Genomic DNA, 72,089 nt, shown 5'->3' with positions numbered 1-72,089 from the left:
ATTAAACCATTCAGTCTGCTTTACTGCCTACATTTTACATTCAACATTTTATATCAAACAGTGTTCCTGACATTTTGCACAAAATTTTTAATGATTTCCTAGTATTCATGATATGAGTGTACCACAAATACACTACTGTTTACATTTTTTCCATCACTAAACATATTGCAATAAAAATATCTGAGGCCAACACTTCACTGATATCTATAGTTATTTCCACAGGATAAATCTTAAAGTAGAACTTAAAATACCAAGAAGAACTATCCGGACAGATTGAACAAGCAGGCTTCACCTTCACTAAGGCATTTCTCACAGCAACATCAGACATTATCATCAAAATGCTTTTATTAGTAAAAGTTTATATATTCTATTTCATAAGTAAATTATTTAATTTTTATTTGCATTTTATTATTAGTCAAGTTTAAAAACTATGCTTCTCAGACATCATTTGTATTTCTTCTCTTTTAATCAACCTTTTAAACCTGCATTTTTTCTTTCCATACTTTAATTTTAATTTAATATTTATTAGTGTGTTGTTAGTTTTTAACTACAGAGAAGCACAAAGGACAGTTTAGTTGTTCATCATCACACCCCCAACAAATACATGAACACTTCTCTTAAAAAGCACATGTATAACATTAGAAAATTCAGTATCCCTCCTTTCTAAGACTAAAACCAACCTGATCCTTTTCTCAAATCATCACTGAGAATATAATTCTTTGATTCCAATTATAGAAACCACACACACACACACACTGGAAGTACACACACACAGCTCCTTACTTTGCTTTCACAGGTAATAACCAAAGACTAGAGATTTTCCCAGGTAACAACAAATCATGGTTCCTACCTGCACTGCCCTCAAATGCATAGTGTCCCATCCTATTGGTGCCATGGCACTTTATTGAACCACCCATGGAGGATGCATTGTGTGTCTTTCTTTTGACTTTGTTATTTTAATACCATCAGAATGAAGTGTGTGTGTGTGTGTGTGTGTGTGTGTGTGTGTACGGCTGTGCAAGCATGTATGCATAGAGAGACTGAGTTTGATGAGTGCAGGGATAGACTCCTAACAATGGAACTTCCACTTTAGATTTTTCTTCCTGATTTGAATTCCTTAGACATTACAGGGAACACATGACCTATAAGTTGCAAACATTGTTTCATAAACTATCATTTGCATTGTAATTTTTTAATTTGGATATTAATTGAATTTTTAGATGAATTAGGTGAAAGTTGACATCTGCACCACTAAATATTCTCCAGCAGGAACATTATTCTTCATATTATTTAAGTCTTTTTTTTCCCTCTGTCCCTTGGCAAAATTTAATATTTTTTCATACTTTTCAGGACATTTAGTAAGTTTATTCAGATGTATTTTTTATTTCTATTGCTATCATAAATAGGATTTTTTGTCGCTATGTTTTTAGTTGTTTTGTGTTAAAGAATGTTATTTTCTGCACAACAGTTTAATTTTTGCTAAAAATGATTAAATCCTAGCTAAATTGTTAAAGTTAGATGATTTCTTTACTCAACTAAAGATCTTTGTGTGATAATGTTTCCAGTTGGCTCTCTGGACAGTCACTTCAACTGCAAACAATGAGACCTTTATCTCCTTCCTTCCCCAATGAACATTTCATTTCTTTTACATTGAAAAACCTCAATAAAACTTACAAAATCTTCCTTTAAAATATTTTTCATGTAATTTCTATGTTGTCTCCATCACAACTGCAGAGGGCAGAATTGGACGGAGGCCTGGAAGATGGAGAGCTGGTGTCCTTTACAAAGCTTTATCCATGTTAAAGAAATGTCCCATTTCTTCTGGTTGGCATCATTGTGAACAAAGGTTAAATTTTGCCAGATAACTCTCTGGTTTCACCTAGGAGCTTCATGTGTGTTTCTCATGAGTCCTACACAAGTGATAGATGCCAGTCAATGCCCCCTGCCTTGAAGGATGTGACATTTTAGTACAACTTTCTCAAGTTTGGAATCTAAATTCAGAAAACTGAGGGCTCAAATTTCAGTTGTCCTGCAGCTACCATGACTTCTCCAGGTCGTGGGATCCTCAAGAACCAGATAAGGTCCATATGTGCAAAGTCCCTGCACACACAAGGCTCAATGGTGTTGGTGTCAATCATTTTAAAATACCTCATTCCTCTAGGTGCCATTCATAATGTATTTTGGATTCTCACATCCAAAATATTTCTCACATCTATTTTCATAGGTAAAATTGACTCACAGGTTTCTTTGTAAATCTTCATCAAGCCCTGATGTCAAGAATCTTCTCATTTTAGAGGAAAATGAGAGGAAGGAGGGGGCGGGGTATAAAAAATGGTGGAACAAGACATTCATCATTACCCTATGTACATGTATGATTACATGAATGGTGTGAATCTACATTGTGCACAACCATAGAAACAAAAACTTGAACCCCATTTGTGTACAATAAATCAAAATGTAGTCTATAAAAATAAAAATTAGAAAGAGAATCTTCTCATTTTATCAAATGAATTGAAAAGACATCCTCCTTTTCTATGCTCAGGAATAGTTTATGCAGAGTAAGTAACTGTAGGTTTATACATAAACATAAAAGTTCTTGTGGAAGAATGAAAACAATATCTTCGATGAATTCTATTTAACTCTGTAAGTGGTTCAGACATGCAGCATATGGACAATTGAGAACATCTTGTCCTCATCTCTAAATAAATGTGAGATTCAACTCCCTGAAAATGACCCTATGAGAGACCCAGTGAGAAGTTGCTGATATGCACAAACATAAACAGTCATGTTATTAGAATGAAGAGTAATATATAAAGCTTCACATATGTCATTAAATAGACAGGTTTTGGGAAATATCTGGGTCTAAAATATTTGAATGGAAAATGTGTTTTAGGTTTCTAAAGTGATAAGTATGCTTTGATTTAAAAAATACACCACAATATGTACAATCTGAAAAATGAAAAATTACACTCCATTTATGTATGATCTATCAAAATGTATGAATGCATTCTACTGTCATGTACAACTGACTAAAACAAATTTAAAAAAGAAAAAAAATTTAAAAAAGAAAAAAATACATGACCAACACAAAGACAAGGAGGGACTCAGCTTTGAGCAGACAATGCAATATTGTGTAGAAAAAGAGAACAAAGCCCTGGCAAGAAACAAAAAACAGATGTTCTGCTCAGGGCTGACCCCTAAACTGAGTAGCCATAGAAAGAAAAAGTCATTGTTCAGGTCTATCAGCAATAGTCACAGCTGGGCCTTGGGGGAAATTTACCAAGCAACCTGTATTCCACCAACCAGAAGGAAAAGTGTTCATTATCTTACTACTAACCCACCAACAAACCAACAGGAACCAGTCACATCCCTGTCACCCCAGTGTGGTTTAGCAGAATTCTTTTCTGTCTCAATAATGGGACAGAAGTTCTGGAGGAATCGTGGTTACATCAGCAAGATGATTCACTCCTTCCTGTCTATTATGCAAAAACCACTTCACTCCAGTGTTTTCAAAGCACAAGAGTCAATCAGATTTCACAGCCATTTGCTTGTAGGAGTTTGATCTGAGACAGTTGCGTATCTTTCTGGGGTCCAGAAAGAAATCCCCACTGCAGAGAGTAAGTCCTGAACTGAGCCAGGCAAGGGGGCCTCCATTGTAGGAGATGTACTTACAGTTCAGTCATGGGGAAGGCATGAGAAAATCAAGGAAAATGAACATCATGCCTTGGTTCTCCCACTTCCTAGTACTTGGCTTGAGATCACATGATGCCAAGGAACTCCCTAAATAAGTCAGAGTCCATAAGTTCAACAGTCAATGCATCTGCTCCTGGTGCAGGTTCTCAGGTTCAAAGGAAGCAGACAGAGATACCAAGACTCACCTCATGCAGGAAGGGTCCTGGTTCCTTTACCTCAGAGGTGATGTGGGGTGCCATCGAACTTCCCATGTCCTTGTTCACTCAAGGGGAAGAGAGGAAAGTTCCTACATGCCCATGCTTTGATTGCCAGAGACAGTGCAGAAACCAGTGGCCCCCATGCAAGCCAGAGCTGCTCCTGGCACTACCCACCACTCACAAAAGAGGTGGATGCCTGGCTGGACTTGCAAACACTCAGGGTCAACAGGAGCAGGAAGCTCCTTCTCATTTTTCCACCACACTTGAAGAGTCGCAGCAGATAAGTGTCTTTAAATGACCCCAACTCTATGAACAGCACACACTGTCTTCCTGGGCTTTAAATGACTACTCTGTACAGGGTTTCTTTTTAAAATGTTGCTAATTAGAAGGACATTCAAGAGTGGCACTTAATATGTGGGAAAATGTAGATTCCAAGAGATTGAAAATCTGTGGGCAACTGTCATCTGCTGAGAGGTGCCAGCATCAGCATGTATGTTGTGACTCCAGCCCAGTGACTGTGACATGATCATCCAGGCTTCCTGACATCTCCTGCTTAGTACACAGCACCCTGTTATAGCCATAGCCCCATCTGAGCTCCATCCTCATAGTCCATCCCCATATTCTGGGGCAGGCTCTTCCATGCTTCTCCTGGCCTCTCCTTGACCACATGGTGTCTCTCCTTCTATATCAGCATTTTCTCTCCACAGCACCGGGTATGGAACAAGGGAGAGCAGGCACAGGGCATGGCCTTTCCTACCCAGTAAGTCTGTTCAAAGTCGGAGTATTCATTTCCAGAACAGCCTGACACAAATAAGGTAGCCCCCAAACTACAGAAATGTACAGTTTTGGGGGAAAGAATCCTGTGGTGAGGTGGGCAGGGCTGGCTCCTCCTGGATGCCTCATGGGAGTCTGCTCTGCCCCCTCCCCAGCATTTGTGGCTGTGGTCCTCCCTGCTCCTTGGTTGGCAGACCTATTGCTGCAGGGGTGTCTTGGTGCCTGGAGGGCATTTTCCCTGCGTGCCTCTCCTGGTCTCTTCTGTTCTTACAGGTTAACAGCCATATTGGATTAGAGGCCCATAATGCTCCATAATGGCCTCAGTTTAAGTAATTACATCTTCAAAACCCTGTTTCCAAATTCAGTCACATTCTAAGGTTCCAGGAAGCACAGGAATTTGGGAGGACACTGCTCAACCCCATAGAGCATGGATCCAACCTTGATTTTTAACATGTGACCCTCAAACCCCTGTCAGAACCCTAAGTTGACCAACATTACAGAATTACTTACCCCAGTTAACCCTGATCAGGCCTGGGGAAACCAACTGACACACACAGAAGCCAGTCCAACTGATGTGCTTCAGCAGATACTCACTGACTGTTTAAGTTGCCTGAAATCATGTGGAAAGGGCAGCAAAGAACACAGGATTTTAAAGAGAGCCCTGCATCAACGTGTGCCTCAGAAAGAGTTAAACTCAAAACACAAAGGCTCTGGAGTTAGCAAAGCCACAAATGCTCAGGGTGCTCAACCTTTCTCCATCCCTTCTGAGCACAATGCAACAAATGCTGGTGAAGAAAGGACCCCCAGATGAGCCAGGACAGCTTCCACTACTACATCATGAGGAATTGTTCTCTGGAGTGGGGATCAGCTCGGACATGTTTGAAGCACTTACCATATGTGCATGAGAAGGGTCAAATTTGTCCATCTTGAAATAATGCCTTTCTTTTGAAAGGGTAGTTAATTTAAAGTCATTTGTTTCACAGGTGAAGTCTTTTTCCAAGTGTTTGATACATCACCCTTGGTTGCTTGAATAATTAGAAATTTTCACTAAAGAAAAATGTTACAGTTCATGTAAATAACTGTTTACTAGAGGAAAGGGAGCCCTCCAGAGTCAGAACACTCCAGTGAAGCATGATTGGGGAGAAAGCCAGGCCCAGCTGCATCTGCTAACGCTGACACTGCTTATGGTAAAAATTAGCCAAAACAATTATTATTTGTTTTTTTCTTGTCATAAATAATGTAGCTTGAAAATTTTCAACAGGCAATGTGAGTCTGAACCATTTGTTACTTCTAATGGCCTAATTTTTCTCCTGGCAGATATAAAAAAATTGGGGCACTTGTGTCATTTACCTGAATTTCTAATTAATGCAATAGCAAAAGAGAAATTGGATCAGGGGGAAAAGTTGAAAAATGTCTCTCTTGGCCCTTATGTCATCTGTCTTTGTTAAGGTCCTCACTGTTTCCCCAGCAGCAAGTATGTGGGATCCCCAGCTAGGTGGGACTGTGGGAGAAAGGAGAGACAGCAGTGACTCAGACCCTCAGGATCAGGCCACTTCTTCCATTGCAACCACAAAAAAGTCCCTGAACTAGCAGAGCCAGATCAAGTGGGCATTTCCTGAAGAATGTGCTCCCCACCTGTGGGGAAGACCATGTGCATCTCCACACTGTGCTCAGGCTTTGATCCCACCTTCAAATTCACAGTCAGGCTGCTAAGTGTGAAACTGGCATAGAATGGAACATGTGATGTTTAAAAATTCCTGGAATTATGCATAGTTGTATACCAATGAAGTCTTTGCACTCTTGTCTTTTGGACTCCTGGTAGTGTTTTTTTCTTGCAGTACAAACTGATTCCCTAAAAACAGAAGTAAAGACACATTCCAGAAACACAATTATTGTTGGCATTAAAGAAGCTAAAATAAAGCAAAACATTTCTTGCTTTGCATTCCTGAGAATCACTATTCCACAAGATACTTGGTGGGGAAAAAAATTCAATGGTCTTGAAAGCATGCTCTCTCCTCCCTAGAGATAAAGCCCATTTGTACATGGAAGATTCTGAGGAGTTCTGCAGCAAAGACGTGTCTTTCAAGGCATTTAAGTCACCATTTTCCAAATGTATTTGACCTTCCAATCCTAATTTTACACATTAAAAAAATCATATGCTGCACACACACAAAAAAATCTGCAGAGTCTGATTATGATAATGAGGTACTTACTAGTTTGTGAAGCAATCTGTTCTAGAGATAACACTAGTAACTGGATTAAGAGAGATGACCTGCACAAAACACCTAGTGAGAGTTGGAAGAGGCCAAGTGTCTAACAACTGCTAGCCTTTCAGAGCAGGAGGGAAGGGAGAGAGTCCTTTCCACATTGGAGGGAAAATGCCTTCTGTGGCTCTCCTTCAAATTTTGTAGAATCAGAAACCAGAAGTAACTGAGTGTTGAGCACAGCCAGGAGGGCCCCTGCCATTCCCCTCCTCTGACCACCCACTCCTGACTCCCATAATCATTAAGCAGCAGTTGGGTCTTCTCTGCATCTTGCTTATAGGAGTCCTTTCTAAAATGTGGCATCCCTTGCTGAACCCCAACATGGTGAACACAGTCATTTACAGTGTTTATTTTATCTGTACATCCAGGTATTAGATTGCCTTATTTTGAGTCCTGATCCATCAGATTCTCAGAACAGCTTCACTGGGATGCACAGAGACCTCACTTAGTCTACACCCCTTCTCCTCTTCTTCCTATCTGCCCAGGGTGTACATTCCTATGATTTTAAATACCACCTGTGTTGATGACCCCTAATGGTATGCCCAGCCCATACTCAGCTTCTCTTTGCAGTCTCACTTGGACATCAGAACTTAGACTTTACATGTGCATGGTGGACCTTCTGAGTCATCAACATTCCCCAGCCTCTATCATCCCAAACCAGTTTTCCCTGCACTGGTAACAACAGCATTCATTCAGCTTCTCAAGGGGAAAACCATGGCATCCTCCCTGATGGTTTCCATGCCCTTGGATCCCATCCATTGGCAACCACTGGCAGTTATGTCTTGAGCTGAACCAGTTCTCCTGTCTCTACCTCACTCCATGCTCAGCCACCATGGACTCTGTGGAACCACCATGGTGGCTGAACTGAGTCTAGGTTCCCATGACCCACTCTCTGGAGAGAAGACAGACATGTGCTGAAGGCAAGTGCAAAGGAGATGTTATGCCGTCCTTGCAAAGAAATCACAGTCAGCTTAGAATAAATTCCCAAATCCTGAAGATGTGGCATGACCTGGGAGACGTTGCCACCACCCTTGATCATCTCTAGCCCCTTCTCCATCCACTGCCCTCCACCTCCTGCACCCAGCGTCCTGAGCCTTCTGGCCTCAGGCCTCGTCCAGTTGTAGGGCATCTCTTGGACTCTGTCTTCTACTTGGGAAGCTCCTCTTGTCTGGTCCTCTGCCTTCCCTTCCCCCAGCTAGTGCCTGCTCACCCTCACCCTAGGGCTCTGCTCTTCTGTTCTATTTCATGTATCTCATGGCCATCCTTATGCAGAAATCACTACTGCTCAGGGTATTTCCTTCCCACTGTACTCCTGAGATCCCTGACACATGCTAACACCTTGCTCTCCAGAAGGGGAAAGCCTGTTCATGTTCTGGAGGGCAATATAGGAATGTCCCCAAGCATCACACCTCCATCCCTTCCCCAGGGCCACCATACTCAAGCATCACAAACCAAGTGGCTCAGAACACACAGACATATTGTCTCAGAGCTCTGAAGGCCAGAAATCCAGAATCAAGGGGCGGGCAGGGCCTTGGTCCCTTCCAGGACTCAGAGGGGAATCTTCCTTGCCTCACCTTGGCTTCTGCCAGCATTTTGGGTGCTGCTTGTCTGGTAAAAACTTCCCTCCAGTCACCTGGTGGTCCTCTTCCTGAGTGTGCCCACACCATCTTCCCTCTGTGTGTATGACTGCAGGTCCCAGTTACTCCTTTTATGAGGGTAACAGTCATGTTGGATATGGGGCCAATGTAATGAACTTGTTTTAGTTAGTCACCTCTGTGAAAGACCCTGTTTCCAGGCAAGGCCATACTCAGAGGTATGGGGGTCAGGGCACCAGCACCTCTTCGCTGGAGGACCTGTGAGTCAGCCCCTGGCAATGCCCTGGGCAACCCCATGCTGTCATGATTATAAAATCTCACCCTCAAGACTGTTCTCTTGCTTTAGGTCTCCTCCACGATGTCACCGGTGAGATCACATGCTTGCTCCAGCTTCTTCATCTTCAAGTTTCTTTGAACTTCCGGTTTTGTCCCGCCATGTTATGTCCTGGCAGGAATTCTTCCAAGCACTTCCCTCACCTCTCCTGCCCCTGCTGCCCCATGGGGCTGATAGCCAGTTGACAAGAGGGGTAAGAAGGAGCAGCATCACTGCTCTGGCCACTGAGAACACACCTTGGAGGCCTGAGTGAAGGACTTGTCAGTTGTAGGACTGCACCTGTTGGCACATCACCGTGGCAGTAACTACAATCCCTGAAAAAATTCTACCAAGGGATGCTTCTCATTTGCTAAGTGAAAAATAACCCCAAGTCCTTCCTCTGTGTGCTCATTTCTACCTACAATAGCCTCAATTATCCCAATGAGTCTAGTGGTGACTGTTTTTAAAAGCCCTTTTCATTCATTTCACTAAACATGCCAAGGGTTGCTTTTATTATGTGAAGTATGAATTTTTTTAGACTCATTGAACTGTATTACATTAAAGCAATAAAAGTGATTATCCAGCCCAAACCTCTCCAATTCACCAATGAGGAAAATGAGATTTAAAAAGCTAAGCTGAAGCATACGTGAATGGTGGGAGGTATAAAGAAGGCACCAGAACATCAGTTGACAGGCCCCACGAGGCTCTTCCCCAACCATGTCTTTGACTGACTTTGCAACAGTGGGCCTTCAGGAAGCCTTAGGTGAGTGTGATCATCTTTCACATGACCAAGGCGTTGTTACCAAGAACAGGCATGCGGCTCATTTAATGCTCATGACCCTCATAATGACCTCCATTGTGGGCACCATTGCATAAGGTCAAATAAGACCTAGAGGTGGGGGATGACAGGCCTGCTACCAAGATAACCCAGGTCACTGAGCCCTGAGATCCAGCCAGGATTGGGTAAGGTTTCCTAGAGGAATTAGCTCTTCCAACTAATTGTGAAAGTTCTAACTTTCTCCAAGGCAGTTCTGACACACCTGGTCTTTTCTGGCATCAAAAGTTCCTTAGAAAAGAAGAGATACTGAAATAGATATGGAAAAGCCACACAGTTCTGAACTTGCAGTCTCAGGGCAGGCCCTCCATCTCCTCACTGCTGAATGCAATCATTTTTTTCCCCATGAACTATGGGCCTTGCCTTTGTGGGCCTGAACCACTAGCACCATTTCACAAGAAGACTGCACCTTGCACGAGCAGGCATTGGTTCCTACAAACACAAAGCACCATGGTGGATGGGGCTGACACCCCACAGCTTCCTTGCTGGATATGTGGTTTTACCAACTGCTCATGGTTCACAGCTGATAATTAGCTCAGACCTTGTTTCTGAATCTTACTTTATCCTCCCTGCTCAGCCTGATCCTTCTCTACATTAAAGGACCAGAGATCTTTTAATGCAACTGGACAAACACCACTCCATCTTGGAAGAGCCACTTTTCTGAAAGGGGATGAGGATAATTTTTCCTTATAAGCACACAGCAAAGAGGGCAGTGCCCTCAAAGCACTTTCAAGAGGGAGGGAGGCCCCCTGACATTTCCTCCCCACTAGCAGTGAGCAGCCCTTACCGGGGTAGCACTGCATCAGACCTCTGTTTTCTCCTACCACAGGTGAGTACCTCTATCATTGTTCAGTACTGAGTTCCATGCACTAGAGAATTAAACACCCAATCATGTGGTTCTTATTCTTCAGCCTTCCCAAAAATCTAAAGAGAAATGGGACAGAGAAAACCACCAGGATTTCTATTGGCCACTCAATGACAAACCACTGATGCAGGTTTTCCCATTAGGGGTAGGGTTACTCAGTTCACTCCACAGTTGAGCTGTTTTAGGAAGAAAGAGCCACTTCCCATTGGGGCACAAAGTGCTTCTCTGTTGGACAGAAATTGCTTTAACACTTGAAGAGTAACATCACTCATCTGGGTAAATCTTTGATTTGAAAACCTAATACATCCTTAGTGACAGAGTCCAGGCCTGCCAGATCTGACAGAACAGACTTGCATGGCCATGTTTCAGGGAGATTATCAGTCAGAATAATCAGTTGGACTTCTGCACCCTCTTCTTATGTAGGGACGTGGAAACCAAACACCCATTGGTTATCCACAGCCCTCACACCTGTCCGAGCCTCCACTTGACATTTGCAGGTGTCCTGGACTCTGCTGTGAGGAGAGCAGGTGAGCTGCCTGTGCCTGTGGAATGGAGCGGCTGAACAAGTGCCATGCCCCCGAAGGAAAGCCCCTGGCCTTGGGGCAAAGCAGACCCAGAGATGGCCTGCTTGCTCTGCAGCTCCCAGTCTAGGCAGCTTCTAGAAACTTATCTGTTCTTGAGGAGTTTTAGCATCCTTGTCAACATGGGGATAAAAATACCTATTCCTCAAGGGCTATAGTATTAAATGAAATAACACATAAATACAGACATAACTGTCTATTATAGTGACAGGCACTCATTAAACAGTGACTGTGATTACTGTCAGAGCCAGACTCCATCCCTGACAGTAAGACTAGCTGAAAGACTTTTGCAGCAGTGGCCTGACATTCACTGTTATTGTAATTAATCGATTTAAGTACTGAGACTTCCACACAGAAAACATAAAATGGAGGTGAAATAGCCTGTGGTCTACTTTCAAAGTCCGGTTGGACTTTCATTAAATAGTTCAATGATTTTTCATATTCCTTTTCTATGAATGGAGACTATTAGTTATAACATGGCTACAAAACATCACTCAGAAACCACCAGGACACACTGTAGATGGTGAGAAAATCCATCATACCCACTGAATGTATGATAAAATATTTAAGAATTAAAGCTAAATAAAAATTCAGAAATACCTGTATTCAGTATGCTACCAAAATATTTCTAAATCTCTTTGTCAATAAAAGTGAGAGAAAAATAACTCCAGTAATAAAAATTTAAATTGCTTTTTATTATGTCAATAAACAAACAAGTATCAAGTACCCAATACATGCCTGTACATTGGGAACCTGAGAACTGAGAAAACCTGGAACTTGGGACCCAATGGGGGAAAAGAGACAGGATTGTATTTATTTATTTATTCCATAACAGAGGAATATATAAGGTGTTTGGGGACAAAGGGAAAACTAAATCATTCAGTGGCTTTTGAAAGAGACCCACAGAAGAGGCAGAGCTTGAGTGATGACCTGAAGGATAAAGGCCCCACAATCCCAGGCAGACAAGCTCTCCAGGGAGAGGGCTCCAGCTCTTGCAGCTCAGGACGTGTCCATACCAAGCCTGCAGCCCAGGACCATGCAGGAGCTGGGAGAGAAGGGTGCGACTGAATTGCAATAGGCTGCAGACTGCAAAAGGGGTCTAACCTGGCCTCTGGGGGGCACCGGCTGAGGAGAAGGCCAACGCCGGCCATAGGAGAACATGGTGAGAATGGGTGGAAGAGAAGCCAATGCACCAGTCAGGATGCGGGTTATCAATTTGAACAAAAGAAACCATGTGGCATGAGGAAGGCAAGGACACCTCGGATGACTTCCAGACATCTGGCTCAGGTAACCAGGTCAAGAGTTACGTCATTTACCAGGAAGTCTTGGAGGAGGAAAACCAGGTTTTGTAAGTCTAGTTTGGGTCACAGACTTCTGGGTGCCTCGGGGACAAACTGTTAGAGACATCTACAAAGCCATGGAATACAAGTCTAGAATTTGAACCACTTTAAACAGCTGTAATGGAAGCAGAATTCACAGGAGCTATCCAGAGGGAATTTGGAGAATCAAAAGGTAAGAGAGCCCAGGACAGATCATGAGATATAATCAACATTTAGGGTCAGTTATATGAAGAAAAACTCACAGAGATGCCTCAGGAGTGGGCAGAGAGTAAGCAGAACTTCATAAAAAGTGGTTGGTTTGAAAGGTAACTGCACTTTCAGATGCCTGAGTACTTAGAATGAAGAGAGAAAAGTGTTTCAAGAAGAAGGAAATTGGTCAAAGAAAATAAGAGCATGTTTAGGGTGAAGGTCTTTCTAGCCATACTAATAAAGGCAGAAATGTTAAGAATATAAGAGCAAACATTTACATGGTGGACTGTGTCACAATACATAAACAATCACAAAATGTAAGCAGGGAAATCCCCTCCAAAAAGGAAGAGAGACTCTCAGACCCAAGGAAAATACAAAGAACCCAGCCTGTGCTAACCCTTCATCTCCATCCCTTCTGGGGAGCCCAGTGGTGGGCCAAGGAGGCACAGCTGGACCTCAGTGCAGTGCTAGCTCCATTGTGCAGATGAGGACGTTGAGGGGTTGTCACTTTCAGGACTTGAACAGAGTCCTTTGGCCTTCCTTTTCTTAATCCTATGTGCAGGACAGGCTGTGTAATTTGCGGGACTCAGTGGAAAATGGAATGTGGCTGTGTTAGACAGCTTTCCATTACTATGACAAATACCCAAGATCCATCAACTTATAAAGAGGAAAGTTTGATCTGGGCCCACGGTTTCAGTCTGAGTCATTCCCCTTATTGCTTTGGGCCTGTGGTGAGGAGCCTGTGGTGGAGCAAAGCTGCTCTCCTCATGGTCAGATAACTGAAAAAGAGGAAGAGGAAGAGACTGGAGCCCCCTCCAAGTACACAGCCCCTAATGACCTAAAACATCTGCTAGGCCCCACCTGTTAAAGTTTCCACCACCTCCCAATAGTGCCAGGCTGGGGGCTCTTGGGAGACATTCCAGATAGCAGGAAATTAACCCAAGCACAGCCCCTCAGTGGCTGGACAGTCCTCACACTCTGCTCTGCAAAGCAGACCCTGCTGACCACAGACCACTGCCCTTATTCACTTTACAATGTTACACCCACACCTTGCTGGAGTCCTCAGAGGACAGCAAGACCACAGGATTTTGCTTTGGATGGATGCCAGCAATCCCTGCATGACAGAGCTGTACCTGACCCCTACCAGATCAGGCACCAGCAAATTAGAAAAAATAAAAAGCAAGGTGGCAGACCCGAGTACACAGGAGAGTCGTGGGGCAGACCCATTTCACAGAGGAGGAAACTGAGCCCTAGCAATTGGCAATGAGTTCCCTGGAGCCCAGGCCTTATGTCCCCCTCACCCTAAGGACACTCCTCTGGGTCTTTCCACCCACTGGCCAGTCTCACTTCCCCTCTGTGGCCTGCCCCCAGAGCGGGACTCTCAGACCAGGTCCTCCCGTGGACCAACTGCTCCTGATCATTCTGCCGCCCAGCTTCGCTCCCCAGGAGAATGATGCCTGCAGCCACTCTATCTACCCAGGGCCTCTTTGGAAAGAAGAGAGAGAGGAGACAGAGGCCAGCATGGCCAATCTGAGAGGGCCTTGGCAGTCAGAGAGCAGTGAGCAGTTTTTGTTAATATTTTTTTCTGCATGGTGTGCTGCAAATAAGAACATTCAGAGAGCAAATTGGTGGCCTATTTACTGCTGCTGGTTCCTCGGCAGCACTAAGCCAGTAATAACAGAGAAGCCGCTGGAAGCAGAAGCTCAATTCCACCTGGTTAAAGTGATCAGGGCTCTGCTTGGGGCTGTATTTTGTCAAGAAGGTGCAGAGCGCAGCCACAGAACACATGAGCTAATGTCGTAACAGGACTGAGACTTCTGTGTGCCCTGCAGGATCCTCACCAGGGCAGGAGCCCTGTCTCCAAGCTCCAGGTGCCCATCAGGTTCCCAAGAATGCCAACCCAAGCCCTGCCCAGAAAGCGCCCTTAGAAAGCTGTGTCCTGGGCCATGTACGGTGGCCCACGACTGTCATCCCAGCAGCTCTGGAGACTGAGAGAGGATGATTGGGAGTTCAAAGCCAGCCTCAATAAAAGAGAGGCTCTGAGAAACTCAGTGAGACCTGTCTCTAAATAAAATAAAAAATAGGGCTGAGGATGTGACTCAGTGGCCACATGCCCCTGAGTTCAATCCCCAGTACCCACCCCCCAAAAAGAAATCTGTGTCCTGTCAGTACATGGGTTGTCCCTCTCTGTAATATTAGAAATCTTGAACTTTGCTCGATATGAGCACCACTACCACCAACCCCTGGCACTCTTGCTGCTGCAGGGGGCAGAAGGGAACAACCCCATGCCCGCCTGGGGACCTTGGGGACCTCTGAGTCAATCCAAGAAGTGACAAAATCTAATCCTTCATGAAAAAACAATAAACCAGGAGTAGAATGGGCTTCAACCAGAAAAACGGGAAGCTACAAAAACACAGCTGCCATCATGTTCCATGGTGAAGGACCCACCACCCCTCTGAGATGAGGAGAGGAGCAAGACCAGAGTTTCTACTCCTATAATGTCTAACATACACTACTGGGAATGCTAGCAAGAGCAGTTAGGCAAGAGGAAGAAAGAACCTCCACGCTGGAAAGGAAGAAGCAAAAATTTTCCATTGCAGACAACACAATTGTGTACAAAATATGTTCAGAAAGCCCTAAAGAGTCCACCCATACAACAATCAGAACTAACATACAAGCCATGCATGGTGGAGCACACCTGTAATCCCAGTGGCTGGGAAGGCTGAAGCAGGGGATGGAGAGTTCAAAGTCAGTCTCAGCAAGAGAGAAGTACTAGGCAACTCAGTGAGGCCCCATCTCTAAATAAAATGTAAAATAGGACTGGGCATGTGGCTCAGTGGTCTAGTGAACCTGAGTTCAATCCCCAGTACTCCCCCTCATAAAAAATACAGAGCTAACAGACAAGTTCAACAAGGTAGCAAAATACAAATCAACATGCAAAAACCAGCTGTATATTTATACATTAGCAACAAAGAATTAAAAAAACAAAACTCAGAACAAACACATTAATTACAGCATGAAAAAGAATAAAATAGTACTAAAATTTAATGTATCTTTTTTTTGGGGGGGTACTGTGGATAGCACCAGCGTGCTTAACCACTCAGCCCATCCCAAGTTCTTTTTATTTTTTGAGACAGTGTCTCCCTGAGTGGCTTAGGGTCTTACTAAGTTGCTGAGGCTGACCTTCAACTTGCAGTCCTCCTGCTTCAGCCTCCTGAGTGGCTGAGATTATGATGTATGCCTACAGATCCAGTTTAAAGGAAGGTTTGTTCTTATCCACCCCTCTCTTCCTCCTCTTCACTAACCTCAGGCAGCAGCCAGCACTGTTGTGTGCATCACCCAATGGAGGGTGGGCACTAGCAGGAACCAGGGACGGTACAGGTCCATGTCAATCAAACCTGCATACACTCAGTTCCTCCACTCAGAGCTGGAAGAAATGTAAGAAACTGTTTTACAGATGGGGAAAACTGAGGCTTCCCTGGATCAACTAACAGAGTTTAGGGCTCCCAGCCCTGACTAACAGTCTGCGTTCTGCCTGCCGCACCAGGACACAGGCACAAAGCCCAGCTGGCCCCGAGTTTTCATGGCCAGATTTTTACCAGGTAGGACAGTGCAGTGAGCATGTTGGTGTCTAGCAGAACTTGTCTATGAAGGTTCTTTGCTGTTGGGGAGACCATCTGGTCAGTCAAGCATGTCTTTCCCACCCACTGTGTCCTGTTCATCACCAGGGCTCTGGTGGAAATCTACTGCTGTATTGTTTTGGTGAGCCTCATGATCTTCACAGACATCATGAAATTCTTTAATGGTACTTATGTGACAGGGTCATGTCCAAGGGGTGGGGGCCTTCATTCCTCCTGAGAGATGATACTTGCTCAGCTGGTGCAAAAGATGGGGGGCAGAGAAATTTCTGCCCATTTATCACAGGCATTTTCCAAAAGGATGAGTTGACATTTTATAATGCTGAGGGCACATTTTTCTCAAGTACCTGTCAGAAGAATCATAAGTGTTGAAATCAGACTCAGGGGCAAAACTTGACTCTGCAAGTAACCAGCTATACCCTGGGGAAGGCACTCCTCCCTCTCTATAAACTTCAACTTACTCAACTGTGAAATGGGGAGCAGTGTCTGCTTGGGAGAGCTGATGTGTATAAGAAAAGCAGATCAAAGGGGCAGTAGAAGAGGCATAAAGAAGGTGCAGCCTTTGAAACCAGAAACATGTGGAATCTGATCCCAGCTCTGCCTCTTGGGAGTTTTGTGTCTCGTCCAAATGACTTCATGTCTCTGGTACTCAAATTCTTTAGGGATAAAATGGTGCTAACATCTGTAACACAGGGAGGTCTGGAGAATTAAAGGAGACAATGGATAAGTCTCATCACATGGAACCTGGCTTAAAGGAGGGGCCTGACAAATGAAAGCCATTGCTACTGTTTTTACTATTTAAAAATGAAAGAAGTAGAGGCTGGAAGTGTAGCTCAGTGATAGAGCACATGTTTAGCATGCATGAGGCCCTGAGTTCAATACCCATAATCACAATAAATGAAAAAAAAAAAGAAAAACTCTTGAAACTATGGAGGTCTTCTGAAAAAATCAAAGGAAGGAAAAAAAAACTACCACCCATGATCTCACCTTGTAAACAAAATTAGGATTTTTCAATATAAACTTTTAATTTTGGAATAGTTTTGGATTTTATTCATCAACTAAAATTTGACATTAAGAACCCTTTCAGATTTACAAAAATGTTGCAGAGCCAGTATGTAGAGTATATTATATATTTTACCAAGTTTTGGTGCTGTGAGCATTTTACATGATTTTGATGCATCGGTCAAAACTAAGAAATTCACAGTGCTACATTATTGCTATAAAATCACAGACTTAGTTGAATTTCATCGGATTTGTCACTAATGTATTTCTGATCCAAATCACATTACATTTAGTGACCTTGTTTAGAAAAAGAGAAATTCAGTCTTGTCTACAATTGTGTACTCATATGTTGTTACCATCACAGAATCTAGTTACATGTAGTTTTTAAATTAATATTTCAATAATGTTTCCCATATAGCCCTTTACTAATACCACAGAGTATACCTCAAGTGACTGTCCTGTAACTTACTGGATCATTACTTGTTCTTGGGCATCTTGTTTTCAGTTTGAAGATGTGATAGAAAAACAAAATCAATTTATATCTTAGTATAGAAGGTCTCAGGTCTTCTCAGCTCAGGGCCACCCCACCTTTTCTATACATTTTCACAGTATCTCAGGCCAAAAATTCCATTTAGTAAGTAGTTCTGACCAAATAAGTTTTCATGTCCTAACAACTTAGTAGCCATTTGGGGAAAAATGCACATAAATTGAAAGAAAACATCATTTATATTTCATTCCTAAATGAGTCCAATTACAGGGGTATGTGCACCTGTTGGACTGTTCCTGACTTCTCCAAACTCACACTCACACTGCACATCACTCCATTCTTTTCCTGTTCCGCAGTGATTCTCACACAGTACTTGCTTTTAATCACAGCAGCTGCTAACACCCTACCAGGTGAGCAATTGATGTGGTGCTCAATGGACATGGAGTATTCTATGGTTCCCTCCAAATTACTAACTAGCCCACAATGCTATTCATTGTGGAACCACAGGCATACTTTGGCACCCATTTTGGGAACTTTGGTCTTGCTTTTCTCTTTGCTCTGTATTAAATGGTTATTTTATAACAAATGTCCACTCTATTAAAAGGTTTGAAAATGGCAACTTGTTATGGTTTGAATATGAGGTGTTCCCCAAAAGTTCACATGTGAGACAATGCAGGAAGGTTCAGAGGAGAAGTGATTGGGTTCTAAGAGTCTTATCCTAATCAGTGAATTAATCCCTGATGGAATTAATTGAAGTAGTAGGTTGTGGCTGAAGGAGGAGGGAATTTGGGCATAGCTATGGGGTATATATTTGTGTCTGGAGAGTGGAGTCTCTCTCTCTCTGCTTCCTGTTGATGCAAACTGCTTCCCTCTGCCACAGTCTTTTGCCATTATGTTCTGACTCACCTTGAGTCATGAGGAATGGAGCCAGCCTTCTATGGACTAAGACCTCTGAAACCATGAGCCCTCAAATAAACCTTTCCTACTTTAAATTTGTTCTCGTCAGATCATTTAGTCACAGCAGCAAAATACATGACTAAAACAGACCTCTTTAAAAATTTAATATTCTTGCTTTCTGTTTCCCTCCTTTCCCCTTCTCCCATCCCTCTATTGCTTCCTTCATTTCCATATTACTGTTAAGCATCTATCATGTGCTTTATTTCTTTTCTCTTTTTTCTTAGTTTTTATTTTTACAGACTGCATTTTGATTCATTGTACACAAATGGAGTACAACTTTTCATTTCTATGGTTGTATACAATGTAGATTCACACCATTCTTGTAATCATACATATACAGAGAGTAATACTGTCTGTCTCAGTCTACCATCCTTCCTTCCCCCATGCCCTCCTGCCCAATTGTCCTCTATACCATCCAAAGTTCCTCCATTCTTCTCTTGCCCCACATGCCACCCACCCCAATTTTGTATCATCATTCACTTATCAGAGAAAACATTCGACCTTTGGTATTTTGGGCTTGGCTTATCTCACTTAGCATGATATTCTCCAACTTCATCCATTTACCAGCAATGTCATAATTTTATTCTTCTTTATGGCTGAGTAATATTCCATTGTGATATATATACCACAGTTTCTTTATCCATTCATAAATTGAAGAGCATCTCAATTGGTTTCTCAATCTAGCTATTGTGAATTGAGCTGCTATGAACATTGATGTGGCTGCATCATTGTAGTATACTGATTTTAAGTCCTGTGGGTGTAAACTAAGGCATGGGATAGCTGACTCAAATGGTGCATCCATTCCAAGTTTTTGGGGAATCTCCATACTGCTTTCCAGAGTGGCTGTGCCAATTTGCAACTCCACCAGCAATGTACAAGTGTGTCTTTTTCCCCACATCCACACCAACACTTATTATTGCTTGTGTTCTTAATAATAGCCATTCTAATTGCAGTTAGATAAAACCTTAGGTTGACTTTAATTTGCATTTCTCTAATTACTAGAAATGATGAGCACTTTTTCATAAATTTGTTGATCACATGTGTATCTTCTTTTGTGAAGTGTCTGTCCAGTTACCTGGTGCATTTATTGATTGGGTTCTTTGTAGGTTTTGTGTAAAAATTTTTTAAGTTCTTTACAAATTTTGGAGATTGGTGCTCTGTCAAAGTGTGTATGGAAAAGATTTTCTCCCACTCTGTAGGTTCTCTTTTCACATTATTGATTGTTCGCTTTGCTGAAAAAAAAAAAACTTTTTAATTTGAATTCATCCCATTTATTGATTCTTGCTTTTATTTCTTGCACAATGGGGGTCTTCTTATGGAAATCTGGTCCTAAACCAAACACGGTAAAGATTTTGGCCTACATTTATTTCTATTTGCTGAAGGGTCTCAGGTATAATTACTAGATGCTTGATCCATTTTGAATTGAGTTTTGTACAGGGTGAGAGATAGGGGTTAATTTTCATTTTATTGCATATTGATTTCCAGTTTTGCCAGCACCACTTTTGAAGAAGCTATCATTTCTCCATTGTATGTTTTTGGCACATTTGTCTAGTATGAGATAACTGTACTTATGTGGGTTTTTCTCTCTGTCTTCTATTCGGTACCATTGGTCTACCTGTCTATTTTGGTGCCAATACTATGCTGTTTTTGTTACTATTTCTCCATAGTAGAACTAGTATTAAGTTCTAGTATTGTTACACCTCCTGCATCACTTTTCCTTCCAAGGATTGTTTGGCTATTCTGGGTCTTTTGTTCTTCCAAATAAATTTTATGATTGCTTTTTCCAGTTCTATGAGGAACATCATTGGGATTTTCATTGGAATTTTGTCGAATATGTATAGCACTTTTGTTAGTATGGGCATTTTGATAATATTAATTTTGCCTCTCCAAGAACATGGGAGATCTTTCCATCTTCTAAGGTTTTCCTTAATTTCTTTCTTTAATGGTCTGTAGTTTTCAGTGTAGAGGTCTTTTACCTATTTTGTTAGATTGATTCCCAAGCATTTTATTTTATATTTTTGAGATTCTTGTGAATGGAGTAGTTTTCCTAAGTTCTCTTTCAGAGGATTCATCACTTGTGAATAGAAATGCATTAGATGTGTTTGTTGATTTTATATCCTGATATTTTGCTGAATTCATTTATTAGTTCTAGAACTTTTATTGTGGAGTTTTTTTGAATCCTCTAAATATAGAATCATGTCATTGGCAAGTAGTGACAGTTTGAGTTCTTCTTTTCCTCTTTGTATCCCTTTAATTTCTTTGGTCTGTTTAAATACTCTGGCTAGTATTTCAAGCATGATGTTAAATAGAAATGTTGAAAGAGGGCATCCCTGTCTTGTTTCAGTTTTTAAAGGGAATGATTTCAGTTTTTCTTCATTAAGAATGATGTTGACTGTGGGGTTACATAAATAGCCTTTACAATATTGAGGTATGTTCTTACAATCCCTATTTTTTCTAATATTATGAGCATGAAGGGTTGTTGTGTTTTATCAAATGCTTTCTCTGCATCTATTGAAATAATTATACAATTCTTAACCTTAAGTCTATAGATGTGATGAATTACATTTATTGATTTCCAGATGTTAAACCAATCTTGCGACCCTGGGATGAACCCCACTTGATCATGGTATACTATCTTCTTAATATGTTTTTATTTGCAATTTGCCAGAATTTTTAAAAGAATTTTTGAGTCTATATTCATCAGAGATATCATTCAAAAGTTTTATTTCCTTGATGTGTCTTTGTTTTGTTTTGGTATCAGAGTGATACTAGCTTCACAGAATGAATTTGGAAGGGTTCCATTCTTTTCTATTTCCTGGAATACTTTGAGGAGTATTGGTATAAGTTTTTCTTTGAAGGTCTTCTAGAACTCAGCTGAGAATTCCTCTGTTCCTGGGCTTTTCTTGGTTGGGAGACTTTTGATGGCTTCTTCTATTTCATTGCTTGAAATTGATCTGCTTAAATTGTGCATGTCCTCCTGGTTCCATTTGGGAGAATGATATGTCTCTAGAAACCTGTTGATGTCTTCAAGATTTTCTATTTTGTTGGAGTGTAGATTTTCAATGTATCTCTTAATAATGTTATGTATTTCAAAGGTATTTGTTGTAATATTTCCTTTTTCATCATGAATTTTAGTAATTTGAATTTTCTCTCTCTCTTTGTTAGTGTGACTAAGGGTTTATCTATTTTGTTTGCTTTTCCAAAACGCCAACTTTTTGTTTTGTCAATTTTTAAAATTGTTTCTTTTGTTTCAATTTCATTGATTTCAACTCTGATTTTCATCATTTCCTGTTTTCTACTATTTTTAGTGTTGTTCTGTTCTTTTTCTAGGGCTTTGAGATGTATTGTTAGGTAATTTAGTTGTTGACGTTTTATGCTTTTCTTAAATGCACTACAATGCAATGAATTTTCCTCTTTTTACCAATTTCATAGTGTCCCAGAGATTTTGATAAGTTGTATCATTATTCTCATTTACCTCTAAGAATTTTTTTTCTCCTCCCTGATGTTTTCTGTTATCCATGCTTTGTTCAATAGCATAGTATTTAGTCTCCAGATGTTGGAGTAGTTTCTGATTTTTATTTTGCCATTGATTTCTAATTTCATTCTATTATGATCTGATAGAATACAATGTAGTATCTCTATTTTTTACATTTACTAAGGGCCACTTTGTGGCATAACATATGGTCTATTTTAGAGAATGATACATGTGTTGCTGAGAAGAAAGTGTATTCACTCATTGATGGATGGAATATTCTATATATGTCCATTAAGTCTAAGTTATTGAGTGTTATTGAGTTCTATGGCTTCTGTGTTTAGTTTTTGTTTGGCAGATCTATCCAGTGGTGACCCGGTATGTTAAAGTCACCCAGAATTATTCTATTGTGGTATATTACTTGATTCCTGGCATTGAGGAGGATTTGTTTGATGTACATCAATGCACCATTGCTTGGTGCATAAATATTTAGGATCATTATGTCTTCCTGATTTATGGTTCCCTTAAGCAGTATGAAATATCCTTGTTTATCCCTTCTAATTTTGACTTGAAGTCCACTTTATGTGATATAAGGATGCAAACCCATACTTTTTTACTGAGTCCATGTCCCATCCTTTCACCTTTAGTCTGTGGGTGTCCTTTTCTATGAGATGAGTCCCTTGAAGGCAGCATGTTGTTGGGTCTTTCTTTTTAATCCAAACTTCCAGTCTATGTCATTTGATTTATGAGTATAGATAATTAACATTCAGGGTTATAATAGAGATATGATTTTTACTCCCAGTAATTTTGGCTTAGTTTTGGTTTTTAACTTGACTTCATTTCTCCTTTGATTGCTTTTTCCTTCAAGGTAGTTCCTCCCTTTGCTACCCTACATTGTTGTTTTTCATTTCCTCCTCGTGGAATGTTTTGCAGACAATGTTCTGTAGTGCAGGCTTCCTATTTGTATATTTTTTTAACTCTTGTTTATCATGAAAGGATTTTGTTTTGTCATCAAATCTGAAGGTTAGTTTTCCTGGGTATAAGATTCTTGGTTGGCAACCATATTCTTTCAGAGCTTGAAATATGTCATTCCAGGCTGTGGGCTGAGAAATCTGCTGATATATGTATTGGTTTCCCCTTGATTTGTAACCTTATGCTTTTTTCTCACAACCTTTAAAATCCTATATATATTTTGTATGTGAGATATTTTCATTATAATGTGACTTGTGGACCGGTTGTAATTTTGTGCATTTGGTGTCCTGTAAGTCTCTTGTAGTTGATTTTCCATTTCATTCTTCAGGTTTAGGAGATTTTCTGATATTATTTTATTGAATATGTTGTTCATTCATTTTGTGCCTCTGTGTCTTCCTCAATTCTGATGATTCTTAAATTTGGTCTTTTCATGATATCCCATAGTTTTTGGAGGTTCTGTTCATGATTTCATACCATCTTCTCTGTTTGGTGGGCTTTATTTTCAAGATTAGGTATTTTGTCTTCATTGTCTGAAGTTCTGTCTTCACAGTGATCTAGTCTTTTGATGATGCTTTCCATTGAATTTTTTTATTTGGTTTATTGTTTTCTTCATTTCAAGGATTTGTGTTTGGTGTATTTTCAGAATCTCTATCCCTTTTTGCTTCCTGCTATTGCTCTTTCAACTACTTATTGGAGTGATCATTCATTGCCTACATTTGCTCTCTTATCTCATTCTTTGCTTCATGAATCATTTTAATTATGTATATTCTGAACTCCTTTTCTGACATTTCTTCTACCATGCTGTCATTGGATTCTATTAATACAGAATGTTTGTTTGGAACACTTTTCCCTTGTTTTCTCATGTTGTTCACGTAACTTCCCCTCAAGCAGTAAAGATCTGAGGTATTTCAGTTTCCCACCATAGGCTTATAGTGACCCTGCAGGTTTCCAAAAGCTCTTTTTTAAGGGGGAGATCAATATTAGCAGCATCCAGTACAGACAATATGCAACCCTAAATCAAATTGCCCCTATGAAGACATTAACAATATTGTCATAATAAACAGAGAGGATGAGTTCAATTATTATCTACAATATAACAAATAGATTTGCAATGAGGTCTGCAATTTCTAATGGAGGACAAAGAGGATGGGGAGTGGTGTAGGATGTAACTGTTAAGGGGATAAGAAAAGAGTATATAGAAGTTCTAGATCAAAGAAAGTGTGAAAGTGTAATCAAAAGAAGTTGGTTATCAGCATGAGAAAAGGGAGAAAGAGATGCTGGGGAAACAGGTAAACAAAAGGAAAATAGAGCAAGAAAAATAAAGAAATAAAACTTTTAAAATTTTTCAAAAAGGATTAAAAACTCTACAGTATAACAGTTATATACTATTCAAACCTCCAAGTCTTCAGTAGCCTGATGCATAAGAGGTACCTGACAATGAGCTGCCAAATCTCCAGCAGGTATTTTAGGATGGGTTTTGCCCCATCTAAATATGGTACCTTTAACTTCCAGGATAACCCAAGATGGCTGCACTGGCTTTCAAACTTGTTGGCAAAGGGGGAGCTGTAGCTCATGGCACGGGCACTGAGTCTGTATGGGGTCTGGTCTGTCAAGTCAGGGGTCCTGAAGGTGGGGCATGGTCAGTCCTGTGGGGGGTTCTGCAGATCCTGGCTGTTGTCTCAAGATGACAGCAGCCATGTTTAACCAAACCTGTGCGTACTGTGACAGTGGACTCCCAGGCAACCGCAGGCAGCTGTTGATCTACTGGTGGTCTGAAGGTGATCTCAGACTGGCAGGTAGACTTTGGGAAATGGGTAATGGGTAGGTAGGTGAAAGGTAGGCAATGAGCAGGCAAGAGGCAGCAAACGGGCAAATGGTGGATTATAGATGGCAGTCAGTGATCAATCTGCACTCAAAATGTAGTCAATATGCTGGCAGACTGTGGATGGTGGAGGTGGACAAAAGGGTAAATGGCAGGAGATTGATAAGCAGCAAGGCCATGTCACAGAGAAACAGATTTTCCTGTGCTTGAAACCTGAGTTATGGAGCAAAGAGGAACAGAGCCTCCTTTAGTCTTCCTTCTTGGATCTCCAAGCACGTGCTTTTTTCCCTAAAGGTTTCCAGTCTTTCTTTTGTAAGATCAGAATGGACAGACCTAGCACTTTTTTCAGCACATGCTGTGAACCAACATCACCTCATTTTGTCTCCATGGTAATCTTGTGCAATGACCACTCTTATCATCCCTGTCTTATAGATGAGGAAACTGAGGTGTGGAGGTGCAAGACTTCCCAGGGTCTCTGCTTATGGGGTTGCTTCTGAGATCATTCTAGGAGCCACAGTTGTCTCTGAAGGACAGTCAGAGAAAGCAACTCATGACGTGCACCTTCTGCCCTTTCAGAAATGGCTGAGAGCTGGTCAGAGACCTCATGTACAAGGTGCAGACTGTGAATGGCAACAAGTGAGGGAGGTGCCAGCTGAGCACCTGTGGCCTGTACTTACACCCTCTTCCTGCTGCCAAAGCATGGCCTAGGCAAAGAGTCCTATTGTCTGCTCATGAACTTGAACTTCTATGCAGAGAAAAAGGCTCCTGACTTTGGCCCCTGGGCTGATGGGATTGAGTGGTTGCCTTTCAGTTTATCCTTATGGGATTGAGAGGTTGCCTTTCAGTTTATCCTTATGTTTCCCTATTTGACCAAAGATTTTCAAAGTTTGATTCTTCTACCTGGGGAGTTGGGGCTATAGGTGAACAGAGAAGACATTTCCCCCTCTGCCCCTGTCTTTCCCATGACCCTTACTCATCTTTTCAGATGACCTGGAGAGGTGTCTGGAGCTCACACTGCCCTCTGAATGGGGTCTTTGGAAACATTCAAGAACATGCCCTCAAGGCTGGCTTAACACAGGGTCTCCCCATTCAGCAGTGCTGACCTTCAGGGGAGTGAATTCTTTGTGGATGGGCTGCCCTGCACATGTAGGATGCTGAGAAGCCTCCTTGGCTTCTATCCAGATGCCAGAAGCTCCGTCCCCACCTCATACCTGTGATAATCCAAAATGACTGGGACTTCACTGATGTCCTGTTGAGGGTGAAATTGTCAGGATTTGGGAACCCTTGGCTCAGAGGTGGGATATAAATATCCTGTCCCTTGCCTCTTTGTTTATGCCAAGTCACCCTCTGTCCTGAGGCCTCCACCAAGTAGAAAAGGCACACATGAATCGTTCCCACATCTCCCTTGGAGTCTGGATCTCCATTTGCTGCATTTGTTCCTTTGTTTCCTTCTCTACCTGATGCCAGGAAATACTTCTTTTCTTCTTTTCAAGGAAAACATCTTCCTGCAAGTACAATAGAATCTAAGAATTATCAGTGACCATGAAGTTGTCCAAGCTCTTTAGGGTCCTATGCAGAGGTCCCAAGGCAGGGTCAAGTCCAACATCCCATCCCCTCTTCCAAGGGAAGACCTCACCACTTCATCCACTTATTGGGTCTTGCACACAGAAACTTGGGTGGAGACCCCTCAGTAAAGGTGACAAACTATTCTCTAAGTGCTTTTGTTCACTCAGGACAAAGGAGGGAAACTAGACAGGGATTGACCAGGGCAGAGTAGACAGGGATTGACAGGGGCAGAGTCAGCTTGTGTTTTCCTTGGGAGCATCTGATGATGAACTGGGCCTATGGCTGTAACTGAGTCAAGGAAGAGATCCATGAACACCTGCATGGGACACCAGTCCACAGAGAGACCACAATTGAGTTAGAGTACCTTCCCAACTGTCCCTCCAGTACAGCAGTCTAGCCAGCCCTTCTATGCCACGAATTGACCTGGAATGGGGGCAGATAGCAAGAGGTTGGGAGGAAGCTCTTCCCACTAGATCTGCTGCCTCTCTGGTGGTCACAGAATGTCATTTGGGAATTGAGAAGGGGAAGAAGTGGGAAAGCATATTGAAGCATCTGCAGGAGCTACAAACCAGGTCAGGGTAGAATCTTTCCCTGACTTTCCTTCCTCCTGCTGAATCTGAACCCCAATCCTCCACCAGAGGGGACAGGATGCAGAGAGAGGCCTGGATGCTTCCTGGGAAGAACCCCATTGGAGACTTGAAGCTGCAGTAAACTCTACCCTGCCCAGTTCCTGCCCTGCCCCACCACAGAAGGAAGGGGAGAGGAAAGTCTGTTCCTAAGTTTCCTAAGGAAGGAAAAAATGATTTAAGAAAAAGGCCTATGGTTTAAAAGTTTATTTTGCCACTCAGTTGCTCTACAGAAGATGTTATTTTAGCAAAACCTTAGTTCCAATTCTCCTAATTCCTATTCATTTTTTTTAACAGACAATTCTCAAAGTACAGAACAAGACTCCTTCTCTGCCTTCCCTCATGGTATACCCAAGTGTTTGTGGTTGTGAATTGGAGTGACTTGTATTTGCTCAGTTTACAATGCTCTGATTCTAACCTACACTGACTGTCGGTGTTTCTGCATCCTGGAATTGAAAGTGTGAGACACCCTCTGTCTCTTTGGTCCCTTCTTGTTATTCCAGTGTTGTACACATATCTTGTAAATGTTTATTGAAAAACTGTGTCTATATATGGAGATAAAATATATATGAGCAAAGAAATGGTATTTTTGTTTGAAGAATTTTGTTTTGTAATTTGAAATAAGATGATTTGAAACTGGGTACTCTAAAACCATACACACATGGAATCAGAGCCTCATGGGAGCTGCCTGGCTTTTCTCAAGAAAGGCCAAGTCAGGTGAAGCACTTCTTACCTTGTGCATAATCTAGGAGTTACCCCAACAATGCTGCATAACAATTCCCAAAATGCAGTGGTTTCAAATAGCCATTTATGTAGTTCATGAATCTGTGGGTCATCAGCAAGGGCTGGGTTCAGCTGGGATGGTCTTCTGATCTTCGCTGGCCTTCAAGTGTCTGTGGTCAGCTGATGGCCAGAGAAGCAAACATTGCAGACAGTTGGTTCACTATTAGGGCAGTGGAGAAACTGAGATACACGTATCTCATCCTCCAGAAAGTCAGCTCAGGCTTTTCCACATGACTCTGATGGCAGATTCCAAGAGAACACATGACACCTGCAACCCCTGGGCTTCATTGGCATAAGGTCACTTATGCCACATTCTGGTCAGAGTTCAAATTCAAAGGTGGGGACAAAATCTCTACTTGCTGATGCAAGGTTTTGAAAAGTGACATTGAAAAGGAGCATGGGAACAGGAAGGAAAATGCAGTCAGATTTCTGTGGTCCCACATCTGCAGATTCAGCCAATCTCAGACAGAAAATTAAATATTGGCAAAACAAAACCCCTGATCCTCCCCAAAATGTACCTGCAGCTCTACTGAACAATTCAAGATATTCTTTTCTTGTCTTCATTCTCTAAAGAGTGCAGCATAACATCCATTTACATAGACTTTACATGTGTTAGGAGGGGAGTCCTGTACTTTGAATCATGTCTGGTTTACTTAGGTGCTCTGTGCTATGTTATGCACACAGGTTGCCTGCAAACACTAGTTCACTTTATGTAAGAGATATGAGCAGCCTGGAAGTTGGGTGCCCCCCAGGGGTCCTGGAATCAGTCTCTTGTAGATACTGAGGGACATTGTAAATGAGGCCATTTTTGCAGAGCATGTAGTGCAGTCTCCCAAGGCCAGAGCTCAACAGGACCCTCCCATGGATGAGCTATTAGATACTGGCCCCAGCCCTATGTCAGCACTCATCTGTGTTCCCATTGCTGAGTGTTCCTTTCCCACCTCCTGTTTTCCCATAACCCATGACTTTGCCTTCCCTGGCATCCCTGATCCCCTCTCCTGGCAGCTGCCATGCAGGACACTGTTCTTCAGGCAATGGGCTCCTCATGGATCTCTACCACCAGTGGCCTTGAAACATGGTCTCAAATTTGCTTGCAGAAGCAAAGTTTGGCTTCCACCAACGAGCAGCACCAACAATTTGGGGTCAATGCAAAAAGAGTTAGACCTACAAATAAGCCAAGAAAACAGAGGAGGGGTCTGGAGCACCCTGGCTCCTGGGTGTGCCCCTTGCCTCTTCCTCAGGAGATTCCTAGCAGCAGCAAATATGAAGTCACCTGGCAATGGGTGAGTGGGGACCTGTCCTTTGGCCAGCTCATTGGGAGCTCTTCTGGTTGGAAGTTCTCTCTCCTGAGGTAGGGAGGATGAGAGCCTTCAGAGGCAATAACTCTAATGTTCTGCTGTCCTTGGGGGTCACCAGTCTCATTTCTCTTACTTCAACCCTAGCTTAGTCTGTGTGGCTTTCCTACTGGTGTCCCTCACTGTGATTGGGCATGACCTGGGAGATGCTGGGAGCTGTTCATGCACAAATGCCTGGCTGCATACACTATTGGCCTGTGGTGATTCATGATGTATGTTCTGTGTAAAAGGAATTCCTAAGAGCTTGGCATGGTGGCACACACCTGTAATTCCAGTAACTTGGAAGCCTGAGACAGAAGGATTCCAAGTTTTAGACCATTTTTGGCAACTTGATGAATCCCTATCTCAAATAAAAAAGAGAAAGGACTGGGGATGTGGCTCAGTGGTTAAGCGTCCTTGGGTTCAATCCCTGGTATCAAAAAAAAAAAAAAAGTTCTAAGAGAACATTCTTTGCTTTTGTAGAGACTTTCCTACACACAGGCATTTGAACTTTGCACAGATGTGGAAAGGTGAGTGTGGCTTGTGAGACACGTGGTCAAGACCCCACAGGGTGAGTGTCATTTGTTCCCTTCCCAGTGTGGTTCTTGTGACCTCCTTCCTGCCCCATCCCCTCATCCCATCTCTTCCTGCTCCCTTCTCCTCTGCACCCCTTTTCTCTTCCACTCTATCTTTTCCTCCACTTCCTCACATTCCTCTCCTCCCCTTCTGTCTCCTTCTGCCTCTTCCTTCTGGTTGAAGAACAGCATCATGGACCTGCCCATACCTGCCTAGCCTCCCTTAATGATGCTGCTGACTCAGGTTGACTGCAGTGAGAAGACCCTCACTGTCCCCATCCAGGGGGACTGTCACCATCTGGCTTCATCTACCTCTTCCTTTCCTCTTTTGTTCTCCCAAAACTGAGGTCCCAGGAGCCTAGGGGAAGGGAACTGAGGGATGCAGGTGCAGTAGAAGGAGGTGGTTCAGATGTCCTTCCTCCTCACCAGTTACTCTCAGGTTTTGCTGACATTAAACCTATTAACCCATGCATCTTCTCCCTGTGTTTTCTTTTGTTTGTTTGTTTTTTGTTGTTGTTGGTGCTGGGGATGGAACTGGGCCTGGTGCGTGCTAGGCCAGCACTCTACCACTGAGCTACATTCTTAACCCTTTAAAAAAAAACAGACAGGATCTTGCTGAATTGCTCAGATTGGCCACAAATTTGCCATCTTCCTGCCTCAGTTTCTCAAGTATTAGGTATTATAGTGTGTGCAACTGTGTCCAGTTGCACCATGTTTTATGACACCATCTCCAAGTTCAGGTGCCTCCCATCTACTTTGATGATTTTGATCATGTATGTGTGCCACCTATGTCCCTAAATCCTAATGGATTTCCTTAAATCAACATACTTTTAGAATTTCAAACACACAGAACATTATGGTAAATTCAAACATAATGGTAAAGTCTGATTATGTTATCAAAGCACTATTCCCTACCAAAGGTTCTGAGTACAAAGCCTGCCCTTTCCTAATTTCTTAGTCATCATTTTCCTTGTATGATGTACCTAAGATAATCAACTTAAAAAGAGAAAAGTTTTATTTGGGCTCCGTTTGGGATCTTCTGCTCCATGAATGGGTGGACCCACTGTTTTTCTGCATCTGAATGTGGGAGCAGCACATCATGGCAGAATCACATTGTGGCACAAAACTGCTCACTTTGTGGTTAGGAAGTGAAATAGAGGAAGAGCCTAAGGTCCTAAGGGTTCTCTACAAGTGCATACCACCAGTGAGTTGAGTCCCTCCCACGAAGCCCCACCTCTTCAAGGTTCCACCACCTCCCACTAGTGCCAAGCTGGGGACCAAGATTGTAACACAACCTTTGGGGGACACTTAAGATTCAGTTAGGAGAGCGCAGCACTTGGACTCGGGCAGCCACTGGGGCTCCGGGCGGCTGCCTGAGGAGGAGCTGCGTGGCGAGCTGTTTAGACCCAGAACGACCACTTCTGAACACCGGGGGGTTGCCCGGAGGAAGAGGAGAAGCCCGGCGGGTCGCTTGGTCTAGGAGTGACTGCATCGGAGCCACAGGCGGTGACCAGAGGAGGAGCTGCGTGGTGAGCTGTTTGAACTCAGAGTAAGCGCTCCTGAACACCGGGGGACTGCCCAGAGGAAGAGGAGGAGCGCGGCGGGACACTTGGTCTGGCAGTGACTGCATCGGAGCCGCGGGCGGTTGCCGGAGGAGGAGCTGCGTGGTGAACTGTTTGAACTCAGAGCGAGCGCTCCTGAACACCGGGGGACTGCCCGGAGGAGGAGGAGGAGCGAGCGGGACACTTGGTCTGGGAGTGACTGCATCAGAGCCACAGGCAGTTGCCGGAGGAGGAGCTGCGTGGCGAGCTGTTTGAACTCAGAACAACTGCTCCAGAACACTGGTGGCCTGCCTGGAGGAGGAGAGCAGTGGGACGCTTGGTCTGGGAGTGACTGCATCAGAGCCACGGGTGGTTGCCAGAGGAGGAGGCGAGTGGTGAGTTGATTGGACTAAAAGCGACCGCTCCTGAACACTGGTGGCCTGCCTGGAGGAGGAGTGTGGTGAGTCACTTGGTCTCGGAGCCACCGCTCCTGAACACCCGGGGGTCTACCCCAAGGAGGAGGAGGAGGAACAGGGCGGGTCACTTGGACTTGGAGTGACTGCCTAGGGCTACGGGTGGCTGGCGAGAGGAAGAGACCCGAAGTGAGTTGTCTGGACTCCTAGTGACTGCGTCGGAAACCGGGCGGCTGTCCGGAGGAGGAGGTGTGTGGAGGGCCTCTGGGTCTCGGAGCTATTGTACGGGGCTCCGGGTGGTGGCTCAGAGGAGGGGCTGCATAGCCAGGCGATTGGTGCAGAGCAGGGTCCCAGGAGATAGGTGGCTTCTTGCTGGAAGAGCCGCACAGAGACACGCCTAGGGACGGAGCGAAGTTTCCAGGGCGGTGGGCAGATTTTCTGGGAGAGGCAGCCTAAGGAGACTCGCCTGCGAAGGGTGAGGATCCCAGGCCCAGGACGTAGGTCCAGGCTCCTGGGATCGTTGCAGAGGAAGACAGCCCAGCCCAGGTGGTAGTTGTAGATTGAGGGGAAACTCTAGGAGGGCAACTGACCAGCGAGACGTCCCCACCGAGTGAGTCGTCCTGGCCGGGGGAGGTTTTCCTACAGGGACAGTAAAACCAGAGACACAGGCACAAACAGGCCTTGCCTCAGCCCGCAGTCTAGTTCCCCATTGGATGACCATTGGTCAACAAGTGGAGGCACCTCTGCCCACTAGCAGGGAATATATGCCACCTGAGGGTCACCACCCCTAGAGAGGCAGCTTCTTCATGGAGCTCTGCATTATCAACCTCCTCCAAGACTTCAGGCTACTGAAGGATAAGAGGGGATATACTAGCAATCTTCAGGGACATTATAAGTTGATAGAGGAAATCTGCAACATCTTAATGACCCACTGATCCCTGAACAATATGAGAAAACAAGGGAAGAAAATGCCCCAAACAAATCTAGATGTTACATCAATAAAATCCAACGACAGAATGGCAGAAGAAATGACAGAAAGGGAGTTCAGAATGTACATAATTAAAATGATTAGGGAAGCAAAGGATGAGATGAAAGAGCAAATGCAGGCATTCAACGATCACACCAATGGACAGTTAACAGAGCAAATTCAGGAAGCAAAAGATCATTTCAATAAAGAGTTAGAGAGATTGAAAAAAAACCAAACAGAAATCCTTGAAATGAAGGAAACAATAAACCAAATTAAGAACTCCATAGAAAGCATAACCAATAGGATAGAACAGCTAGAAGATAGAACTTCAGATATTGAAGACAAAATATTTAACCTCGAAAACAAAGTTGAACAAACAGAGAAGATGGTGAGAAATCATGAACAGAATCTCCAAGAACTATGGGATATCATGAAAAGGCCAAATTTGAGAATTATTGGGATTGAGGAAGGCTTAGAGAAACAAACCAAAGGAATGAACAATCTATTTGAAGAAATAATATCAGAAAATTTCCCAATTCTGAAGAATGAAATGGAAAATCCAGTCCAAGAGGCTTATAGGACTCCGAATACACAAAATTACAACAGACCCACACCAAGGCACATTATAATGAAAATACCGAACATACAAAATAAAGACAGAATTTTAAAGGCTGTGAGAGAAAAGAACCAAATTACATTCAGGGGGAAGCCAATACGGATATCAGCAGATTTTTCAATCCAGACCCTAAAAGCTAGAAGGGCCTGGAACATCATTTTTCAAGCTCTGAAAGAAAATGGATGCCAACCAAGAATCTTATACTCAGCAAAACTTACCTTCAAATTTGACGATGAAATAAAATCATTCCATGATAAACAAAAGCTAAAAGAATTTACAAAAAGAAAGCCAGCATTACAGAACATACTCAGCAAAATATTTCATGAGGAAGAGATAAAAAACAAAGAAGCAAATCAGCAAAGGGAGGAATTATCCTAAAGGAACTGTCAAATAAAGGAGGAACCAAGATGTGTCAAAAATTTTAAATATGAACCAAATGCTGGGAATACAAATCATATCTCAATAATAACCCTGAATGTTAATGGTCTGAATTCATCAATCAAAAGACATAGACTGGCAGATTGGATTAAAAAGAAAGATCCAACAATATGTTGCCTGCAAGAGACTCACCTCATAGAAAGAGATACCCATAGACTAAAGGTGAAAGGATGGGGAAAAACATACCATGCACATGGACTCAGCAAAAAAGCTGGAGTATCCATCCTCATTTCAGATAACGTGGACTTCAAGCCAATGTTAGTCAGAAGGGATAAAAAGGACATTTCATACTGCTTAAGGGAAGCATAAATCAGCAATATATAACAATCATAAACATCTATGCCCCAAACAGTGGCTCATCCATGTATGTTAAACAAATCCTTCTCAATTTTAGAAACCAAATAGACCATAACACAATAATACTAGGTGATTTTAACACGCCTCTCTCACCACTGGACAGATCTTCCAAACAAAAATTGAACAAAGAAACCATAGATCTCAATAACACAATCAATAATTTAGACTTAACAGACATTTATAGATTATACCATCCAACCAAGAGTGAATACACTTTCTTCTCAGCAGCACATGGATCCTTCTCTAAAATAGACCATATATTATGCCACAAAGCTAATGTCAGCAAATACAAGAAGATAGAGACACTACCTTGTATCTATCAGATCATAATGGATTGAAGTTACAAATTAATGAAAGAGTAAAAAACAGAAACTACTCCAATACCTGGAGATTAAACAATATGCTACTATATGATGAATGGATAACAGAAGATATTAGGAAGGAAATTTAAAAATTCTTAGAGGTAAACGAGAACAAAGAAACATCATATCAAAATCTCTGGGACACTATGAAAGCAGTAATTAGAGGAAGATTTATTTTATGGAGTGCATTTAATAAAAGAAGTAAAATTCAAAAAATAAATGACCTAACACTACAGCTCAAAGCCCTAGAAAAAGAAGAACAGACCAACACCAAAAGTAGTAGAAGACAGGAAATAGTTAAACTGAGAGCTGAAATCAACGAAATTGAAACGAAAGAAACAATACAAAAAATTGACAAAATAAAGAGTTGGTTCTTCGAAAAAATAAACAAAATTGATAAACCTTTAGCCACACTAACAAAGAGAAGACGAGAGAAAACCCAAATCACTAAAATTCGGAATGAACAAGGAAATATCACAACAGACACGACTGAAATACAAAACATAATCAGAAGCTATTTTGAAAATCTATACTCCAACAAAATAGAAAATTTTGAAGACATCAACAGGTTTCTAGAGACATATGAATTGCCTAAACTGAACGAGGAGGACATACACAATTTAAATAGACCAATTTCAAGTAATGAAATAGAAGAAGTCATCAAAAGCCTTCCAACAAAGAAAAGTCCAGGACCAGATGGGTTCTCAGCCGAGTTCTACAAAACTTTTAAAGAAGAGCTCATTCCAATACTTCTCAAAGTATTCCAGAAAATAGAAGAGGAGGGAACTCTCCCAAACTCATTCTATGAAGCCAATATTACCCTGATTCCTAAACCAGACAGAGACACATCAAGGAAAGAAAATTTCAGACCACTATCCTTAATGAACATCGACGCAAAAATTCTAAACAAAATTTTAGCAAATCGCATACAAAAACATATTAAAAGATAGTGCACCATGATCAAGTGGGTTTCATCCCAGGGATGCAAGGTTGGTTCAACATCAGGAAATCAATAAATGTAATTCACCATATCAATAGACTTAAAGTCAAGAATCACATGATTATTTCGATAGATGCAGAAAAAGCATTTGATAAAATACAGCACCCCTTCATGCTCAAAACACTAGAATAAATAGGGATAGTGGGAACATTCCTTAACATTGTAAAGGCCATCTAAGCTAAACCCATGACTAATATCATTCTAAATGGTGAAAAACTGAAGGCATTCCCTCTAAAAACTGGAACAAGGCAGGGATGCCCTCTTTCACCACTTCTATTCAATATCGTCCTTGAAACTCTAGCCAGAGCAATTAGACAGACCAAAGAAATTAAAGGGATACGAATAGGAAAAGAAGAACTCAAACTATCCCTATTTGCTGATGATATGATGGTATACTTAGAGGAACCAGGAAATTCCACCAGAAAACTTTTAGATCTCATAAGTGAATTCAGTAAAGTAGCGGGATATAAGATCAATGCACATAAATCTAAGGCATTTTTATACATAAGCGATAGATCTTCAGAAAGAGAAATTAGGAAAACTACCCCATTCACAATAGCTTCGAAAAAAATAAAGTATTTGGGAATCAATCTCACAAAAGAGGTGAGAGACCTCTACAATGAGAACTACAGAACACTATAGAAAGAAATTCAAGAAAACCTTAGAAGATGGAAAGATCTCCCACGTTCTTGGATAGGCAGAATTAATATTGTCAAAATGGCCATGCTACCAAAAGTGCTATACAGATTCAATGCAATTCCAATTAAAATCCCAATGATGTACCTTACAGAAATAGAGCAAGAAATTATGAAATTCATCTGGAAGAATAAAAAACTCAGAATAGCTAAAGCAATCCTTGGCATAAAGAGTGAAGCAGGGGGTATCGCAATACCAGATCTTCAACTCTACTACAAAGCAATAGTAACAAAAATGGCATGGTATTGGTACCAAAATAGAAAGGTGGATCAATGGTACAGAATAGAGGACACGGACACAAACCCAAATAAATACAATTTTCTCATACTAGACAAAGGGGCCAAAAATATGCAATGGAGAAAAGATAGCCTCTTCAACAAATGGTGCTGGGAGAATTGGAAATCCATATGCAACAGAATGAAACTAAACCCATATCTCTCACCATGCACGAAACTAAACTCAAAATGGATTAAGGATCTCGGAATCAGACCAGAGACCTTGCATCTTATAGAAGAAAAAGTAGGTCCAGAGCTTCAACATGTCGGCTTAGGACCAGACTTCTTCAACAGGACTCCCATAGCACAAGAAATAAAAGCAAGAATTAATAACTGGGATAGATTCAAACTAAAAAGCTTTCTCTCAGCAAAGGAAACTATTAGCAATGCGAAGAAAGAGCCTACAGAGTGGGAGAAAATCTTTGCCAATCATACTTCAGATAGAGCGCTAATCTCCAGAATCTATAAAGAACTCAAAAAACTCTACACCAAGAATGCAAGTAATCCAATCGACAAATGGGCTAAAGAAATGAATAGACACTTCACAGAAGAAGATATACAAGCAATCAACAAACATATGAAAAAATGTTCAACATCTCTAGTAATATGAGAAATGCAAATCAAAACCACCCTAAGATTCCATCTCACCCCAATTAGAATGGCGATTATCAAGAATACAAGCAACAACAGGTGTTGGCAAGGATGTGGGGAGAAAGGTACACTGTTACATTGCTGGTGGGGCTGCAAATTAGTGCAGCCACTCTGGAAAGCAGTGTGGAGATTCCTTAGAAAACTTGGAATGGAACCACCATTTGACCCAGCTATCCCACTCCTTGTCCTATACCCAAAGGACTTAAAATCAGCATATTACAGAGATGCAGCCACATCAATGTTCATAGCTGCTCAGTTCACAATAGCCAGATTGTGGAACCAACCTAGATGTCCTTCAATTGATGAATGGATAAAGAAAATGTGGTATATATATACAATGGAATATTACTCAGCCATAAAGAATGATAAAATTATGGCATTTGCCTGCAAATGGATGAAACTGGAGAATATCATGCTAAGTGAGATAAGCCAATCTCAAAAAACCAAAGGAAGAATGATATCGCTAATAAGTGGATGATGACACATAATGGGGGGTGGGAAGTGTTAGTGTTGGGGTTGGAGTTGGGTTTAGGGAGGGGGGCAGGAATGGAGGAAGGAAGGACTGTATAGATGGATGGGAGGGGTGGGAGGGGTGGGGGGGAGGGAAAAATGGCATAATGAATTAAACAACATTACCCTATGTAAATTTATGATTACACAAATGGTATGCCTTTACGCCATGTACAGACAGAGAAACAACATGTATCCCATTTGTTTACAATAAAAAAAAAAGACGTGATAATACAAAAAAAAAAAAAGATTCAGTTAGGAAATGGCTTATCTCACTTAGCATCATATTCTACAATTTCATCCATTTGCCTGCAAATGCCATAATTTTATTCTTCTTTATGGCTAAGTACTATTCCATGGTGTGTATATATATATATATATATATATATATATACCACAGTTTCTTTATTCATTCATCAATTGAGGAGCATCTAGGTTGGTTCCACAATCTGGCTGTTGTGAATTGAGCAGCTATGAACATTGATGTAACTGCATCACTGTAGTATGCTGATTTTAAGTCCTTTGGGTATAGGCCTAGGAGTGGAATGGTGGTTCCATTCCAAGTTTTCTAAGGAATCTCCACACTGCTTTCCAGAGTGGCTGCACTAATTTTACAACCCAACCAGTAATGTATGAGTGTACCTTTTTCCACATCCTCACCAACACCTATTGTTGCTTGTATTCTTGATAATTATCATTCTAATTGGGGTGAGATGGAAACCAAAGGGCAAATGATCTCGCTGATATGTGGATGATGATACAAAATAGGGATTGGGCAAGAATGGAGGAAGAAGGAACTGTATAGAGGAAAAAGGGGTGGGAGGGGAGAGAGGGGTGTAGGGGTAGGAAAAATAACAGAATAAATCAAACAGCATTTCCCTATGTAAATGTATGATTACACAAATGGTACGCCTCTACTTTATGTACAACCAGAGAAACAAGTTGTACTCCATTTGTTTACAATAAAAAAGAAAAGATTCAGTTAGGGATAGATATATTTAAAGATTTGAGTACTATCAAAAACACTACTACCTAGCAATGCTCTCTTCTTCAAAGACTTCAAGGAGAATTGAAGCAGGAATGACTTTCTCGCTGCATCAACAAAAATCATCTCATCCACCTCTGTCTACCTTTCAGCTACCAATGATTTAGGATCCCAGATCTGCTACTTATAGCCATGTGGCCAAAGTCAGGTGACTTTATCTCACTGAGCCTTCATTTTCATGGCTATAAGATGGGGATGACAAAGCTTCCCTATGTTCTGGAAGTTGGTATGTCACAGGAACCCTCTGGTCCGCATGTATGGGGATGGTTTCCTGCCCAGTAACCCATCTTTCCCCTTCTCCCATCATCCCAGTACCACAGGTTCTCAAGTGGGTGGTTGCAAGGTAAGAGGATGTGGCTCCAGGAGGAGAACTCAGTTATGGGTGAGGTCCCAGCCCACTTGGGATGTGTACTGAAGAAGCCCGAGCAGGTGTGTTGGGGTTGCAGGTTCTGAGCAGGAGCAACTCCATGGTGACACTGTGGTTTGGGTTTGGATCTGATTCTACTCAGTCAGCAAAGAGCTCCAGGTCTCCATCCTCTTGGCTTTCAGGCCTCCATGAACTAGAAAACTTTAGCACAGGACAGGTGCAGAATCTACAGGGTCACAGGTGACCCATCCCCAAGTGCCAGCTTGCCAGTCAGTTGCTAACTGAGTCACAAATGACCAGCAGGACCACAGCTCCCTGGAGATTTTCCTTTGCATTAGGATGTGCTGCAGAAATCCTCTATTCTCTCCCAACCTGCATCCTTTTTTCCCCTTCGTGGGCACAAGAATTTCCAGGCATTGCAGATGTCAGGCTTCATTGCAAACAAACAAAAAAAGGACACCTCTTATTTTGAAAACAGCCAAGACAGATCCTTCTGTCTGTTGCCAAATAAAAACAGAGTTTCTTCATAAATTGTTTTGGTTTATGGGCTAAAGAATTGCTCCCTTTGACAGGAAGCAGTTCAAAGAGAAAACATTAAGGACCTTAGGAGCCATTGTGAGGTGAACAGAGAGGAGGTGGCACACCACAAACTTGAGCAGGTGACCTGTGGATTGAGTGTGGGCTCCTACTCTGTGGCACCCCTGCTGCTGTTAGTGCTGGATGTGTTTTGCTCAGCAGTGTGATTGACACTGAAGTGCTTGTAATGACACTAGAAACATCCTGCTGGTCTCTCCGACCCTTTGAACACCACCCAGTGTCTGCCTAGGCTTTTCTATTACTTTATTCCATTTTTCTCAAAGCAGATGTTGTCAAATCATCCTTACAGTTCTTTCTGAAATATAAGTACGATATGCTTTTTGCTGTGATCAATCAATGCAAGCTGACTGTGTGGGGGCAAAGGGAGCAAACCCACGTGTTCTTTTACCTCCACCATAATCTAACAGATTTGGATTCAAATTCCAGCTGTGCTGCTGATCAGTTGTGTGGTCTTGGGCAAAAGACTTTACCTCTCTGAATCAATTTTCATAGCTGTGAAATGGTCTTAACAAATAAATCTTCTGTTAAATAGAGAGCTGGCCATTGAATGTTTTCCCATGCTCAGCATCCTTCTCCCATTCTAACAGCAGCAACCACTCCAACTCTAACCTTTGATACTATGGGTACATGACTCAGTGCTGACCAATGAGACTACTTCCTTGGGATCCGAAAGGGAAGAAAAAGAAGTTTTCTCTTTCCTCTAGAACAACCAAGCTCAGGGGGTGCTAGTCTAGAACTGCATGCAACTATGTGTCCTACAGAGGGAGACCAGGTATGGCTGGATCCAAGTGTTCAAATAAAGTTCTGAGAGCTGCAACTCTTGTCTCATGTTCCACTCACCTCCAGCCTGGTTTTTAAAGGCCTGATTCCCAAAACTGAACCAATCATTCTGATCAGCCTTGATTGATTAGATGTTATCAATTATTCAGGTAGCCAGAGAGCAGTTGAGGGTCACTTCCAAAGAGAAGATTAGGTGTTTAGGTACTGCTCCTAAAGAAGAGTAAATGATCATGAAAAAGAACAATATCCCCCTTTCTCCTACTATTTAACCATATGCCAATGTACTTATTTTCCCTATCCAGCCACACATCTATCCATCCATTCATCCATCCATCCATCCATCCATCCATCCATCCATCTGGCCATCCACCCATCAGCTCATCCACCCACATATCCAGCCCTTCACTCAGTCATTCATCCACCTGCCACTCATCCATGCATTCTTTCATCAGAACTGTTGGAGGAACCTAACTAGTCACAAGAGAAATGAAAATCAAAACCGCAATGAGAGGTCCCTTCACACCCATTAGGATGGTGACTTTCAAAAAAAACAAAGAAAAAATACCAGAAAATAATTTCTGGCAAGGGTAGACATACCATAACCTGTGCCCTGCTGGTGAGAATGGGGGATGGTGCAGCTGCTGCAGAAGAAGCATGGCTGCTCCTCAGAAGCCCCCAGAGAATTGCCATGTGACGCAGCCATTCCAATTTTGGCTGTGTGCTCACGCATGCAATTCAGGGCACCTGTGTTTATGGCAACTACAATGCAGAAGCAGCCCATGCCTCCATTGCCAGATGAACAGAAGAAAGGATTTGGCTTGTATGTATAGTGGAATAGCTTTAATTCGTTCATTTTAAATTACAAAATACATATGAATTTATGTATAGTATTTTGGAAGAGAATGAACCCAGGTGTGCTCAGTAACTGGGCCACAACCTTCCCAACTGTGTAGGGGAGCCCTTGTAGAGATGACACAAATGGATAAGAGAGAAAGATGGGGGACAGATAATTAGAATTGGGTTGGTTAAGTGCAGGAGTGGGCTACATCAAGATGCCATCACCCCCCAACCAATTTCTAGCTTGCTAAAGGACCAGGTATAGTCTATAATACTAGGGCTTATTTCTGCATATGACTTAGGAGACCAGACTCTGCTCACAGACTCCTTCATTCACTCATTTTGCAAATATATCTTGTGGATTTGTGATTTGTCAGTGATTTTACTTGCCACTGCCTGTAGCCCTGGCATTAGTCCACTGCCCCTGCTCATGCACAATCTTTTGGAGGCCAGTACCAGGAAAGGAGAGAGTAGCAGCAGCCAGCCTCAAACAAATTTATGACTGCAGCCTGCCAGGAAGAAAGCAGAGAAAGGGTCAGGATGGGAGATTGGGTGCTCCTTCCTCTGCTTACTGACCATCTACTATGTCCTCAAAAAACATCTAAGAATATTATGTGCCATCATGTCCTGTTTCTACATGCAAACAGCCAGAGGTCCAGAGAATCGGAGTCATTTGCCTCATGACACAGATAATTCAATGGTATTGCCAGAATTGAGATCCAGACTCACTGACCTACCTCACTACCTTTATTTGTTAAGTACTCACTACACTACACATTGGGATCACCAGGAAAGGTATTTGAAAACTTTGTGATCAGTCTAGAGGTGCTGAACTGAGCACCCTTTCTCTCCATTACTGATTTGGGTAAAGTGCAGCATAACAAGGACATTCACATATCAGCTTTAATTTTCAAACCTAGCAGCACTTAGTGGGTAACCAAGTAGGAGTGTGCAAGTGGTACACTGTGCAACTCTAGATGCATTTGGCATCATCACTGGATTTGCATATTGATTACAGTGAACTTCCAGCAGATGCCAGTGTACTGTCATAAAGAAGGGGCACTAGGTTTTGTCCTGGTGTCATGGCCACCCATGCCACCCAGAGGTCATCCTTGGGGGATGGGCAATAGCTTCCCCTGAGGCCACGTCCACAGATGCAGGAAGTGTATTCTCTAGGTGCCACTGATGCTCACACCACTGTGGATGCCCCGAGGTCTTTTCTACTGGCACCCCTGCCACCACCCAAAGGTTTTCTCTTGGGACACAGCTGCCCCTGATGTCACTACTGCAGGTGCCCAGAGGTCTGCTGTTTCCAACACTGCCTTGGACACCTGGCTGCCATCTACACTACTGCTGTCACAGCTCCTACTGCCAACACCTCTGCCACCAAAGCCACTGCCACTCCATGCAGGTCACCTGGAGGTCTCTGGGTGCTGTTGTCACTGCAGTCACAGCTGCTGCTGCTGCCACTGCTGCCACAATCTCCCACCTGCTGCCAACACCACACCTGTCTGCAGCTGCTGCTGACCCCTGCCTGCGGCCACCCCTTCCTGCTACTACCTCTTTTCCCACTGCCCAGAGGTCCACTGCCAGGGAGGCTCCAGGTTTGGTTGTATGTGGCCACATCCATTTTGAGACACCAACCAGAGCCTGAGGTTTGTTTGGGATGCCAGTGTGTTTGCTGCCACTGCCATCTTCAGGCACAGCCACCCCTGTATGGGGACACTGGCCAGGCTCTGGAGGCTCAGTGTCAGGGTGCCTTTGGGTTTGGATGCAACTGGGTCTTCCTCCTGGGATTGTGGGTTGCTACCCTCTAGTTCCTGTCTCTCAGGAGTGCTCATCCCTGGTGGTCTCTCTCCAAATTCCAGTGGCATTGAGATCTTGGGATTGTGAGGCCCAACACAGGACATCTGAGCCCCAGATTGGTGTTGTAGTGATGGGGTCTGCCAGGGCCTGTCTGGGCCAGCCTGTCTTGTGGGAAGTCAGAGGCAGGGCTGAGAAGCTTTTGGACCCTGGCAGACAATGTTTCAGTTTTCCACCAAGATTTATTTTATTTTTACTTTTTCTTCTCCAGCATCAAGCAGGATGCCAGTATTTGAAGCAGGGTGTTTTTTTGTGCACCACTTTGTTGAAGATGGTAATATTTGCATGGTGTTTTGCAGTTCTTTTGTATATTCTGTATATTATTATATTTTTATTTTTTCTTCTCTTCATATGTATTCTTTCTCTCACTTGTCTGTCTTCCTAGATTCCCTTTCTACCATTTCTCCACCTAACCGTCATTCTCGCTTGGTACCTCTTCCACTCTTCCTGTGGATTTTTGCTTCTGGATTCTCTTTCTCTCACATGAACACCATGTCCTGCACTGTTTCTGTTTTTTCTTTGTCCACTATTTGAGATCATAAATTCATTTACCAAATTTTCTGTTTTTATTGTGAAGAGTGAATAAACTCATTATTTCTGTTTACAGTGAGAGGGCAGTGGATGCCTTGCCACAGCTATTAGATTTACACTGGAGGTTGTTGATATTGGTCTCCCTCTTAAATGTGGGATATAGAAAATCTTCAGTGACAATGTAGGTCTGTAGGGTAGAATCCATATTGCTTCAGATTTATGTAACTAGATGGGAAAACACAAAAGTAACATGAAAAAAACAAAAGAAAGAAATGTCACAAACCAACCAAGATGCACCAATAAGAGAAGCCACTGAAAACACAGTAGAAGAAGTACACTAAAAACAGTTTAGAGTGTACATAGTTAACCTGATCTGTGAAGTAAAGAAGGGTATAAAGAGTGAAATCAAAGAGAAAATTCAGGAAGTGGAAGAGCACTTAAATGAAGAGTTAGAGACTGTGGAAAAAAAAAACAGTAATCCTTGAAATGAAGAAATCAATATATCAAATTATAAATTCAATGGAAATTCTCACCAACAGATTAGACTATTTGGAAGACAGACCCTCAGATAATGAAGACAAAATATTTAATACTGGAAATAAAGATGACAATGTAGAGAAAATGGTAAGAAACCATGAACTGAAGTTCCAAGAATTATGGGACAGCATGAAAAGTACAAATTTAGGAATTATTGGGATAGAAGAAGGAGTAGAGACACAAACAAATGGAATGCACAGAAAATCTCCCAAATCTATAGAATGAAATTAAAAATCAAATACAGGAGACTTACAGGATCCCAAATGTGCAAAACTACAGAAGACCTACACCAAGACACATGATGATGAACATAACTACAATACAGAATAATAATAAAATCTTAAAGCAAAAAAAAAATATTAAAGAAAAAAACAAGTTATGTATAGGGAGAAAAATTTGAATCTCAAATGATTTCTGAACCCAGACACTCAAAGCCAGGAGGTCATGGAACAACATATTTCAAGCTCTGAAAGAAAATTGATGCCAAACAAGAATAATTTTATATACAGTAAATTTAAGTTTCAGGTTAGTATATAAAATAAAAATCGGGCTGGGGAGATAGCTCAGTTGGTAGAGTGCTTGCCTTGCAAGCACAAGGTCCTGAGTTCGATCCCCAGTACCGCAAAATAAATAAATAAATAAATAAATAAATAAATAAATAAATAAAAATCTTCCATGATAAATAAAAGTTAAAAGAATTCACAAATAGAGAGCCTATACTACAGAACATTCTCAAAATTATTCCATAAGGATGAAGTGAAAAAAAAGTGAAAAAACAGCAAAGGGAGAAACTATACTTAAGAAAGAGTCAAAAGACAAACTGATTCAAATTATGACCAGGAATACAAGTCATCTCAGTAATAACATTGAACATTAATGGCATAAGCTCATCAATCAAAAGACATAATCTTGCAGATTGGATGAAAAAACAAGATCCAACAATATGCTGTCTCCAAGAGACTCGCCTCACAGGCCAAGACATCCACAGACTGAAGGTGAGAGGATGGGGAAAGCACATCACTGATATGGATTGCTTCAACAAGTAAGAGTTATCATGCTCATATCAGACAAAGTAGACTTCAAACCAAAGTAAATCAGAAGGGACAAAGAAGGTCATTTCATTCTACTGAAGGTCATTATAGAGCAGCAAGACATAACAATTTTAAACATTTATGGTCCAAAGAGTGCAGCATATATATATGTTAAGCAACCCTACTCAATTTCAAGAATCAAACAGATGACAAAATAATACTGGGTGACTTATCACCCATTTCTCACTACTGGACAGATCATCCAAACAAAAACTAAAGTAACTACAGAAATAAATAATACAATAAATAATTTAGACTCAACATATATATATATATGTATATATATAAATACATATATATATATATACATATATATATATAATATTTCATCCATCAATAGCGAATACACATTTTTCTTGGCAAACATCATAGATCCTTCTCTAAAATAGATCACATCTTATGCCACAAAACAATTCTTAGTAAATACAAAATGGAGATAATACCCTGCATTCTATCAGATCATAATGGACTGAAATTAGAAATCAATGATAAAATAAAATTTAGAAGCTACAATAACACATGAAGACTACACAACACATTATTGAGTGATAAATAGATAGTAGACAAAATCAAGGGTGAAAGGAATAAATACTTAAAGGTAAATGAGAATAGCAATGCAACATACCAAAATCTCTGTGACACTATGAAGACAGTACAAAGAAGAAACTTCAGTGCATTCATCTCATTTATTAAAAGAACAGAAAGTCAACAAATAAATGACCTAACATTACATCTCAAAGCAGAAAAAGAAACAACAAAAAAGAACAACAAATCAACACCAAAAATAGTAGAACACAGGAAATAATAAAAATCAGAACTAAAATCAATAAAATTGAAATAAAAGAAACAATTGAAAAAATTGACAAAATGAAATGTTTGTTCTTTGAAAAATTCAATAAAATTGATATACCCTATCCACATTAATGAAGAGAAAAAGAGAGAAAACCCAAATGAATAACATACTCAATGAAAAAGGAAATATCACAATGGACACAACTGAAATGCAGAAGATAATTGAAACTATTATGAAAATTTATTTTCCAATAAAATAGAAAATATTGAAGATATCAACAAATTTCTAGAGACATATGTCCTGCCTAAATTAAATCAGGGGGTCATACACAATTTAAGAAGAAAAATTTCAAGGAAAGAAATTGAAAATGCCATTAAAAGCCTAGCAATTCATAAAAACCCAGGACCAGATGGATTCTCAGCTGAGTTCTACAAGACATTCAAGGAAGAATTAGCAACAATATTGGTCAAATTATTCCATGAAAAAGAAAAGGAGGGAACCCTTTAAAACTCATTCTATGAGGCTGATATCACCCTGATACGAAAACCAGACAAAGACACATCAAGGAAAGAAAACTTCAGACCAATATCCCAGATGAACATAGAAGCAAAAATTCTCAATAAAATTCTGGCAACTCACATACAAAAATGTATTAAAAAGATAGTGCACATGATCAAGGGGGGTTCATCCCAGGGATGCAGATTTGGTTCAACATATGGAAATCATATCAATAGACTTAAAAACAAGTATTATAGGATCACCTCAATAGATTCTGAAAAAGCCTTTGACAAAATACAGCAGCCCTTCATGTTCAAAACACTAGAAAAACTAGGGATAGTAGAAATATGCCTCAATATTCTATGTCATTTATTCTAAACACAATGCCAACATAATTCTATTTTTCTAAAATTTTTAACTTTATTTTTTCTAGTTAGTTATACATGACCATAGAATGCATTATATGTTTGATAGATCATACATAAATAGAGTGTAATTGCTCATTTTTCTGATTATACATATTGCAATATTACATTGACCATGAAGTCATACATTTACATGAGGTAATAATGTCTGTTTTACTCTGCTGTCATTCCTTCCCCCATACCCTTTCCCTCCCTTCACTACTCTCTCCCTAATATATAGTTACTCTATTTTTCCCAACCCCCTTTTTTTGAATTAGCATTCGCATATCAGAGAAAACATTTGGACTTTGTTTTTTGGATTTGGCTCATTTCAGTTAGCATGATATTTTCAACATAATTCATGGAAAACAATTAAAAGCATTCCCTCTAAAAACTGGAACAAGACAAGGATGACTGCTTTCCCTACTTTTATTCAATATTGTCCTTGTAATTCTAGCCAGAGCAATTGGATGAAGAAAGAAATTAAATATATACAAACAGGTAAAGAAGTATTCAAACTACAACTACTTGCCAATGAGATGATTCTGTATTTGGAAGATCCAAAAATTTCCTCCAAAAATCTTCTAGAACTAATAAATGAATTCAGCAAAGTAGCAGGATATAAAATCAATATCCATAAATCAAATACATTCATATACATATGCAATGAATCCACTGAAAGGGAAACAAAGAGCACTACTCTAATCACAAGTGCCTCAAAAAAATAAAATGCTTGGTTATCAATCTAACAAAAGATGTGAAAAACCTCTATAATGAAAACTACAGGTCAAATAAAAACAAGAAATTGAAGAATACCTTAGAAAATGGAAAGACCTCCCATTCTTCTGGGTAGGCAGAATTAATATTGTCAAAATGGCCATACAATCAAAAGCATTTTAAAAATATAATGTGACATATTAAAATGCAATGACTCTTTTTATTGAACTAGAAAAAGAAATCATGAAATTCATTTGGAAAAACAAGAGACTTTGAATAGCCAAAGCAATCCTTAGCAATAAAAGTGAAACAAGAGTCATCTCAATACCAGAACTCAAACTATACTCCAGAGCTATAGTAATAAAAACAGCATGGTATTGGCATCAAAAGAGACATGGTGACCAAGGGTACAGAATAGAAGACACTGAGAGAAGTCCATGTAGATACAGGTATCTCATATTAGACAAAGCTGCTGAAAACATTCACTGGAGAAAAGAACTTATTCAATAAATAGTGCTGGGAAAAATGGAAAGCCACACGTAACAAAATGAAATTAAATGCTTATCTCTCATCCTGCAGTTAATTCAACTCACTGTGTATCAAAGACTTAGGCATTAGAACAGATACCCTATGACTACTAGAAGAAAAAGTAGGCCCAAATCTTCACCATGTTGGCCTGACATCCTTAACAAGACCCCTAAAGTGCAAGATGTTAAATCAAGAATCAGTAAATGGGATGAACTCAAAGTAAAAAGTTTCTTCTTGGCCAAAGAAACAATCAGTAATGTGAAGACAGAGCCTAAAGATTGGGAGAAAATCTTTACCACATACACCTCAGATAATCCATTAATCTCTAGGATGTATAAAGAACTCAAAAAATTTAACACCACTAAAATAACTCAATCAATAAATGGGCTGAGGAACTGAACAGACACTTCACAGAAGAAGATATAAAATCAAAATGCAAATCAAAACTACTCTAAGATTTCATCACACTTCAATCAAAATGGCAATTATAAATAATACAAGCAACAAAGTTGCCGAGGGTGTGTGGAAAAAAGGTACACTCACACATTGCTAATGGAAATACAAATTGGTGCAATCATTATGGAAAGCAGCATGGAGATTCCTCAGGAAACTTGGAATTCAGCAATGGAATTCACCATTTGACCCAGTTGTCCCACTCCTCAGTTTATTCCCAAAAGACTTACAATCAATATACTACAGTAACACAGCCACATCAATGTTTATAGCAGCTCAATTCACAAAAGCTAAACTATGAAGTCAACCTAGATGCCCTTCAACAGAAAAATGGATAAAGAAGATGATACACACACACACACACACACACACACACACATACACACAATTGAATATTACTCAGATTTAAAGAAGAATGAAATTCTGGCATTTGCTGTTAAATGGATGGAGTTAGAGAATATCATGCTAAGGGAAATAATGCAAACCCCCAAAATCAAAGACCAAATGTTTTCTCTGATATGTGGAAGCTAATTTATAACAAGGGGGAATTTGGAAGAATAGAGTTGCTTTACATTAGATAGAGGGGAGTGAAGGGAGGGTAACAGGTTTGGGGGAAGGAATGATAGTAGAGTGAAACAGACATTACTCCTTAGGTACATGTATGACTGCCTAACTGATGTGATCCTGAAATATGTATAATCAGAAAAATGAGAGATTTCACTTATTTATGTATGATCTTTCCACATGTATAAATGGATTCTACTGACATGTGCAACTAATTAGAGCCAATAAAATTAAAAAAATTAAAAAAGAAAAATAAACAAATGCCCAGGGAAGGGAGTCATTTCTTGTCCCCTCTCTCAGCCTTTCTCCAGGAAGTTCAATTAACCATGGGTTGCTACATTTTGGATTGTAAATAACTGCCCTAAGTGTCTCACTACTCCCTCCTGAAATGTTACAGATGCCTGTAAAAAGAGATGTTTCCTCTTGTCTGTTTCTGTGAGCATGCTTTATGATAGAGACCATGCATGAGACCTTCAGCTGCTTTATCAGAAATTAAAAAAAAAAAAGAGGAAAAAAGCCCCACTAATATGACATCAAATAAATATTGTGAGAAACTGCGGATCAGGGCTCAGAATTTGAGATGTTTTTTGCCTCTAGGCCTGCAGTGTAAAATGAAGTTTGGAATTCTCTCTGAGTGTTGCTTACTGACTCTCAACCAGTCTATTTCTCACAACCATGCACCCCCTCAGAAACTTGGTGACCTCTGTGCTCACAGTGGGTGGTTACAGTGGTGATGTGGTCCTTCCCTGCTCATACCTGGAGGAGGTATAGGGCATGGGTCTTCCTGCCAAGTGGAAGGCCCTGCCAGCACTGGGTGACTCGTGGTGTGTACACTGAGTGGGTTGCCCAGAGGCTTGAAGAGCTTGGGGAGTGAGGGAGTGACTTGTGACATGGCCACAGTAGGGGTAGGATTGACAGGTGCTGCGCAGAGCTTCCCTCAGCTCCCTGCAACAGCCTGCATCTGTGAGTCATGGCAGTCATAACAAGGCTTGTATATTATACAGTGATTATATTCTCCTCAATTTTCAGGAAGAAATGTTCTCCCTTATGCTGATATGTATGCTCAGTTGATCTCAGATGGTTGCAAACATATTTTATTACTTACAGCAACAGTTGTTCATGTACTTTATCTTACTTATGGAAAGACTTTACATTTACAATATGTACAATTTTCTTCATATTATCAATCTGTCTTAACTGATTTTCAGCTCCTGTTGCTTTCAATGCACCTTTGGATGAATGCCTTTCCTTATTGTGTCAAGTCTCTCTTGCTTCTTCTATAATCTCATCTATTCCAATTGCCAATGCAATTACTGTCTATACTGACAGAGGAATACAACAGGGTGTAGTATCTATATTCACTGATAAAAAAAATAGACTGATTATTACACATTTGCTCAAGCTTCTCTTCAGTGAGCAGAATTAGTTGCAATTATTTTGGCTATTTATATGTTTCCCACTGCCTTAAACATGGTTACAAACTCTCGGTATATAGCCAAACTGATGCCTCATATTTTCTCTGCAATTTTGTCCCCTCATTTGGACTCAAATTTGTTATCCCTGTTTATCACTCTGCAATCTCTTTTACAGGATCATACAGCTCCAATATTTATTGCTCATGTATGTAGCTACACTCAAATTCCTGCACCACTCACTGAAGGAAACCTTCTTCATGATGCTGCTATAAAATCACTTTATTCTCTCTTTTCAGACACTGTGGAATCACACAAATATTTTCATCAAAATGCTTGATCTTTAATGAAAACCTTTTCTATTTCTTCTGGACAGGACTTTTTCATTGTTAATAATTGCTCTCATTGAAACCCTTTCCTTCCCCTACTTGGGAAAACTTGAACCCTAGTGGCTTACATTCTAATACACTTTGGAAGATGGACATAACTCATTTTCCTTCCTTCCACCCCAAATCTTTCCTACTTCTTACCACAGATACATCCTCAGGCATTATATAGGCTAGGGCACATTTTTCAGAGAAGGTCTCAGCCTGTATCTCTCATTTGATTCTCTGCATTGCACCATGGGTAAACCTCATCACTTAAAAATTGACAATACCCCTGCTTTACTTCCAGCATATTTGCTCAATTTATGATCAATGGAATATAATTTTAACCCATGTAATTCACCACAATCATACCAGACAGGCCTTAGTTGAATGTGCACACCAAGTGCATAAAACGTGCCTTTTAAAACAAAAACAAAAAATGGAACCTAGCCTGGATCGTGTTATTAATGCTCTCAATATTGCCTTGTTCACAATAAATGCTCTTACTTTACAATATGAAGATAATACACATCACTCTCCTCTGCCTTGGACAGACACCTCACCCCTAAGAAAGCACTACCAAAGATTTATGTAAAATCCGGATTCCACCAAACGCTTCATGCCAAGACCCTGTCCCTTTAATTACATGGGGAAGGGGATATGCTGCTATTCTTACTCCTACAGTTCCTGTCTGGATTCCTACCAGGTGTGTGAGACTCACCAATAATCATGAGTTGGCATCAAGGACTTCACGATCCCATTCCCAAATCAATTTGATTCTAGATGAAGAAGACTCTGATTCAATGAAGGAAACTCCAATAAGAACAAGAGGCCCAAGAGGCCCGAGGGGCCCCCAGTCTTCTAATCATGTAGTGACTTGGGGGGGGATATAAAGAGTTTAACAACATCTGCTCAACAATTGCTATACTAGATGGTTTTAAAATGTACCCCAGAAATTTTGGTTACATCTCTCTTTGCAAAACTTTCCCAAAATTCCACAACTATCTTGTCTATTTTTGTGTTATTTCTCTGTTTTATCCCTGTTGGTGGTGCCCCTGTACAGAAAACTGCTCTATCTTTGATTTCCCACACTCATTATAATATTTGTGTCCACATAGAAGAAATTGTTAACTCTTCTAAAATTTATATCAATCAAGTTACACTTGATAATAGGGCTGCTATTGATTATTTCCTGTTATTACATCATAAGAAATGCCATGAATTTAATAATGTGTTGTTTCAATTTAACTGATAACAGTAACCCCATTCAAAAGGAATTGCATCATCTCAAAGACATTATAAAAAAGATGTAACAAGATGATGGAGGTTGGGCTTTATTAGATTATTTAACCTCATGACTACCAAATTTTATATGGATCAAACAGCTTTTCATTGGAGGATATTTATTGACACTTGCCTTGTTATGCTGTGCTTGTATTTGACATTGTTTCTCCACATTCCTTAAAGATAAAACAAGTCATGTCTATTCAAAGGTCATGCAATACAAAACAAAACGGGGAGTTGTAGAGATTCAGACCATGAGAAAGTACAAAGGAGTGTAAGTCCTTTGAGTGAGCAAATTTTTCAGGACAATAAAGGCCTTCTGTTTGTCTTGCTTACAAATATTCAGCAACTCCTCTGTCCTTGAGGCCTGGAGACATTATATTTTAAAAATGGTACTGGAGGACTCTGAGAAGCAAGTGAGTTATATGAATCTGCTCATGCACAAAGTTAACTGCACTAATGTAATCTGATACCTCCCTGGAACAGACAATAAAACTGAACTGGCTTTCCATGGGAGCGACTTCTTGTTGTACACCATCCTGTTTGCTTTCCTCTTTATTTGCTCTCCCCTTAACCTTTATAGCTGGACCATTAATATCTGCAAACGATTTTTAGTGATGCTGCCTTATTAACTTTAAAAATACTTCTTCTCTTGGAAAACCCTTCCCTTTATGGCCAGATGCAGGCCAGTCCTGAAGCTGCTCAGGGGCTCAGGACAGGTGTTCCCTCCCATGTGCCTAGGGACAGAAGATGCAGAAGAACCTCAGGGAAAGCAAGGCCAGTCATTCCTCAGGAGATGCCTGCCCAGCTCCACTCAGTGCAAGCTGACAGATCCCACTTCCCTGAATGACTGGACAGCATTTGTTACTGAAAGGAAGGGGACAGTGTACTGCAGCACCCCCTGTGAGCTGGATGTCCTGCCCGAGCCAGCTCTCTGGTGTGCTAACTGGGAGGCTCCAGCCTCAGGAATGGAGTCCAGCTGAGGTGCCCCCTGTACCCTCCACAGGGTTCATGCTCATTGGGATTGAAGTTAAGCTGAATAGTCTCTCCTCACTCATCATCCAGACCCTCCCAGTGATCCTGCAGCATCTGGAGCCTGCATGGGGTGCCCTGTATTCCTGCACCTGGCTTAGGGTCTGCCTGAAGTTTTTCTGAGGCCTGGCAAGAATGGGGTGTGACTAAGTGTGCTGTGGCCCATGGCACCCAGGGGCATCTGATGCAGGAAGATGTGCTCACACTCCTTGAGGGTTTTGGGAAATGATCTCCACTGGCACCAGCTGTGTCTGGACGCTGTGCAGAGGCTTTCAGTTGCTCAGTCCAGGTCACTTCTTAGGTCTCTGTCACCCCCAAAGTTCTTCCTTCCTGGTTCCCTCTCCCAGTCTGGTTTTCCTAGGTGGTAGAACTGCCCTTCACACTCAGGAGCATTCTCCTCAGGCTGGGCCTCAGCTACTCATGTGCCTTGGGTCCCCCCACCAGGAACAACTCAGCTTTCCTCCTCTTCCTCAGTATGGTCTCCTGAGGATGTGATGGCCACGGTCAAGCCTGTTCCACCCTACCTTCTTCCAACTACCCCAATGCTCCTTCCAGCCCATGGGACAGTCAGGGCACAGCTGCTCAGGAGTGCCTGCTTTCTTCTGGCTGCTGTGAGCATACTGCATCCTGCTGGGGACATCTGAGTCCAGGCATCTAAGTGTTTCACTCTTAGAAAAACCTCAGGGGGCATTTTGAGCAACTTGTCCCCCCCCCCAGGGATGGCAATCAAGCCTCAGGGTAGACAGAGGTGTCCCCTGGAGTGCCTATCAGAGAGAGTGAGGGGTGAGGCATGTCTGGCATGTTCATGAGCAGAGGATGAGGAAGGCAGCTGCTGGGGAATCCTGAGGGCCAGACCGTGTTGAGGCCTGCAGACAGGTTGCCAATTCCAGGGGTGGACTACAGGTCTGTGCGACAGTGAATGATGCTGAGGGGGTGCCAAGTTGCAAGTTGGGGAATGAGGCATATGCCAGCCATGTTCATGATGGGTGCTGCCTGGTGGGGTGGGGTGGGCTGTGGATAGCAAAGAGGTCTTGGAGGGTCTTAGGTATTAACCTTTGGGGGGGGTGCTGTTACATGGTCTGGGCAGCACCTAGCCTGAGACCTCCTTTCAGGTAAATTGCTCTAGAGTCTATGGTGGACAACCAGGGACAGGAAGGGTGGGACAGGGCCTACAAAGGGGACAAAAACCTTCGCTGTATTCTGTCCAACTGCTCTCATGAGCAGACCCTTCTGATCCCCCCCCCCTTGCAAAATGACTGTCCAACACCTGGCATCATATCCTCAGACCTGGCCCCATGTGCCACCCAGGTTGCAGCAGTCAGCCCTGCACTGGTTTCACCCTGGGGGCTCCATGTTCCCTCAGAGACACACAGAGATAATCCAGGCCTGTTCAGGTCTCTGACTCTCCCCCTTGTCCTACCAGGTGGAGAAGTCCCTGCAGTGTATCCAAAATGGGAAGTGCAACACCATGTATACCTCGCAACAGAGTGTGGAGAACAAAGAGGGCAGCATCCCCAGCTGGCAGGCCTTCCTCACCACTGTGGGTTTCTGACTGGACTCCCCCAGCTAGTGGTCTCCAGGCAGCTGTCTTCTTCCTAATCTCCGACCTGGATGACCGGCTCCAGAAGTGCAGCAACACCCTCCAGTCCCATGGGTGCAGGACTGTCAGACCCTGGTGAACAGAGGGGCAGAGGAAGAGGTAACCATGGTCCCTATGTTCTTGGGGAAGCTGGGACTCACAGCTAGGAGGGGCAAGTCATTCTGAGAAATGATAAAAGTCCCTGACCCAGCTCCTGCTGCTGATATAGGCCAGACATGGGCTGTTCACCCAATGGATCCTATCTGTATGAAGCAGAGTCCATGCTAAGCAGTCCCAACCCAGCTTGGCCTCTTCTGGGATAACATGAGGTGACATTGGGCAGGCATTAGTTCCAACTCATACTGTCACTGGCAGCCATGGTTCTGACAAAGCTGCAGGCAACCAGAGTGAAGCAGGCTGCTGGGACTGTGACTATACCTGGAGGACTGTGGCAGGGTCAGGCTTCCTCAGAGACCACTCTCTCCAAGTCATATGTGGACACATTTCTTTTAGGTCCAAGCCTGAAAAATGCCACCAATGCTGAGCATTGGGACTCTCTCCCCTGGAAGGTGGCAGGACTGTGTTTTTAGAGGCCCCACTGGATAACTCCTGCCCATTGTCTTGGTATAGGTCTGCCCAACCCTGCCCTCCAGACCTACAAATTCATCACAGCCTCAGAGAAAAATGAGCAGCCAATCAGCTGGGTAAGTGGATCCCAGATGGCTGAGCCAAGTTGAGACAGAAAGTGTGAATTGACCACAGACAGGACCTACAAGTCATGCAGTCTCACTGCTCTTTTCTGTCTGAATGATCAGTAGGGAAAGGGACAGGCTGGCCCTGCAAGGGTAGGTCCTAATAGCATCATAGCACAGAGCGCCTCCGATGACACTCTCAGAGCCTGTCATCTGTAGTCTAGGGTAGTTCCTGAACTAGCCATTCTGTGTTCTCCTGCACCCTGTCAGCCCACCCCATCTCTTTCATTTGATTGACAAGTGTCATAGCCACCATCTCCAGTCACCATCTCCAGCCCACATGACACAGGGGCTTTGATTAAAGTATGTTTCATGGCTAAAACTAAACAGTCACCAAGGCAGTGCAATGAATGAGTCAAGCCTGCTTAGCAATTTTTACTTTAGTGCTTACTCTGAGTATGATGCAGATCTAACTCAGGGATTTGGATGATTCCAATTCTTAACATCGTGTAGGTCCTTCCCAACTTAGCCTTGAGTGTCTCTGTGCCCACTCACTCTCCTTCTGGCCAGTGATGTCTAAAATTAACCCAGGGTGACAGCATGTGTGGGCTTCTGGGTGGGGGAGCAGACTTTGAACAGCACAGAACAGTTTTTCTGGTCCACATGAAGTGTAATCATTTGAGAGAACAGTCAGTACTGTATCAGAGATCCTGCCAGCAGCTCACTTTCAGCAGAAACATTTCTATGTGCAAATGAAGCTGTCCTGTCTGGAGCAAGTTCTGGGGTTCTCAGCAGGGCTGGAGCCTCCTCTGACCTGTGGCTGTTCCAGGCCAGGATTTGAACATGAAACCTGCCCATGGGCCACTCCCTTCAGTCCCTGCCCGTTTTGTAGGAAGCTGTTCCATCTGCTTGTGAATAGCACCAGGAAGGCACTTCAGAACACTTCATGTCATGACTCCCAGAATTCCAGAGGCCTAAAAGCCTGTGCACCACAGAAAGGGATAACTAGATCCACACTGAGGGCACGTGGGGTTCATAAAAGTCAGTCGTCACATTCTATGATTTCAGAGGAAGCCTGGAGCCACAGGGAGGTCTCCTGAGCCCCTAGGGAACCCTCTGGAACCCCTCAGTGCAGCATGCCCTGCCCCAGGGCCCTGACCTGGGCATGCTTATCTTCACTGCTCTTGCTCTTCCTCAGCTGGGGCCTCCTGTGGCAGCATGTGCTCCTTGTGCAAATAGCCTGTGCTTGGTTCTCTCTCTCTCTCTCTCTCTCTCTCTCTCTCTCTCTCTCTCTCTCTCTCTCTCTGTCTCTGTCTCTCTGTCTTTTTCTTATAATCTGCTGGTTGAAGTTTGTTAAAATATGGTGGGAATGATGAGTGCGATTTTAAGTAGCAGATGTCCTCAGGGGAGCCTCTGCCTTCCCACCCACCCAGGTTCTCCAGCTGCTGCACTGCTGCCTGGCTCTTGGGGACTCAGCTGAGGTCAGTACTGCTGCCCCTGACTCCCCTCCTCTGCTGCCCCTGCCCTTTCCTGCTCCACCCTTCTATTCCCTTGATTTAACCTTTTAAGTTCAACTAAAGTAGCAGGGGTAGAACAAACTTTGACACTGGGGACACACAGGAAGTAGAGATCACAGATGAGAGCCTGGACCACAGGACTCTTCAGTGGGCCAGGTTCTCTTCCCTGAGTGCTGGGGCACCAAGATACTCCTTTCACCATGAACTTCAATTTCCTGAAGATGGCTTTAATGAAATGCATGAGTAAATAAGGAGATCACCAAGTCCCCTAACCTGGCCTTCCTTTCCTGTGGCCTCTTCTGTGTGTGAATTTTGTGTGTGATGGGGGATGAGAGACTGGAGTAGAGCCAGGTGCCAGGAGGTCATGTGACCTTTGTCCCCATGTACTTGGGTCCTGCTGCCTTTCAGCTCCCCAGAAGACAGCAGGCGCTAACCAGGAAGGCACCTTAAGAAGAACATAAAACACTGTACACACACTTGGCAAGAGGATCATGACAATGACAGCAGACAAGGACAACTCAGGGACTTGAGGTGAAGAGGTTGGGTATGTCAGGTGCTCATGTCTATCTCCCTCACTCAGCTCCACTAGGTGCTGGTGCAGCTCCAGGCTGGTGAGAAAGAGCAGAACTTTGCACTAGTTCTCATTCAGATCTCCATCACTATTCACCTGTGGTAGCTCCCAAGATGCCACAAATTCCTGGCAGCACTCTATAGGACGCAGCACTCCATAGGACACAGCACTCTTGACTAACTTGCTTCTCCTCCAGGTTCTGTTGGGGAGGCTCTTAGGGGTCTTACTTCAGTACTTTCTTAGATGATGTTTTATAGTGTAGAGACTCTGCTGCTACCACATGATTCCCAGGCCATCCTCCAGCTTTGTCTCCTTTCCCTGCATTATGACATCACCTACCTCCTCTGTCCACATCACCTTACTAGGAACCTGCTGGGTTCCAGTCATTGTAGAGTCACCCAGGATTTGCAGTTAAAGAAAACTTATAATCACATTGCCAGAACAGTGGTTACAGTGTTGTCTGTCACTGGCTGCTGGGAGCTAGGAGGAAGTAAGACTTGCTGAGATGCCCTTCTGGGACCAGGCCATCTAGTGCTTCACCTTCAAGACCCTTGTTCAGTACAGGAGGCTCACTGTGGTTCTTCTCCCTAACATAGCTGGCCAGTTCCTGACTCTATGGCAGCTTATTTACAGCAGGTACATATGCTGATGAAGCCCCCGAGAGTCCCCGGGTCTTCCTCCCCCAATCCCCCCAAGTGCCTGGTGGCTTGCCTGGGAGCCTGCACTCCCCAACTTTCTCTTGAACACCTGCTGTGTGCAGGGCAGGGTTCCAATTCCTGAGATGTGGCTGTGAGCAAAAGAACAGCTGCCCTGCCCTCCTGGTGCCATCCCTCTGCAGAAGGGGACAGGCAGACCCAATCAGGACTGTGTCCCAGAGCACCTGCAGTTGAAGGGGCACATCAGCATTTGGTGACTGGCTGGAGGTGGGCAGGGTGCAGGGAAGGCCTCAGAGAGACACGGGGTGTTGACAGAAAGACCCAGGCAGGGGAATAGCCAGGTAGAAGAACAGGGGCTGGCATGGGGCAGTAGAGAGCAGGCAGTCCATGGGTGGAGGAGGCAGGGAGAGGCTGTCCTCACTGCCATAGATACCAGCTATCAGGACACTGAGGTCCTGAAGGGGAATTTTTCTTCCTGCCTGTGAACCTGGGCACTCAGTACTGGGCCTCTTTTCTATTTTCTAACCTGTTTTCTAGATGACACTGTCAGCTCCCCTCAACATGGGGTTGGCTCTGTGTTTTCAGACACATGGTTTCTTTCAAGGATGAAGGGGGCCCAGGGCTTCCAGTCCCCTTTATGACACCAGCAGCCTTCACAAGTTGTGCTACTTGCTTTTCTTCCTGTGCATTTAAAACATAGTCTCCTGGCTAGGGATGGTGGGGCACAGCTGCAATCCCAGTGGCTTGGAAGGCTGAGTCAGGAGGATTGTGAGTTCAAAGCCAGACTCAGCAATAGCAAGGCACCAAGCAACTGAGACCCTGTGTCTAAATAAAATATAGGACTGGGGATGTGGCTCAGTGGTTGAGTGTCCCTGAGTTCAATCCCCAGTACTGGGAATAAAAAAAGTCTCCTGAAGTAAATAAGGCAAATCTGGTGAATTTAGATAAACACAGATGTAGTCAGCAGGTATCACAGGCAAGATTGAGAAAAGTCAGGCCCAGGCCTGGAGAGTTCTCTTCACCTGTGAGACAGGTCATAGACCATGATACAGGTCTGTGGGCCAGGACAGGTGACCATGCCTTTCCAGTAAAGGAGGAACTTATGGCCCTACAGGTCCAGGCAGCCTGAGGCCCCAGCCTTCTGTGCTCCACTCCTTACCTGTAACACTAGATGCCAGCTGTGTCACAGGGCACAGTCCAGAGGAGCACAGAGTTCCCATGCTGGCTCTGGGACTGAGACTAGGGCTGATTCTTGGGAGTTAGGGTGCTAGGTTCACATGAGGTTCTTGCGGCCTGCTTGCTGACTAAGCACTGGGCAGAGAGCAGCACCTCAATGCCAGGCATCCAGAACAGTTTTCTGCTGGTCCTACACAGGGTGTGGGTGGGTGGACACCATTCTATGGGAGTAATGAATTCAGATGCTTGGGTAAAAGTAGAGGTTTTAGAAACAGAAATGTTACATTTATATAACTGATTACTCATTTTAAAATGATGATTGAACTCCCTGAGACCTTCCTGTTGCTTTCAGGGATTATTTGTTCTCCAGTTCAGAAAGGACAATAGCCCATGGTGACAGAATACCCAGTGATTCTTCCAGGGAACCTTGGTCCAAAGGCAAAAGTGGTGTCAGACCAGTGTAAGGATCCTTGAGGAAGAACAAAACAGGAAGAGATTTCCCCTCAGGGAGCTGTGCAGTCCTGAATCACACAGACTTCAGATAGTGGCCATGTTGTGTATAGAATACTGTCACTTTTACATTGCCAGATCAGAGGACAGGGCATGGGATCCTAGGTGCCCTTTCCCCTGGGGGCTCAGTACAAATCCTCATGAGGGTTTTAGTTGGAGCTATTTGATCTTCCAAGGAAGGCTGGTCAAGGTATGCAATACTCAAATCCTGCAGGCCCTTCATCCTGTGTGTTGGTCCCTGTATGTGGATAGTCATAGGCCACATGTCTGAGTTTGGCATCTTTCCAGGGACAGGAGAGGACCTTGTTGAATGTCTAACAGAATGGTCTTTCTCTGTTGCTCAAGATGTCCCTGAAATTGTGGACTCATGTGTTCTTCCTGTCTCCCAAGTACCTGGGACTCCAGGTATGTGCCACCGCACCTGCTGTAATGGCTCTTGAAATTGTCTCTCTGCAGTGTCAACAGCTCAGCAATCAGCCTCATGCTCAGGAAGCTCCACAACAGTGGTTCTTCTGCTCTGAGTCTTCTTAGGATTGTGGGAGTTGGGGAGCAAAGCCCTGGGCTTTGGCATGAGATTGAACTCCCTGTGAGGTGGCTCAGTCAGGAAGATCAGAGCTAACAGACAATAAGCCCATGTGAGGACCCTGTCCTTGCCCAGGAGTAACCTTCCTGGGCACCAGCTTTAAATATGGGCCCCAAGGCTACGTGGAGCATCCCATATTTTTTTCTAGATAGTGTAAGTAGACTGTTTTATTGTGAAACAACAGAAAAGATCAAAATGTTTAGAAGCCTCATTAAGCCCTGACCTCAGTGCTCAAGAGCCTGATTCAGAGCAGGAGGTGACCAGAGCTCTGTGGGAGAAAGCAGAGGGTAGGCAGCAGCTCCACACTCAGCAGCAGGAGCCTTCTCAGAGACAGGGACAAGGAGGCTTCAGTCACCCTCAGACACACCCTGCCGGTGTGAAGCAGTACATTGGCACCAGCTCTGTCCTGTCTAGCATATGAACCTCCCTTAGGACACAGCTCTGTGAATCCGTTTCTCCAAGTTTCTATCTCTGTGAGGTTGGGCAGGAGGAAGTTATCCTGAAGACTAAAAAGCAGGCCAACTGGTGCACCATGCACTTCACCCTGCAGTCACTGCTGTCTCTCTTTTGTAAGACCCTTCTGTGAGGTCCTGCCACACTCCTCCTAGCTGCATTTTGGGAAATGGGAGAGAAGTGATGAGACTTTTTCATGTTTGTTTTTAGGGACTGTTTAAAAGCAATGAGCACACCTGTATTCAGTGGCTGAACAGTCCATCCCAGCACTGTGCAAAAATGAGGCAATAAACAAAAACCTCTTCTCTCATGGAACTCGAACCTGTGGGAGCCAGACAACTGAAATATAGGTAGCAGACCTGAGGGGCTAACACATGCTATAGGAAAAGCAGGGTCAGGAGAGAGGGTGCCATGGAGCCCACAGAACATGGTGAGAGGACAGGCCTGTCCCTCCATGGGGCAAAGAAGGCCCACAGGCCTGGCAGGAGCAGGTGCCCAGACATGCAAGGTGCACCTGGCTGGAGTGTGTTCTCCAGGTCTGCAGAGCCAGTGCTGGCTGCTATGTGGGCATGCAGTGCAGGAGCTGGAACCCACAGCCTCTGCTGGAGAACGTGCCTCACAGCAGGGAGAGGGCCAGGGATGGATGCCCTGTTGTCGCTGGTCAGGAAAGCAGCAGGAGGAATTGGTGACTGTAGCTTGGACCCGCTCTGTACTGTGACAGGTGACAAGAGTGGAGTGCAGGGAGAAGTCAGTGTGGAGATGCCACGATGCATGGAAACACCCAGGTGCATGCAGGTTAGAGGGAGGAGGACTGCATCCCATGGGTACCTCATGTTCAAAGCTCACATGGACAAGAGGAAGCAGTGACAGCAGCGGGTGCCCCACCTCAGGAATGAGGGTGAATGCTAGGTCTAAAAGTGCAGGCCTCCTGGTGGTACTGCAAGTGCAGGGGAGAGGTAGCTGAGGAGCAGTCGGGGGGGGTGACTCCTGGGGTCTGCTGGGACCACCAGGACCTGCTGCAGCAAATGGAAGTTGTGGGAATAAGCTCAGAGGTCCCTGCTGACCTTCAGTCACAGGTCAGAGCAGGATGGGAGATGTGGGTTCTTCTGCTGGTGACAAGGAGAGGTGTGGAGACAGTCTCAAGGGTGTGGCTGTGGCTTCCATAGCATAATTTTGTCCCTACCTAAGACTTAATTCCTTTTCCAACTGCACTTTTGCTTTTCAGGATTGTAACATGAATTTCACTTGTACATAAGTAGTATTTGCATAATTTCCTGCTAGCTTTCTAAGGATGTTTGTAATTTTGAAAGAAAAATGGAAACCATGTAACATTTTAACTGTCCATGGAGCACCTGTGCCTTGTGCTCAGCCTGAGCTCCATCCCCTCCTCCATGAGCGTAGCCAGCAGGTTCAGGTGTGGCTCAGAGGGTTGTGGCTCAGAAGGCTGAGGCCCCAGGGGGACAGGACTACAAAAGGCCCAACTGTGCTATGCCAGTTGATCCACCCTGTCAAGGAGCCAGCTGTCCCCCCAGGACTGCCCCATGGGCAGCAAGGATGAGGAGGAATAGAGCTTCTCCATCATCAGCACCTAGCCCTGGCACTCTACCCAGAGGGCAGGGAGGTGTGCTTCTCCTCTTACCCCAAGCAGCCCTTTGGGGCACAGCTGTAGGGTTGAAGGTCTTGGTGAGCTCCAAGGAGAGAATTAGCACTCCAAATTCTCCAGTGAAGATGACTCTGATCCTCAGTTCCAACTCACCCTTCCAAAAGGTCAGGAAGCTGACAAGCTCAGACATGGGCCAGGTGGACCAGTCCAGCAAGAATCCAGAGAGCAAAATAAAGTCCCAGGAGGATGGCTGCCCCAAGCTGAATGCGCAGGAGCTGGCCCAGAAAATACTGGAAGAGATGCAGAGTCACCTCATTGCAGGAGAGTGCCCCCAGAGAAGTGCACCCAAGGGTCCCGGGCAAGACCCAGGAAGATGTGCTGGCATCCCCAAGCACCCTGGTCTCCAGAGCCTCAGAAACTCACACCTTCAGCAGGCCTGTCCTCTCCAATCAGAAGAGCCAGCCATTGACTGTCACCACAGCCTGTCTAGGAGCTCGTCCCTGCCCAAGGTGAGCTCTGGGTATAGCAGCCCCACTTCTCAAAGTGAGCAGTGGCCACCCTTCTCCCTGCAACTCCCAGGTCTCCCTGTCCAACAAGCTGCTCTTTAAATGGAAGTGCTCCAGCTCTCCCTGCATCACCCACATTTCTTATCTGTTCCAGAGAAATCTAAAAATTGACACAGTGCACTACAAATAATCCTGCTTTACACTTAGACCCCCAGATCCTCTTCTCCATCCCACCTATCCAGGCAGTTGTCCCTCTCTCACCCTGCCAGGATTATAGAGTATTACTATTCTCCATTTGCAGGTTGCCAGGCTCAGAAGAAGATGAGGTTCATAGAAGGACAAATCTTTATGTTGAAAAGTAGCATTCCTGTTTCTCTCCATTTGCTTAGCCCTATAGTTTTGGGTTTATAATCCTCCATTATCAGAAATGAATTTCATCCAATATTGAGATATTTATTAAATGGGTAGCAATTGTGTATTTGAGCTTCAAAGAATAATAATACTCTATATAATTACCCTCAATATACTTATATTAAATAAATGTTTTGAAATTCTAAAGTAACTTTACATTCCAGAAGCAGAACTCAGAATCTACCCTTTAGTTAGGTGAGACCTGTTTGTCAGGGTTTTCAGTGTACAGAAGTTTTTGAAGTACAGATATTTTCTTTTTGAAACAAAAATGCAAAAATAAAATAAAATTTGTATGTAATCAAGAAAAATTGATGATTCTTATCTATCATTTCAAGTCATTCATTCATTCATTCCACAAATATCTGCTAAGAGTTTATGTTGTCATAAATAGAATCAAACAAATACAAAAGAATCAGAAAGTTAAAATAAGGGTTAAAAAGCTTATAAAATAAAGTGTACTCACCTAGATGCCATTATTTCTTGAACACATACAATCATTACAGTCCAGTAACTAGACAACAAGGACCCCCTGGCCCCTCATACCCTCCTGAGACCTGCCTTGGCCAACCCTGGGGTGAGAGGGCCCCAGGCATCCACTGTCCTGAGGTCTCTACTGTGCTGGCTGTGGCTGATTGAGTAGGAGCAGGGCAGGCAGCAAGACTGGACACTGTGTGCCAGCAGACCTCAGGAACATCTGTGAGTGCCCATCACTCCCTCTCCTCATGAAGGCAACCCAGGAGCCAAAAGGTAATGTGAACTAATGTCAGTGAGGTCAGTAAGGTCACAAGCAGGACAGAGTGATAGAGGAATACAGCAGTTGAAGGAAGAGAAGAAAGACACCAGAGACTGGGAAAGTCCCTAAAGAAGCCTCATCCCAGGTCCCTCTGCAGGGCCAGGCTCCATCCTCTCCCTGGTGATGACCAAGTTGTCCTAACTGTGGATGCAGTTTAGAAATGGGCAGGGGAAGGCTAGTGAGTCAAAATGGCTACAGACAGAAACCATGGCCAGGGAAAAAGATCTGTGCACAGTAGCTGAGAGGACATATGTCATAGGGTCTAGGTCATCTCCCATTCTCCTCTTTTCTTGGACATTCTGACATGAAATAAATAAAATCCCATGTGTATCCTGCCATGGCCAGTTCCTCTAATGGTTCGTACCACTCCCTTGTCTCCTGGGGACAGGATGCTAACACTGCTCCCCTGGTTCCTGAATCAGTAAGTTCCCGTCTCAGAGGAACCAAACACATGAACAGCCTATATGGTGCACATTCTCGCCAGCCTGTGCCCCATGCACCAACTACTTCATCTCTCTTTCCTCACTGGCCTGTCCTCAATGCCTCCAACTCTGCCTTCCTCTTCTCTCTCAAAACAGCCCCTCAAATCAGGTTTTTGCTTCCAAAACGTCAACAGCTACATCCACAATGCAAAACTCAGTGGTCGATTCTGATTTCTTTGGCATGTAGTAAAAAGGATGACCTACAAGGTCCTCTAAATGTTTGATCTGCATCTAATTAAACTTTAAGATGTATGCCAATAACTACCAATTTACTTTAAACACAGGGATTATCAGAGCAAGTTACACAGTACCATGAGAAAATAGTGAGGTGAATTCAGAGGGGTCACCACCTCTCCACAGAAGACTTTTCAATAGAACTTTTTGCATGATAAAAATCTGAGGACCACAGTAGCCATGCAACACACAGCACAGGTAGCTCAGCTAATGAGCAACAGGAATGTGGTTACCTGGATCAGGAATGAATGTGAACTGGAATTCAATTTTTATGTATATAGAAATAGCCACATGTGACAACTGACCTCTGTCTCATACAGCACAATGAGGCTACTGGCCTGAATGTGTGAACAAGCCACATCAGAACAGAAACACAAGGGAAGCAACTGTTCAGAAGCAAAGGAAGCATGAGGTTAGAATTTGTCTCTTCTAGAGCATCATAAAAGGATAGTATATCAACAAGAATACTCATCATGGCTCAGGAAATTTCTAGGATGTTCCAGGGTCCCTGAGAAGCACTCAGGATCCACTGGCCCCATCTTCAGAGTTCACATAGAGCAGAAATCTTATTTATAAACCTAACCTGGAATATGTCCTCAACTGATAATGGAAAAGAGAGAACACTGCCCCTTGACACAATCTTTGAAAAAATGTTTTGTAGTAGTAGATAGGGAGCATGCCTTTATTTTTATCCAGTGCCTCACATGTGCTAGACATGCTCTGTCACTGAATTATAGCCCCAGCCTAATATTATTTTATTTTTCTGAATGAAATTATGTTTAAAATGCTTATGTAGAAAAACAAATCTAACCAAATCAAGATGGTGTTGCCTAAATTTATCAACAAAATTCAAACACAACAGTTACACTGGAAAACTGAGAGTGGAATATGGTTATGTTCTTCTATAAAACTGATCTGGAATTGCACACAGTAATGCTTCCAGAGGCTAGAAATATCATAAAAGAAATTTTCCAGTTACCTTAGAGTCCCTTAAGGTAACAAAGTGAGAATCTAATTTCAGAGTCAAGACAAGGTGAAAATTTTAACATAGCAAATTGGTCCACAGGATTGGCACCCCTGCTACTACCAACAGAAAATTATTTTCCATTTTGAAAGGGAAATTGTTTTGAAACTTTCAAGTTCCAAATTACAAGCATCTAGACTCTTTAAAGCACAAGCACAGGCACGACACATGAGGATGGGTAAAATTTCATCCAGGTTCTCTTATCAAACTAGATGTCATGAAATCTGGTTTCATTTTCCACTAATTGTTAACCTTTGAGAGGAGGCAAATAGGTTCTCAGATATTCCCCTCTTGAGGATTAATTCAGTAAAAATAAATGATGTTTTTGAAGCTGGGCATGTCAACACACACCTGTAATCCTAGCAACATGAAGTTTAGAGCTAGCCTGGATGACTTAGTGAGACCCTGCCTCAAAAGAAAATAAAAAGAGAAGGGGATTTGGCCCAATGGTATGGTGCTTCTGGGTTTAAAACTCAGTATAGAAAAATAAATTATCCCTAGTATCACACAGAATGTAAACTTATTTGAAAATAGATTAGCTGTAGATGTAGTCCAGGTAAGATGAGGTCATCACCATTATTCTATAATTAGAATAACCAAAATCTCCACTAGAAAACTTCTAGAACTCTAAATGAATTCATCAAAGTAGCAGGATATAAGACAAACACCCATAAATAAATTGCATTCTTATATATCAGTGATGAGTCAACTGAAAAGGAAAGTAGAAAAACTACCCCATTCAAAATAGCCTGAAAAAATTTGTGAATCAATTTAACAAAGACGTGAAAGACATCTACAATGAAAATTAGAGAACTCTAAAGAAAGAAACTGAAGAAAATCGTAGAAGCTAGAAACACTTCCCATGTTCTTGGACAGGCAGAAATAATATTGTCAAAATGGCCATACTACCAAAGGTGTTATACAGATTTAATGCAATTCTTATAAATGATATGAAGATGTTCTTCAGAGAAATTGACAAAACAGTCATGAAATTCATTTGGAAAAATAAGAGGCTGAGAATAGCCAAATCAATCCTCAGTGAGAAAAGTGCAGCAGGAGGCATCATAATACAAGAACTTAAATTATAATACAGAGCTAAAGTAACAAAAATGGCATTAGCACAAAAACAGACATGTAGACCAAGAGAACAGAAGAGAAGACATACACAACCCAACACACATACCGTTATCTCATACTACACAAAGGTTCCATAAATGTATACTGGATAAAAATAGCCTCTTCAGTAAATAGTGCTTGGAAAACTGAAATCCATATGTAACAAAATAAAATTAGACCTGTATATCTCACCCTGCAAAAAATCAACTGAAAGAAGATCATGGATGTGTGCCTACTAGAAGAAAAAATAGGTCCAACTCTCCATCATGTCAGGTTAGGAACCAAAATCCTCCACAAGACTCCTAAAGCACAAGAAGTGAAATAAAAAATCAGTAAACTGGATTCCATCAAACTGATGCTGTGATGTTTTGCAGCACCAGAAAAAATTAAAAGTATGAAGTGAGAGTCTACAGATTGGGAGAAAAAGTTTTCCACCTTCATCTCAGATAGAGCATTAATATCCAGGATATATAAAATCTAAAAAATTAACACAGAAAAACAAACAACCCAATCAATAAATGGACAAAGGAACTGATCAGAAAATTCACAGAACAAGAAATAAGATCACTCAACAAAGATATGAAAAAAATGTTCATCATCACTAGACATTAGAGAAATACATATTAAAACTACACTGAGATTCTGTCTCACTCTTGTCAGAATGGCAATTATCAAGAGTACTAGTATCATTAAATGTTGGTGAGGATGTAAGGAATAAGGTACACTCATACATTGTTGGTAGGACTGAAAGTTGGTGCAACCACGCTGGAAAGCAGTATGGAGATTCCTCAGAAAACCTGGAATGGAATGACCCAGTAATCCCACTCTTCAGCATATACCCGAGGACTTAATATCAGCATATTATAGTGATGCTGCCATATCAATGTTTATAGCAGCTCGATTCACAATAGCTTAGCTATGGAACCAACCTAGGAGCCTAAATTCCACTCTCTCTAGGAATGTGTCTATTCTAGGTGCCTCTAGAAGCAAAATCATACAAATTTTGTCCATTGGAACTGGCTTATTTCACTTAGCATAATTTCCTCGAGGTTCATCAATATTGTCCATGCATCAGAATTTCATTTACTTTTATAGATGAAAATATCCATTGTATGACCAATGTATTTATGCAGTTTTCTGTTGATGGACATGTGGGTGTTTTCTATCTTTTTATTGGGGATAATGATACTATGAATGTAAACAAGTGTCTTTGGGGTATATACATAGGGGTTGAATTGCTGGGTATGTAGTCTAGTTTGCTACTTTCATACTGCTTTGTGGGTCATACATATGCAAGAACTACCTGCCCAAAGTTATAAAAAAAAAACAAAAAAACTTTTTCCCTGTTTTTCTTTTTAAGTTTTATGGATTTGGAACTTATATTTAGGTCCATGGATGATCAGTTGGGAACCAATTTTAATGTATGTAATGGTCTACATTCTCTTTTAAAACCAACCTTCCTTCCTTCTTTCCTTTCCTTTCCTTTCCCTTCCTGCCTTCCTTCCTCCCTCCCTCCATTCTTCCTTTACTTCCTTCCTTCCTTCCTCCCTTCTTTCCTTCCTTCCTTCCTTCCTCCTTCCCTCCCTCTTTCTCTACCAGGGATTGAACTCAGGGACACTCAACCACTGAGGCACATCCCCCATCTTTTTCTGTATTTTACTTAGAGACAGTGTCTCACTGAGTTGCTTAGGGTCTCTCTAATTTTCTGATTCTGGCTTTGAACTTGTGTTCACAAGGCCTCAGCCTTGTGAGCCACTGGGATTACAGGTGTGTACAACTGCACCTGCCTTCTTTCTTTCTTAATTCTTTTTTATCTGGCAATCCAATTTGTCCACTATGTGTTGGAAAGACAAGCTTTTCTCCACTGAGTAAAACTTTGTAAAAATAAACAAGCAAAAAAACTAAAAAATCACATGCTTCCAGCCAATTTGAAGTAACAGTGTCCATGTTTACAGTCCTGTCTGAAACCAGAGGACAAAACATAAGAAAAAGTTGTCCAGATACTTGGGTTCACTGACCTTGAGAGATGGGAAACAAAATAATGAACTCTGCAGTTCCCCTAGTTAACAACCCTGAGTGTCTCCAAGACAGGGAACAGAGGAAAACTTGGTGGAGACCAGTGGATTCTGCAGGCAATAAATAGCTGAGCATTAGGAGAACAAGGCAGAATATCAGTGAGGAGAGAGCACAGGAACCTCTGGAGATTGCATAGTTATCCTTTGGCACCCAGCCTAGAAGTGAGCAGCATATGCAGGTGAGGATGACACCAAAGCCTGGGAGAGAGAACAATCCATAGAAAAAGCAGTCATGAAATCCATCTGAAAAAAACAAAAGGCCCAGAATAGTCAAAGAAATGCTTAGGGAGAAAAGTGAACCAGACCTTAAATTATACTACAGAGCTGCAGATTAATGGTATAGAACAGAAGACATACAGATGAACCACATAAATACAGCTTCTCATCCTAGACAAAGGTGCCAAAACCATACACTGGAGAAAAGAGAGTCTCCTCAACAAATGATGCTGGAAAAACTGGAAATTCATTTGCAACAAAATGAAACTAGATACCTATCTCTCACCCTAAACGAAACCCAAAGTGGATCAAGGACCTAGGCATTAGACCAGAGATTCTGCACATACTAGAAGAAAAAGTAGGCCCAACTCTCCATCATGTCGGCCTAAGAACCAAATTCCTCATCAAATTCCTAAAGTAGGGCTGGGGACAGAGCTAGTTGGTAGAGTGAGTGCTTGCCTAGCATGCACAAAGCCCTGGATTTGATCCCCAGCACCACCACCAAAAAACAAAACAAAACAAAAAAAAAAACATGTTCTAAAGTGCAAGAAGTAAAATCAAGAATCAATGGGACAGTATCAAACTAAAAAGCTTCACAGCAGAGTAAGTAATCAAGAACATGAGCAGAGATCCCACAGACTGGGGGAAAAATCTCCGCCACCTGCACCTCAGATAGAGCAGTAATCTCCAGGTATATAAAGAACTCAAAAAACTCTACATCAAAAAACCCAAATGACCCAATCAACAAATGGGCAAAGGAACTAAAGAGGCATTTCACAGAAGCAGAAACATCATGTCAGCAAATATATGAAAAAGTGTTCAACATCACAAGCAATTACTGAAATGCAAATCAGAACTACACTGAGGTTGCATCTTACCCCAGTCAGAATGGCAACTATCAAGAATGCAAGCAACAATAAATATTGACAAAGATTTGGGGAAAAGGTACACTCATATGTTGCTGGTGGGTCTGCAAATTGGTACAAGCACTCTGGAAAACAGTAGGGAGGTTCCTCAGAAAACTCGGAATGGAACCACCATTTGACTCAGCCATCCCACTCCTTGGCATATATCCAAAGACTCAAAATAAGCCTACTACAGTGACTTGGTCACATTAATGTGTATAGTAGCTCAATTCACAAGAGCCAAGCCATGGAACCAACCTAGGTGCCCCTCAACAGATGATCAAAGAAAATGTGGTACACATACATGATGAAACATAAACCATAAAGAAGAATAAAATTATGGTGTTAGTTGGCAAAATGATGGAACTAGAGACTACTATGCCAATTGAAACAAGCCAATCCGAAAAAAACAAAGGCTGAATGTTCTCTCTGATATGTGGATGCTGACTCACAATAGGTGGTGTGTGTGTGCTCACGTGTGTGTGTGTGTGTGTGTGTGTGTGTGTGTGTAGTTTCATCAGATTGGACAGGAGGACATAAGGGGAAGGAAGGTGGGTTTGAAATGGGAAAGACAGTAGAATGAATCAGACATAACTTTACCATATGTTCATATATGAATACACAATTGGTGTAAACTCCACATCATGTATAACTAACTACAAGAATAGGAAGTTATACTCCATGAATGTATGATATGTCAAAATACATTCTGCTGTCATATATAAAAAGAAAAAGATTGAAAAGTTTAAAAACTCAATAAAAATCATACATTAAGTACATATCACATTATAGTTAACAACAAATGCATTTCTGAATATGTGGCAAGGATAGAAGCCAATTTGTCCTTATGTAAATCCTTAGAAATTTAGAAGTGATTGGAAGTGTTATGGGTAGGTCAACATATATTTTATGAAGAGAAAATATAAACTAATATACCTTACAAATAATTCTATAAATTATTAGTTTTTATTAGATGTAATCACTTTACACAATAGCTGTTTTCTCATTTTATACATTATATCTGATAAGTATTTATTGTATTTTTCTCGAATTTAGAATTTTTGTTAATTATCTTATTTCATTTCAAATGCAATAATAATTATTTTAAATTCACTGATTTCTTAGGTTATTTGACAAACTTCTTTGTTTCATATCTCTTTTTATTAAATAATTGTTTTCAACATATTAATCTTCAAAAATGTTTTAAGAAAGTTTGATTTTAAAACCTAAGTAAGGTCATGTGCCCAGTGTAATATCATTTCCTTTAGTTACAGACCACATTTATCATGGTGGCTCCATAAATGATATTGCCTAGTGATGTAATATCTATCTTAGTTTATGTAAATACATTCTATGAAGTTCACACAATGAACACATCACTTTACTATGTATTTACCAAAATGTATCCTTGTTAAGTGACCCATGACTATAATCACAAATGAGAATACACAAGGAAAGAGAAGTTCAGAAAGACAATAATGTAGGTTTCTCAATAACATTCTAATGTGACAACCAAAGAAAGCTTTAAGCAATAAAAACCAAAAACAGAAAGTTAAACTTAAAAATATTCCATTCAAAAC

At 42.3% G+C, this 72,089-nt stretch overlaps 1 pseudogene; it reads left to right on the top strand.

Annotated features, from left to right (window-relative positions):
• Positions 1–41,124: 41,124 nt before the first annotated feature.
• Positions 41,125–63,443, top strand: LOC124975773 (tetratricopeptide repeat protein 28-like; annotated as a pseudogene).
• The last annotated feature ends 8,646 nt before the right edge of the window (positions 63,444–72,089 follow it).

The sequence above is a fragment of the Sciurus carolinensis genome, unplaced genomic scaffold, assembly GCF_902686445.1.
Source record: "Sciurus carolinensis unplaced genomic scaffold, mSciCar1.2, whole genome shotgun sequence".
NCBI lineage: Eukaryota > Metazoa > Chordata > Mammalia > Rodentia > Sciuridae > Sciurus > Sciurus carolinensis.
This window is presented reverse-complemented; position numbering and strand designations above follow the sequence as displayed.